Here is a 58,980-nt window from a genome sequence, read left to right as displayed (position 1 = left end):
CACCGACCCAGCTCTGCACACCACCTTTCCTCACCTCTACCAGGGGTCGAGTGGTCGTCCGTGCAATACTCCGCACGGCTCCCAGTACTGCCTCACTCACTGCCCATCTGCGCCTTCCGGAAGCTCCCCCTCGCAGAGTCAACAGGGAACTCTTCGACGAGACCAAAAAGTCAGGTCAGGTCCGGGCCCCCATATGTGCCAGATGCACGAGTCTCCGTCTCCGAGGGATTCGTATCACGGACAGGGGGATGCCGGCCACAGGGTATGTCGACGAGGCGAGGGAGCGGGCGGCGAGGGAGGGGACCACGGGGAGCCGCCCACGCCAAACACTATCAGAAAGAATAAACGAGAGAGTGCGGTTTGAGGGGTTGTGTTGCACCGAAACTTTAGACTTTCCCTGTTAAGTAAATAATTAATGTGTCAACGCAACATCTCATCGAAAAAAAAAAAAAAACCACACAGGGCCGCGGGGGAGCGCCGCGGTCCACGCTCAGCTGTGTGAAGCACGATGCAGGTGTATCAACGACACTACACTCACTTTTGTACGTCACATTTCATCATTGCTAAGATGAATCTCAGAGAGAGAGAGAGAGAGAGAGAGAGAGAATCATACAATATATCAAATGTGAGAAAATACAAGAAAAAAAATGGCATTCGTTGCTCTGTCAGTCGTGATGGTGTTGATGTTGACGGTGGTGGTCCCAAGTCTACCGATGTTCCACGCTTCTGGCCAAGTGTGCTGTTTATCGTAATGATCTGTGATATTACGCTAGTGGAGCACCGACATCGTAGTAGAGGTGGAAGCGACGTCATGGCGTATTCGAGACTGCAGCTGTCTTCAGAGGAGGAGGAGGAGGAGAAGGGAGGTTATATGGAGAAAAAGAACCACAAAAACGAACGTATCGTTCTCCCAACTCCCATAAACAAATTAGCCAAGCACTGCAGTAACTAATCTGACTTCCCAAAATCTTGAAGCGACACCAGCAGGTAATATTATGTAACAAGAGCCGCCATGTTGTCATCATTGTTTTCCCAGACGTGTTCTGATTAAGCTCAAAGGGAAGAAAGAAAAATAAAAGATGAGGAAAACAGTCGCTCGCTTCTACCGATGTCAGTGGTGTGTTGCCGATTAGGAATAAAGAATAACTCGCTCAAGTGGCACATACTGTAGAGAGTAGTGGTGGTGACTGGAACGAAGGAAAAAATATGATACAAGTAACAGAAGCAACATGAAATGAACAAACCTGTGATGAATCTAGCTCGTGAAACAGAAAGAAAAGAAAAAAAAGTAAGAAAAGAAACAATTAATTCTTGACTTTTCTTGTTATGAATTATGTTGCGTGAATCTGTGTACGTAAATATCGTTTGTTACTGTGTTATTATATGCCGTGTGTGTGTGTGTGTGTGTGTGAGGGCAGGTGGTACGCTGATTAATGCTCTGCGGCAAACATTCTCCCCATCCTGTGTTTAATGCAGAGGTGACGCTTGTGTTGTGTTTGCTGAAGGCGATAGAGGGCAGTTGTGTGGTGCGTGGGGCAGACGGCGAGTGTTTGCATAATGTACGAGTAGTAGTAGTTTTTTTTTTTCTCTTTTTTTTTCCTGTACATGGAGCAAGAGAGATTACATTCATACCTTGCAGATAATGGGAAACGTGCACACGAAAGGATGCATACAAGAGAGAGATGAAAGAACTTAAGGGAAACTATGTAAGAGTAAATGTATAATAAAAAATAATGGAATCATGCACATACCCACTCAGAGAGAGAGAGAGAGAGAGAGAGAGAGAGCGTATAAAGAATGAATTAGGAGTAAAAACTACTCGTATATTCTGAAACACTGCCTCGAACCTCCGCTACTTTGAAAAGCCCTAGTTGAAGGTGTAAGGGTTTTTAGGGATGTTTTCATGGTTATATTAGCAGATCAAAAAAAATTCTACATTATTATCAGGAGAAATATTCTTAGGCCCATGGAAAGTCATCTCTGTGGCCTTCGAAAATAGTCGTGATGAAAGATCGAAGTGTTTCAGAATACGAGTCTGAGTCCAAAAGAGAAGTAAGGATAGAGATGACCTAGTAACAAGGATTAATGTGATGTGAGGTGACTGAAGGGGTGATTGAACGCCACCCGGGGGAATGGGAGTGAGAGGCATCGATTTTTTTTTTTTTTTTTTTTTTTTTTTTCATTATGTGTAAGAACAACAAAACTTTATATTATATCTGTGACTGGTGTACATAGTCACTGGCTGATGATGTTGCGTGTTATGTATGAACTCTTGGCCGTGAACTTCCTTGATGTTATAAAGAACGAGGACTTATGAGTTTGATGAGTTATGACGAACGAAGAAATACGAGTTCCATAATTTGACACTGTACGTACCTTCATTCCATATGTGTATTATCATTCTTCTACTTTTGTTTTGGGCCTATATTATTATTATTGTTATTATTATTATTATTATTATTATTATTATTATTATTACTATTATTATTATTATTTCATTATAATTATTATTATTTAATTATTATTATTATATCACTGTATTGTTATTAATTTGCATAATCGTAAAAGTTTTCACTATTTACGTGGATTGTTATCAAATTAGGAAAGAAATGCTCTTTTGTATAAATATGTTATATAGTAAATATTTTTGTAATATTTTGTAAATAGAAACTTTTGAATAAACGGAAGGAAAGTTTATTCCTTCGAATCATGACCAAACTACTCTAGCAGCGGTGAGGCAGCCTGAGGCCAGCTGTCATCTGTTAACATGAATCTCGCAACCCAAGCAGAAGAATTTTGTTTTGTGGCTCCAGGAAGCATCGCCTCCTTGCAATGTTTTTTTTTTTTTGTTTGTTTTTTTCCATCTCCCTTGCCTACTCTCCACCAACTTCTCTGCTACCCTTCTCACCAGTGTAGCACTGCTCGGCGCGGCACGGGATCACAGCAGGGGTTAGCACAGCGAAGGAGAGGTTGGTTGTGTGTGTGAATAAATAGTGGAACGGTGTAGGTGTTGTGTGTGTTGACAGACACTGACAGTGGTGTTGTTAGGAATGTGCACTGTGTCTATTGGAAGGTTAAGTGTAGGGTGTCCGTGTCTGTATGTAGGATGTATCGGGAACCATCGCTACGTAAGTGTCTACTTGCTCTTGTTGTCAATAGGGGGACAAATGATCGTTCATTCACTAGTGCGGTTAGAGTTCAGAATACATTTGGGTAATGGCTGTAGCAAGTGAAGTGTTTTCGTGGTCATTGTAGGTATGCAGGAAGAAAGAATTACGCTTTACCTCTTCAGTACTGTGACGCATTTTTACCTTGATGTGTGTACGATTAGATAATTCTATTGATGTTGCAAAGCGTGTATGGATGTCACAAGGTTAATGGTCCGATTCTTCACTGTTTTTATTCATCCCGTAAGTTTCTGATGTATTAAAATCACCAAATAGTAGGAATATGAAAACGCGTCTTGGTGCTGAAGGGATTAAACGTGTACGTTACTGCAGAACTCCTTAAGTAAGTTATATCTGAGGCTAATCCGTTTCAGATTACTGCCATTGTGGTTTCCTCATTATAGAATAGCTATCAGAATCGGCAAAAAGAATGAGTGGACAGGATTTCTTAACATAACGAGGCTCCTTCAAGTTAAGTGCATTAGAAGCGAGACGTGACCGTATAACGTTAAATTTGGGGATAGTATAACGTTAAGTTTGGGGAAATAAACTTGAAATTAGTCCTTAAAGTACGTAGTAGGTAAGTGGTAAGTGAATTACTAGACTCTTGCTGAAGGTAGTATAACGAGGGTGACGTAAACAAGTCTTAAGGATCTGTTAGTAGACTGCAAGTTTGAAAGTCACGTTCACGTTTGGGGATATAGCCATCACATTCGTTCTGAAGTGGTAGTTATGTGAATGGACGACTCTTAATCAGGACGTATCCTTATTATAAAGGTGTTCGATACACTTAGCTGTTCATGACAAAGACTGCGAATATGTTATGATAGGGAAGTGGCGTGAAAAGGATGAGAATGGTGGATCTGTGGAATGTGGAATGAGAAGCACGAGAATGGTGGATCTGTGGAATAAGTGTGAATAATGGAGAAAGAGTATCCGAATGACGAGGGGGGGAGTGGTAATCAAGTTGTGGGGGATGAGAATATCTGGGAGTACTTAGTGAGCGTGAATGGATGGTATTAAGAGGAAGCAGAGTGGGAACTGAATTCAATGTGATAAGATGGAGATGAAGAGAGATGGTGTGGTGCGAGTGTTTGTGATTGAGTTAGGACAGTGTGGATAAAAGTGGAGACGTGTAAGGAATGTGGTGGTGATGGAACTGTGTAGAGACGAGTGGAAGGCTGGTTTAGGCAGTGAAGGAGTTTAAGGTATAAGGCTAGGTTAGAGCGAATGAATGATGCTAGAATAGTGAGAAAAGTGTTTCTGTGGAATGTCAGGAGTAGCAAGTGGGGGAAAAAGTGTCAGGATGGTGGTGAAGAGTGGTCTAATAGCTAGTTGGGCTTTTCAGCAGGTAGAAGGAAGGCACTTAGAGAAGGACTGGAGTATGATAGTTAGAAATGGAGAGGGTAGAGAATGGGGTGTAAGGAAGTGGAGGAGTGAGATAGACAGAGTAGTGAAAGGTGTGGGACTGAGTGACTGGAGGAATAGGATTGAGCAAAAGAGTACCTTGGAATGGTATAGAGAGAAAGAGGCCCCAATGTATGAAAAGTGGTATGATGGAAGCCTGGGTGGGGACCTTCTCTTCCGAGCTAGGGCACAGTGCATGGATGTGAATGCAAGGAATTATAGATGGTCTGAGTCCCGCAGCAAAGTGTGCCAGATGTGTGACGTGGGAGAGGATGAGACGGTGGAGCATGTGGTGCTGGAGTGTGTGAAGTATGCCAGAGACAGGTATGAGATGATGCAAGTGGTGCTGAGGGAGCTGGGGCATGACAGAGTGGAGATGACAGGAAGGGAATGGATGGTGGTGCTGCTGGGACTCTGTGGGGAGACGAATGAAAGGATGATTGAGGCTGTAAAAGAGTTCCTGGAGAGAATGTGGCGTGCTAGATGCAGGAACTAGTGGTGTGAAAGATGGTGATTGCCCTCTTTGTTGTTTGTGGGTTTTTTTTTTTTTTTTCTTCTTCTTATTTTCCTTACAGGCGCTGCCGATACAAAGGCCTGACGCAGAAGAAATTTTGCGTCACCTGTAGCATTAAGATCAAGATCAAGATCGCGAGGACGTTGACGGGAAGGAGACGCCGGGAGCAGTGCATGGCCTTTAGCAGTCTGTGGAAATGGCAACAGCCCTCGCCAGACCAATATCGTTTACGGATATTGGCCTCAATGACCAAGACCAGGATGGCAATTCAGCATTGTTGGAGCTGGACAGAGGTAAGCGTCGGGATGGATGGATTAACTTGTTGATATCCGTTACCTAGTTGATAATGTTGAAATAACATCACTGTCTCATGTGAGGGTCAGACTAGGCTACATCAGGTTTCAATTAATTCGTTAACTTTACTGCAGATCACTGTATTGTATAGGTAGATCTCAATTTAAAAAAAAAAAAAAAGTTTGCCAAAAAGTAAATAGCAACAGCCTTGAAACATGCAGGCAGGTGTTATCTCAATAAAATCCCCACTCTGCTATCAGGTAAGTAGTCACCAAGGAGGAATGCAATGACGTTACCTTCAATCAAGCCCTCCTCAACATATTTGGTTAATTTTCCAGCTAATGAATCTCTGATGTGGCTTTTTTTTTTTTTTTTTTTTTTTTTTGGTGAGAAATATAATGAATTGATTGATTGATGTATATCATTTGTTATAAATTAATAATTTTCGAGTTGTGACTGTTTTCTTTTTTTTAGCTCCAAGTTATGCCTACCTTTCATTCCCAATGATCTTGGGACACAAAAAAATTGGGATTGTATGGGGGAGTATTAAATAGGGTAATGTGAGTTGCCAAAAAAGGTTGAAAATTAATAAAATCACATGATAAATCTCTAAAAATACTTTGATGATGGCAGTGGCTGCAGCTGCAGCAAGTGTTGCTTTGTTATTGTTAAGCAACATTGCCAATGATGTGTTACCCCTGAATTTGGGTCTGTTGCAAAGGTTAGCCCCCAGCATTGCATCTGGATCCTTCCCAAGGGTTACTAACCAAACCCAACATTATAACATTGTAGCTAGAGGGATGATGACCTCCCAGACCTGTTCCTAAGGGTTACTAATTAAACTCAACATTATAGCCTCGATTTAATGCATGTCACAAAAAAAATGTTGATTGGGAGAAATTGTAAATTGTCCTAAGAAAGCATACAAGGCTGCCTTGGAGGTCAGAATGTTGGGTTTGGTTTGTAAACTTTTGGGGAGTTCTGGGGATGCCCAGCTTCCTGGCTAGAATGTTTTAATGTGATGGTTTGCTTAGTAACACTTAGGCAGCCTGGGGGAGCACAGTCCTCACAGCTAGCGTTAGGTTATAATGGGTTTGGTTACTTAGCCTTGGTTTTTTTTCAATGTAGTGAATACAGCCAGAAATATAGTGAATTGTTAGGAATGTTGCTCAACAGTAACGAAGTATCCCTTGCAGCAGCCACTGCCACTATCAAAATATTTTCAGAGATTTTTTATGTACTTTTGTTGATTTACAGCCTCTTTTTGCAATGCACATAACTCGATTTAATGCTGCTCCCTCATCCAAAATCCCAGTTTCCCACAAGTTCCTGAAGGTTATTGGGAATGAGAGGTAGGCATAAGTGGGACTTGAAAAAACAAATCATAACTCAAAAAAGTATTCATTTGCAATGGAAATTATATTTACCGTCAATCAATTCACTATATTTCTCACCTGAAAAACATGAGTCAAATCAGAATTTTTTTTGTTAGGTGAAACTGCAAATTAACCAGATATTTTCTTCTCTCTCTCTCTCTCTCTCTCTCTCTCTCTCTCTCTCTCTCTCTCTCTCTCTCTCTCTCTCTCTCTCTCTCTCTCTCTCTCTCTCTAGGGATATCTTGTTTGAGTATATACCAAGGTATTACAGAATTGTCTGTCTTATTTTAAAACTACCAGTTTGCAAAAAATAAATAAGTGAATAAATAAAAATTTCTTAGCAAACAAAGAGAAAATGAGACTCAGGAACTGGAAAAACCACAAGTGTGGAATAGGACTGTTTTTCTTTCTGAAATGGAACTTTACAAAAAAGACATATTTGCTTCAAGGTCTTGGAGGTGTTTGGATAACTATAATCTTCACAGTAAAATAATCAAATTGCAGGTCTGAAATCTACACGAACAGGAGAGCAGTGTGAAGCAATATCAAAGTTTCCAGCACTGTTTGAGAAGTATCCATTCCCCATATTGATAAATTCTGCCCTTTTGAAATTAGCTGAAGTCTTCAGACAAGAAACCCCTGGGTAAGTGTTGTTTTCTCCATAGAACTGAAAGTTTGTTCAGTCACTGAAAACATCTTCATTGTTAAGGGAAAATCTAATGTATGTGTTAGTTACAGAACAAATTTTCATACATGATGAAGTTCAACACAGGTTTTTGTGGATACAGCTAGAGGCAAAAGTACTTGTTATTCTGAGTAGAAAATGATCCATACATGTATGCATTTTGAGGCTTTGTTTAGCCACGGGTTAAAATTCAGGTGCTGCTGGTGACACATACAATGGGTGTGACAGGTGTCTATTTTATGTTGTAGAAACCCCCATGTTAGTGTACTCCACCTAGCAGTAAGTGTGTGGCATCTTTTTTATTTATTTATTTTTTTATTTATTTATTTTTTTTTTTTTTATGCATTACATGACAGTATTGACTCACTGTCTTAGTGTGAAACTGATTTACTGTTAGCCTCACCTCTTCCCCTTCCCCACCCAGTCAGGGCAGGTGTATAATGTTTATTGGTAAATCATCTCATTGGTGTTAGGGATTTTTTATGTTTCATTCTTTTTCTATCATGTGTAGATATAGTATCAGATTCTTTTCAGAGAGAGAGAGAGTTGGCTGGGTGAGGAAGGTATAAGATATGTGGGGGTGGAGAAGAGGGATAATAGATGTCACTTACATTAGAAATATAGGTAGGAAAATTGCTTCATCAAGTAGGTTGCCAGCTGTACGTGGATAAGGAAGGTAATGTGTGGAAAGAATAAAACATTGGTATCTAAGTACTTTAAGGATGAGGAAATTCCATCATAGAGAATAAAGGAAAAGCAAAACTAAAGTTCAGGCATTATAAATTTTGATGGATTGTGTAGAAATATTTTTTCCTTCCAACAGGAGTAACTTTGTACGTGTGTGTGTTGTCGAGGTAGTGGAATCATGTGGCAGACATTTAGACAAGCTCATCAATGTGGATGAGTTTTTGCGGCGTATAACAACTGTCATGCACTCCAATGATCCTGTGAGTTATTTGATATTAGTAATGAGAAATAGTCCCTAGTATGATTTGTTCTTCAAGATAAAGATGGACAAAGTTAAACAACATAAGCCCAAGATTTTCATTTGTCATTAAAAAGATTACTGAATTGCATGAATTTCACCATATTTATCGCTGTTTCTTTACCTTTAAAGAATTATTAGAATGATTATTATCATACAATAAATTATGAAATATATAGATAGAATATTCAAGTATTTCCTGACTTTCCATTCAAATGGAGTAAGAATTAAAATGCATGGCAAGTAGTTTTTCCATGCCTCTGTAGTGAGCAGCCTAATGTGCAAGTTTATTTCTTACTCAGCCTTCCTCCACAGCTGGCCAGAGCACTCACCTTGCGCACCCTGGGTTGGATGTCAGGTGTAGTAGGGGAGAATAGGAGGGTTCAGCACCTCATCCGTGAGGCTCTGGATGCCAAAGAATTTGTGGAACTTCAGGCTGCCATCATGGCAGCTGAGAAATATGCTGCAAAATCAAAGTTAGTTTGTGAGATGGACACATTCATACCCTTCTTAGATACATCTATAATTTTGTTTCATGTTCTTGGTTACATAATATGATGATGTATGTATGTTACTATATTCAGACCTTATTGAATTTTTTTATCTGTATAATCCTTTTTCGTAGAACTTTTGCAATGAACATGTGTGACAGACTAATCCATATGATTGGAGGATTGGCAACACCTGTTGATGTGAAGCTGCAGTTGATTCAGGTCTTCCAACACATGCATCATGATGCAGAAACTGCTGCTACTGTAAGTTAACTGGATATGAATTGAAATGTATCATCATTAGTATCATATAAATTGATAATCTTCCTCACATTGATACAATCAGCCTGAGTGGTTAATTGTATATTCAGCCCCAAGACAGAGTATAGAATGTATCTTTATTTTCCAAGCACATTCTTAGAGGCAACCGAAAGCAGCACAGCAAAGGCATTGTACATCTTTGCAAAGAGAAAAAAAATTTGAAGAATATTAGAGATTCAACATTACAGTAGGTTTAAGTGAATGTTTATTAAGGCAGCTGTGTAACTAGAAGGATGAAATTGGGACACTGTCTTCAAAAGAAGCATACATGATGTATTAACTGTTTAATAAAAGAAAGTAAGGGTTGAATGGAAGGCAGTTAGAGGTAGGGTAGAGGGAAGAAAAGGATGATCAGTCTTGTTGTTGAGTCCAGAAGTACAAAAGATATTCTTGGAATAGAAGGTTTCATCATGATTGGATGAGGTGAAAGTTGAAATTGGATGAGTATTGTGGATGCTTGTGAGTGTATCTGGACCTGATGGTGAAAGGAATAAAATTTTTCTCTACACAGAGTTTGGAGTTAGCAAAATGTACAACTTTGTTCTTTGTGTGGGCATAGGTGCGTAGCTTGTGTCTGGAGCTGCTTAAGGAATACCCAACACAGCGTGTAGTGATCACCACCCTGCACACTCTTACCCAGCTGGCTACACACAGCTTGGTGGACATTCCTCAGCAGGTAATGTAAATTTTCTTAACATAACTGCAAAGCAGTGTGTACAGGGTACTGGAGGAGTGCAGATATGCAGTGTTGTGATACACTAGACGTAACCTTGCTCCTCACTAATTAAGCTTAGTATAATTGAATAGACATGTGTATGTATGTGTATACATTTTTTAGTACTTCTTGTGTTGTAGGTGGACCTATTGATTGGGACCCTGGAGATTGAGGCCCGGCTTGGTGTGCGACAGGCTGTGCTGGGTGAGCTGGGATTTCTGGCTGAAGCTGCTCCTCATGCTTGGTCAGCAGACAATGTGGAAACATTAGTCAAGTTCACTAAGTCACCCCACCACAGTCCTGCCATGACAACTACTGCTTTATCAGTATTGGCTTCTCTCACTGCAGCCCCAGCACTTCCAAGGATAACACTTACTCCAGGTAAGGGACACCCGTTGCTCACCAAGTTATCCCTTCCTTCTCTATATCAAATTCTGGTAACAGAGCAACAATCAGGACCTGTGAGTTTTAGTATGGGCATTAAACAAGGTAGATAAAAGTCCATTGGAAGATGGTACACTGTTTGATGAAATAGTTCTAGTGTTGTCACATGTTTTTTTCTTCATAAGCAGAAAGAAAAGGACCTAACTAGTAGTACAGGTTGAACCTCCTTAATCCGGTATTCTTTCATCTGGCAACACCTATAATCCAGCAAAATTTTTGTTTGCTGGAATTTTTTAATTTGCCGGACCGCCGCTGGGACACGACAGCGCTGTACTGTGTTTTGAAGCCTGGGAATTCTGGGTCAAATTCAGTTCAGTACCACGCTGCCACTCATTGCAAGCACCACCACCCCCAGATGCATAAACATTTTTTTCTGTAATATTTACCCCTAAACATGGCTTCCAAGCAACCAGGAAGTGATAGTGTTGTGTGTGAACCAAAGAAAAAGTGCAAACATATGACAATATCAGTGCAACAGAAAGTGGACCTATTGAGGAAGCTAGATAATGGTGTTTCAGTGCGGACCCTATGCCAACAGTACAACATTGGCTCATCAACTGTCTATGATATAAAAAAGCAGAAGAATCAACTTCTCAAGTTTTACAGTAAGTGTGAGAGCAAGAAGAACATGGAGGTTCGTAAAACACTTAAGGAGGGTAAAAGTAGTGATTTAGTCAGTGCACTCCTACAGTTGTTTAAGCTTTGGCGTGCTGGTAACATCCCTGTGTCCGGCGAGATGATAATGGCGCAGGCAAAAATTTTCCATGCTGACCTTAATTTACAACAGTGTGTTTTTCTATATACTTTTGCATGTATATTTTCATGTACAACTATCATATATCAAAACAATGTTACAGCTACACTTGTATAATGCAGGGTAAGTATATAGAGGGTGTTTTGGGGACCACCTATAGTTCGGAATTTTCCATGGTCCAGCAAGTCTAAGGTCCGGTGGTTGCCGGATTTGGGAGGTTCAATCTGTAGTAGTAGTAGTGATAATAGTAATAGTAGCAGTATGTTATAGGACTATAAACTAGAAGAGATGTTGTTGGAAGAGTATCAAGGGCTATAAGGAAGAACTTGAGTGAAACATCTACCGCCGTGGTACAGTGGAACCATGCGTGCTTTGGGGTCCGAGGGGTCTCCAAGCGCACGGGTTCGAATCCTGTCCACGGTCTGAGTACAGGTTGGGCTTCCTCATTCAGGGCAACGGTTTCCTAGCGGATTGGCTTTGAGATAGGAGGTACCCTAAAGAGTATCCCCTTTAGCCCATAAATTCCCGTGAAAAGCCCACATGGTATTAAAAAAAAAAAAAAAAAAAATATTTACTTCAAATAAATGTTGCCCTTATCTAAAAGAATTAAAGTAAATGGGATCAGTTTGAGTGAGCTTGAGGGTGCTGTCATTCAGAACAGGCCTCAAAAGTGGTTGAAGTTGTGATGTGACTCTGACGGATAGATTCATTCTATTAACAATGATAAAGTTTAATGATTTGTATGAGTAGAATATCCAGTACAGCAAAAATTATTTGACTCCTCAGTGTTGATTATATCAAGGATTGAAGAAAAAATAGAAGTGCCTCTTATTAAGGATATTTTCTGGTTGTGTTTGTCTAGTGGCTTTCCTTCTTACTGTGGAGAGTGCAGGAAAGTCGATAACATAATTTTTGTCAGTAAAAATTTTGATTTATAATTTCTATTTTTTTGTGATATTCCTTATCTTTTAAATATGTGTTTCCTAGTTGCAACACTTTTCATTCTTTTTATTTTTCAGAATGTGCCCTGGTTGACCTTTGTCGTGAGTGTGTTTATGACAGCAACTTAACAGTTGCTTGCAGAGCCCTCCAACTTTTCACTAATATTGCAGTGTACATGTAAGTCCTGTAATGTATATCTTGATTGTTTGTAGTTTTTACTGCATTTTTCATGTGCAACACAAGGGAAGTCACAAACTTCTTTAATGCTATCACATTTCATGTGAAATATTTCACAAAATAGGTGTTATGATGTGTATAACTTTGCACATTTTAAACTATCAAAATTTTTTGTTCCAATCTTGTCTGAATGTGCTAAAAAAAAATTATAGTAAAAAGAAAAAAAATGAATTCGATAAAACCTTGTCATCTTTTAAACTACCAAAAACTTTTTATGTTATTCAGTCCTTGTATACCAATATTCCTCTCACTGAGATCATCAAGATCTGTACTAACTTAACCTGTCAGAGGTTAAATGTGTTATTAAATATGAACAGATCTATTTTTCATAATTCAATCAAACTCTTTATTTTATTTTATTTATTTATTTATTTTTTTTTTTTTATAGAATATAAAGTCTCTACATTCATCAGTTGTATATACCTGCCTCTACTGCCAAGCTGGGTATGTGGCAAGCACCTTTCATTCCTTGTATACATATATTACTAAGCATTTGTGCTGCTCCAGTCAAACTGATCACTTGCTAACTATGCCCACTCATCTATAAGGGACCTTAGTATTGAACTTTGTACTGAACAATTTCAGATTATAAATTTGTGTAGTAATTAAATTCATCAACATTAGAATTCATACATAACAGAAGCAAACACTGTTGTTATAATATACCTAACATTTATGTAGTCTGCCATCTTACTAAACATATTGTCACCACCTAATTTTTTAAGTATTTTTTGTTTTACATATGTATTTTCTTACCTTTTAGTTTTTAATTGCTATATTTTTTGTTTGGTTTTATATTGTTTTATATTATGACAAATTAATAGTCTTTGGTCTTGTTTTAAAGCCACTGACAATGACTAAAGAGAAAGTTGAAACATTGGTACTATCAAAGATGTTTGTGACCTACCTTATTGTGTTTTTTGCTCCCATGATTGAGGTTTCAAAACAACACCCCAGTTCTTATTGTTATATGTATATTATATATACTTCATCAATATGGAATTAATATTCTCAAAATGTTAAGAAAAATTAAGTAATTAAACTTTCTTACAATGTTATTAAGGTATGAAGAACAGAAAACTAGCCAGTTGTGTGAGGAGGCACATTGTGCTGCCATCAGTCTACTGCAGAGTGTATTTAGTTCTTCTCAGCTGGAGGAGTCAACAGGTCCCACACCAGAAGAGTATATACCCCGTGGCCTGCGTTCATGCTTGGTAAGGGCAGGATTTCATTGTACGGTTAGAGATTGGAGCTAACCAGGATGACTCAGGGCTATCCAATAATGAACTCTTTTTCAACCAGTGACGAATTGTCCCCTGGATGTATGAAGGGCCTCTTTTGTTTCTGTAGTGCTTTGAGACAACCAAATCAATATTTCTTTCTCTTTTCTTGGTGTTGCTTTTATTTTTATGATTTGTTTGTCATCATTTATGAAACATACTAGCAAGGAAATATGTGACTGGCATTATTGCAAAAAATTTATCCTTATTACCAAAGGATTAAATTACTCAATTCAGTTACATTTACTTTAATTGGTTTAGTAAATTTCTCTCTCTCTCTCTCTCTCTCTCTCTCTCTCTCTCTCTCTCTCTCTCTCTCTCTCTCTCTCTCTCTCTCTCTCTCTCTCTCTCTCTCTCTCTCTCTCTCTCTCTCTCTCGTTTATCATGGGTGTTGCTGGTGGTAATGGTGGTACGTGTGGATCAGGTGTTTGCTGTGCTGCTCTCCCAAACCCTGCCCTGCATCATGGATGATCTTGCTGTCACCCTCACTCACACACTATCTGATAACACACTTTCAGGTGAGTCACTGATATTTATAGGCATTGTAGTCCACCCTCAGAAGCTTGTACAAAACTCTGATGCATTTTGATATAAAACTATGATGACTCCTAATACAAGTGCAATGATAAGTTTTGTGACATAGGGTAAGGTGATAGAACTGCTACTTGTGTTCTGCTGATCATGATATAAAGTCAGTAAGAGAAGACTAAGAATTTTTCTCTATACAGTACAGTATATACCATCAGGGAATGGAGACAAAGCAGATATTTCAAACAACATTGTATGAATTGGCACTATGTAAGATAATAATTCTGAAAAATATACTTACTTATATACATTTTAGGCTGATTAAAATAATAATAAATATGATTCTGTAAGAAAATATATATAGTTAATTTTCTGTACAGTGTGTGGATGTCAGCTAGTGTGTGAAGCACTGGCATCTCTTGGAGGGAACCGAGGGGATGTTCTCACACCGCATCTCACTCCTGTGTTGAAGTTGGTGCAGAAACTCACTGTAGAGGCTCCATTAAATGCTCAGAAGACAAAATTAATAGTAAGTTTATTTTTTTGTTCATCAGTTTTTAATGCATGTTCCTAAGACAAATGTTTATTCATTCATGCCCTTGCATTCCTTCCATGCAGACTTTCAGCTTTTTTTCCCTCGTGATTCTTTCTTTCATGGTCCATTAGTTTATCCCCTTATTTTATTGTATTTCATCCTCTTATACCCACCTCTCTCTCTCTCTCTCTCTCTCTCTCTCTCTCTCTCTCTCTCTCTCTCTCTCTCTCCATTACACTGGTTTATTTTATTTTTTATTTATTTATTTTTTTTTTTTTTTTTTTTTTTTTTTTTTTCTCCTTGAACCAAGATACTAATTATGTTTCTCATTCCATTTTCTTTGGTCTAATTTTTCAGAAAATATCATTTCTATGCTAGATTGATATTCTACTTAAGAATTTTATTTCTTTCAAACACCATAACCTTTTATCTTTCCACTTCTCCATATGTTTTCAAACATCAGTTTTTTTCATCCCTTTACTTTCTACGGGTAGAATTGCATAATTTGCAAGCGGGATTTTAATAATTTTTTACCATTTACATTTTCGTCCCAACTCAAGCTCTTTGTTTTTGCTTCCAGGTCACACTGGTGACTCTAGTGCTGCAGGTGTTTCATGGTCACATATGGTCCAGCCAGGCAGAAACTGCTGTAGTGGCTGCCAGCAAGTGTGTCAATCAGTGGGCTGCATTTTGCATGGCACGACAGGCATCAAGGTTGGACACGATTATGTTTACTAACACTAGTACTGATAAGTAGAGTAATCTTGTGATGCTTATTATCAGAATGAAATATGAAAGTGTCAGTCTTACTTGGTGCTCAGAGAGTTGGCTGCATTTGTCCTCTATTTTTGCAACATTCACAAGTCATTCATTCACGGGATGGAGGCAGCATCAGCACAGACAGGTATAATCATCCTGAGTACCAAATTTGACCTGATCTATTATTGCTATACACCAATGAATTTTGGATGCAAAAATAATTCATAGAGTATATGTAGTACCTCATCCTTGAACTGATGAAGGGAATTGTATGTACATAATAATAAGCTATTTCTAAACTAGATTGATTTAAGGTGAATGACACAACTATAATGACTGCTCCATTTCTTAAGTGGAAATAAGTTTTTGTTTGAATGTGTGATATTGCTGCAATTTTGACATCTAAAAGTATGATTAGTATCTTGATTTGTATTCAGTTTTTCTAATGGTATAATTTCAGTTGTTTGGATGCAGAATGAAGTACCGACATGTTAATTTCATGAATAAGTAAACTTGCATTGCCCTGAATTGGTATTCAAGCAAGGTTTAGTTTTGAGAAGTCATTAAGGTTTTACAGAATGCAATTACTCTTATACTTTTCTTTCAATTAAAGTGTAGCATCTCCAATACCCTTTTTATTACCTCATGGCATACAGATATGCCTCAATGCTGCAAAATCCAGAGTCAATGAATGATAGCTATTACTTTATGACAGGTATGGCCATCACAACTTTGCTGCTGGCCTGTATGGTGTGCTTAGTTGGAGAGTTTGTTCAGACCAACAGCATTTCTGGGTATCAGCCTTGGCTGAGGTGAGCCAAGGTGAGGCATGCCCAATGGCCACAGGAGACAGAGCAGACAATCTCACTGCTGCCAACACTCACCTATTAAGGGCATTGTCTGCACTCAAGGTATTTGATCTGACTCTATTTTACAGTGGAGCCTCCCCATTTGTACTATCCATTCCAGGTAGCAAGAGGAAGATTCTAAAACATTCATCACTTACAATTTTCTATCTGATTGCCAATATGGTTTCTGTTAAGGCCACTCTACTGGTGGTCTGGTTTTCCTTACTGTCTTTTTAAAGATATGGTAAAACTTTTTCTATTACCTTATTCATAGCAAAAAAAATTTATAAGAATCCTGTCAAAAAACTTTGATTTCCAAACTATCCTCTTACATCTACTGCAAATATGGTAAACAGTTACTGTTCTCTTAAATCCATTAACAGTGGTGTTGCTTGGGGCTATGTCCTGTCACACACTCTCTTCCTACTATTCATCAATGATCTAGGTCAAAATTTTATTTCTATCCACACATACGTTGACAATACCACACAGCACTTCCATGTCCTTTCAAAGACAATCAACCCTTCAGGAAGGAGAGATCACACAGCAAAGCCACAAAATGCCTGACTCCAGATCTCTCCAAGTTTTTGATAGGGCAGAGCAAACTCAAAAACTCAATTCCTCTATTTATCAACTTGACACGATTTACCAGACAACTATCTCCTCTGCTTCAGTAGCTTTCAACAGTACCCCTATTCCACACTTGACATCCTTGATTTGTCCATTACTTATAATCTAAACTGGAAACTTAACATCTCATCTTCTTTAAAGTTAGGAGTTCTGATTCATCTCTGCCAGTTTTTTTTTTTTTTTTTTTTTTTTTTTTTTTTTTTTCTCTCTCTCTCTCTCCTCTCTCTCTCTCTCTCTCTCTCCTCTCTCTCTCTCTCTCTCTCTCTCTCTCTCTCTCTCTCTCTCTCTCTCTCTCTCTCATGCTCCAACTGCTAACTCTGTACAGAGGCATTATCCTATACTGCAGTAGTCACTTGTTTCATAAATCTCAGAGTATTTTCATCCTCCCTATGATCATACATGAAATTTTAAAGAGGCAAATTTCAAGATGCTTTCCCTCTGGCTTTGGCTGACGTTTTGTGTTTGTATGGGCCCAGCACCTCAGTGGGCCTTTTCATTATAATTTTTGTTACCCTTGTTGGCACCCATCCTACATAGAAGGAAAAAAAAAAAGAAATAGAAAATTCACAATTACCATAGAGATGCATTGACATGATTTACATGTTCTTATTGGCAAATATAAGCTGCCAATGGGTGCAATGGTTAGCATTTTGAACTTACAATTAATAGATACCAGATTAAAATCTGACAAGATGGAGACTATTGGAGCATGCCTTCTTTCATGTACACTGTAGATCAATGGTTTACAAACTGCACGATGACTATTACCAATCTTCTTGTTTGCACCATGACTATCACCAATCTTTATGTCCATTTTTATTGTGAATTCTCAGGGAAATATTCTATTTTTAGGCAGCAAGTACACCAAACCAGCCCATGAACTTCTGTCAAGAATATGTGAGGCTGCGTGCTGAGACCTTCATGTGTCATGCACAGCTGCTTCATGCCTGCTTGTCCTTGCGTACAGCCCCTCCACCTGCCATCGCAGCCTCACTTGCCACATCAACAAGGGATGACCTCCTGAGGTGTGGTAGAGTATCACAGCAACTCACTAAGTCAGCAAGAGACTTTAACAACTTAGCTTCACAATATGGAACCCTTTACCAAGTAAGTGAAGCATAGAAACTGGACTAAGTGTGTTTTGTATTAGTTCATTATCAGATGTTTTGTAATATTTTCTGGTTTAAAGTAAAAGTTAAAGACTGCTTACATGATTTTTGCCATGCAGGTTTCTGTTGTTGGAGTTGATTAGTGCATTTACTTTCATAGAAATCACTTTAATAATATTTACATTCTTCTTTTTTCAGTCTGTGTTTGATGCCGATCCACAAACATTGTGCAATTTGGCACTTTTGCAGCAGGGTGCCTTGCTGGTGGCTCAGGGAATTGAGATCATTACTCGGCCTTCAGCAGGACAACTAACAGAGGATTACTCTGGTCTTGATCTCACTACAATAACCAGCAAACTTGGTGGTGGAGAATCTGTCGAGACCCAATCTATAATTACTGCACTAGAAGAAGCCACCACCCTTGTGCGCAGGCTGGCTCAGGTTAGAAGTACAGGCAACTCCCGCTTAACGAAGGGGTTACATTCCTAAAAAACACTTCGTTAAGCGAACCGATTATAAAAAGTTTAACCCCTGATTTGAACTTCCATTGAGAGTAAGCAAAGCGAGAGTGCATCATAGTACAGTAAAAGGTTTAATGAAAGTAAAAATTATGAAGTTAAACATTTAGGTAGTTTAATTTGTCATTATAATGTACACTAATGTATGTATGTACGTAACTTTATAATGTTGATGATCTTAACTTTATGAAGGGAGGGAGAGTGAAACAGGAAATACACTAACAGGCAACCTGTGGAATGTAAACAAAGTGCGCATCATGGTACCGCATACAAAACTTATGTACCACATCTCCACAAGGCTTTCCATTTTATCTATTGTAGAGTCACGAGTTCAGGTGGTTCTTTGAGCTTTCAAGGAAGATGCGGTCTCACCAGCCTTCTTGATAGAGTCTGCTGACTTGAAAATAGTAGACAGTAGTCAAGATGGTGGCAAGCAATGTTATTAGTTTTCTGGCCTCTCTCTTGTCTTTGAATAATACCCAGCTTCACTTCGAGAGTAAGACACTTCCTGGTCTTCTTAGGAACATTAGGCCACATTGCAGGGCGTTTTGGTGGTAAGTTGAACTAGGGAAGATGAGCTGCTGGTGATGCTGTTATGTTTTGACTGGGAAGTGAGTGGTGTGCGTGTTCTTGATCTTGATGCTACAGGTGACGCAGAATTTCTTCTGAGTCAGGCCTTTGTATCGGCAGCTCCTGGTGTATTCAAAAGCCTGTCAGCTTGCATGATACAGTGGGGCTTTCAAAATTGGAAAAAATTACCTGGATAAAATTTCGTTAAAGCGAGTTTGGTGTTCGTTAAACAAGTAGATGGTAGTAAAACGAAACCTTCGTTGTAGCGAAATTTCGTTGTGTGAACCTTCGTGAAACGGGGGTTGCCTCTATATTGTATTACTTGTAATAACATAATTTTGATAGTAGAGGATGTAGAAGGTGTCAGGGGAACTCAGTGTAACTGACTATTCTGGTATATTAAGGTGGTATCTAGTGAACATACGAGATGTCCAGTGGCTTTGAAATTTTAGTATGTTGTTTGTTGGTGCCTATATTTGAAATCGTGAATTTCAGTAAATTTGGCTGAACCATTGGTGTGGCTCAAACTTTTTTTTTTTCGTACCTTCTGTCAAACTGGTAAACAGCCATTTGGCAAAGCCTCAGTATAGTATGTAAGTAAGCTTAGAAATTATCTCTAGTAGTGTACTTTGATATGTTTTTTTTTTACCATATGATTTATTCAAGCATTTTAACAAATGAACTAAAGATTCGATCAACATTTATTTATTTATTTTTTTTATTTATTTATTTATTTATTTTTATTTTTATTTTTTTTCAGGTTTCTTGTGAAGTCAAGCCAGTGAGAGAACAACATCTGCAATTACTTCAAGGCATTTCCCAAGTCCTAACAAGTGTCCCACTGCCCTATCCACGCTTCTTTTTTCAGACATTACAGAAAACCACCATAACCCTGGCTATACTGCCACAGCCACGTGCACCAGGAGATCCCATTTCTGTTCAGGTACAGTATACCTTATTATTATTATTATACTAAATTGGAAATAAGCTCCCTTATTTGTCACGTTTCATAGATGTCTGGATTCTTTAATTAATCTATATTGTGTCTATTTTCTTGACAGTTATCCCTTCTTCTCTTAGAAACAATTACTCCATCAGTCAGTCATCCTTCATGAAGAATATTTACTGAAAGATTCATATATTAATTCGAATCTAATTTTATGAAGTGACCAAGAATATTATGTCCTCTTCCGTAGTCTTAGTCTTCAATGCCAGCTCATAACATATCTTCATGGCCTTTTATGAGAAAAGCATGCACCTCTTGTGTGGAAGATTTAATTTTATGCAGCATTGAAATCTACTAGTTTTGTATCTGTTGTTTAATTGTATAGTTGTTATTGCTATTCTCAACTTGACAACGTTAGTACTTCCTACTTTCTTGTGGTCTTGCTGCTCAGATTTTGTTCTTTCCTCTTTACTGTTAGTATTGCCTCATTGTCTTCACCCCTTTGTCCACTTGCTTATAAATTTTGGATGATTATGATAGTGTTTAGCTGATAGGGTTAGCTCAAAGAGAGAGAATGTGTATTGTAGCATGTAGAGGTTGTGAATGTGAGAGCTTTACTTAATTCAGAACGAGAGGGAGAGAGAGAGGTAGAGCTATCATAGTAAGTAGCCATATGTTTGTATGTGCTGACAAGTTGTTTTGTAAAGCCATTCATATATTACTCTTAATAGATTAATTTACAATTCACAGACCTCATCCCAGCTTGCACTCAAAGTGGAAGGTGTTATTGGTCATGGGAAGAGACCAGGATTGTTTCGGTCTGTGCGTTCTGTCACACTTGCTGTTAATTCCAGTCTAACAAGTCGTCCTCAGCATACTCTGGATATAAAGGTACGAGTTAAGCAAAATTTTATATTGTATAATGTGAGTTGGAATACATGGCACGTTTCAAATGTGGTTGAAAAATTGCATCAGTGGTTGGGGTGTGGTGTGGAAGGGTATTGTATACAGGTTGACACATAGATTGAAAGTGATATGGGAATGTAATACACCATTATCTTTCAGTGAATTGGTAATGATGAAAGCTTTGCCATATGAATTGCATTGAATGTTGGTGTTGATTTATATTGCTTTAGTAAATTGTTGTATACAGATAGTAAAATCCACTAAAAAAAAAAATATATATATATATATATATATATATATATATATATATATATATATATATATTTTCAGGGGGAGCCCAATGAAACCCTGACACAGACTGTGGAGCCTCACAATGATTTCTTTGCCGCTCAGTTCCTGCTTGGATTTCCAGTTCCAGGAATGTATCAGGTATACTTATATCTGACTCCATTATGTACCTGTTTGTATTTTTCACATGTAAATTAATAATCTTTAAAGGAAGATCTTTGCAGAACAGTTATTGAGACAGTCATACACACACTCACACACACACACACACACACACTTTGAAAAAATCAGCAAGCTAAAGGAAGAGAATGAGGAGAAACCTGCACAAGAAAGAGAGGTTGAGATTAGGGAAGTGAAATGCTAGAAAGTAGAGGGAGAATGACAAAAGGTAGATATGAAGGAGATAAACCATCAGCAACAGACATCCTATAAGGATATGGAAAAAGCAAATTATCAAAGTAAAATAAAAAATTAAACTTGTGTACAGAGAAAGATGTGTGGTGGTGTTTGGGGTTGAGAAGAACCTATATATTAAAAGAAGTGAAAAGGGCTCAGGAAGTTATGACAATTGATGGAGGAGGGAGGAAGAATACTCAAACAAATTAAAGAGGATTGGAAAGTACAATAAAAATGAAAAGACCATTGAATAATATTAAGATTAACATCATATACTACTGAACATCTTGCAAAGAACAGAAATATTAGCAAAAGTAGAAGGGATGAAGGAAATGTGGAGAAAGAGACATGCATGAAGAAGAGTGAAGAAAACTGAAAATGAGGAAATTGTGTACAAAGATGCCACAGAACATCACCAAGCAGAAGTTTAAGTTATGTATACAAATGTAGAGGGTTTGGTGTCAAGCCTATTGCAACAAGACTACCCAAGGAATAATGAATCAAATGTGGTATGCTTAATGGAAACAAAACTAGAAGAGAAAATAAGATTCAAATTTGTAGGAAAAAGATAATACATGGAAGGAAGATAAAATGAAAAAGTAGGGGGAGTGATGTTATTGGTAAAAGATGACATTGTTGAGGAAATGGAATAAGTTGATAAAGTGGCAGAAGCTTTGAGTGTTTGTTCTGTCTCCATATCCATACATATCCAGTTGTTTTTTAATCATATGTTCACTGTTTGCTAGTAACCTCTTCCTTTAGATAATTCCAGATTTCAATAATTTGATATGGGAAACTGTAATTCTTGGTCACTCAAACATCTCATTTTTTATTTTGTTTATCTTTCCTTCCCATTTCCTTCGTATATCTCTTTCTCCCTACTCCATCTACATTGTGTTAGTATCCCATCTCCAAGTCTTTATAATACCACAAGTCTGTCAATTCTGGTACCATTTTTGTCACATCTGTATTCTTCTACTTGTATATTTCATTAACATCTAAAATCTTTCAGGTTAGTGTTGACACATCAGTCACAGATGACTCTGATGATGCCTGGCAGACAGGACCACGCCACACACTCCATGTCAAGTCCCAAGAAGACCCTGCCAGCAAAACCAGTGTGTCTCAAGCACCTCGTCAAGTACCACCCTCCCAGTATGCTCCCTCCACTTCACAGGGAGCCCCTGGACCTCCTCCACCAGGTGTCAGTGTTCTGCCTCCCAGCCAGCCAGGAGCCAGTGGCACATCACTTTCTCAACTACCTCAGTATAATATACCCAGGCCAGGTACTTAGCATAGATATATCAATTGAAAAACCATGATTTTTCAGTATCAGAGAGAATGTATTTTCTTAAAACACGAATGAACATTTATAACTGGAGTAGTGAGTGGGACAAAAAGTGGCAAGATTTCTCATCCAGCCAGGCCTACAAGTATGCCCACAAGTCTTTTACAATGTTTTCTAGTAAGCCATGGCATCCTAGATCCTTCAAACCAACTTTTGTACCTTGGCACTTTTTTAGCCATACAAAGTTTTTCTGAGTAGTCTTGGATCATGGTCATTTTGGTTTAATGAAACCTTAGCCTAGCTGTAGATCATACATTGAGACTTTTTGAACACAACTCTTTCCAATTTGCTATCCTTTGGATTCTATTTGTCATCTCTTATGGTTGTATAATTACTATTATGGTTTCCAAAACTTTTGTAATTATCAGGTTCTTTTTCCTTTACTTTATTCTAATTACTCATTTTTCCTCTCATCAGTTAATTCCTAAATGTTCTGCAATCATTTTAATTTACATTTCAACATTCATCACATTCATATTTTCTATATCAATCTTCTGTCAGCTTCCTGGCTGCAGCAATGGATTTCAATGCCACAGACATTGATCCCCACTGATCACTGCTGAACATACCACTTCATAACTGCAGCATCTAATGCAGCAACATCTCCACTCTTTGCATTTTTCCTTGGTGTACGTTTCCCATTTGTACTTGATGCATCCTCACAGTATTTAGCTTATCTTTTGATTTACTAATGTCTGACACAGTTGTTTGGCCACATCATATTCCTCACAAACACTCAACTCCTAACTCCTTTTTGTATTTCCTTATTAATTCCAGCTTTCAAGTCACAGCTAGAGCCACTCACTTATGCCTAACACCCTTGGGAGACATAATAAGTTCTAAGGTATTGAAAAATGCACAAATTTGTTCACTGATACTGGAGAGAACCTGAGCATCACCTGAACTTGTTTACAATCCTGCCTGCCATGTATCGGGCATTTCTGGAAGTGTGCAAGGCACATTGTTTGAATTCATTTTTTGGCTGTCTGGACTCCTGAAACAGTGGAGACTCAATGCTCGAACTTAATTAATTCCTAATGGTTGTTCAAGTATCAAAAGTTTGACTATCGATACCTATAAATCAGGTAATTTGTTCTAATCTTAGCAAAACCTTGTTTATAAGAATCTCAATGTAATCTGAATATCGTTGTAGCACAACTGGTGGAAAGGGGAGGGAGAGGCCTAGGAGCCTTTGTTTACCATGTGTGGACGTTCAACTATCACTTTGATTTAATACTTAAAAAAAAAAAAAGTGATAGTTGAACGTCCACACATGGTAAACAAAGGCTCCTAGGCCTCTCCCTCCCCTTTCCACCAGTTGTGCTACAACGATATTCAGAATAGCATTCTGTAAGTAGTTTTTCACTTATAAACTTAAATTAACACCAAAGGCTTATTAGTGGTGAAAATATCTGGTAATTGAATGGCCACACACGGTTGTAAACAAAGCTCTGGCCTCTCTCTCCCTGCTGCCGACATTGTCCTGTTCTGATGCAAAATTACAAAGGGGGGGGGGGGCTGGCAGTATACTGGATACCAATTTGCATCCCTAGTTCTGCCGCAGTCTTGAGAGAAACAACATTCTTATGCGTTCGTTCTGTTGGTCATGGCACCAGTCATGGAAATAAGGAATCTAGTGAAAGTGCAAGTATTAGTGAGCCACAACCCTCCATCAGTGGATTCACAGGAATCACACCAGACATTTTCACGAATGGTGACTGGTCCTCTGATGGCCTCCTTCCTCTACATTATCTATCACCAACCTTCACTTACAGTATGTACAAGTCAAAATTGTAAAAAAAAATTACATTGAGATTCTTATAAACAAGGTTTTGCTAAGATTAGAACAAATTACCTGATTTATAGGTATCGATAGTCAAACTTTTGATACTTGAACAACCATTAGGAATTAATTAAGTTCGAGCATTGAGTCTCCACTGTTTCAGGAGTCCAGACAGCCAAAAAATGAATTCAAACAATGTGCCTTGCACACTTCCAGAAATGCCCGATACATGGCAGGAAGTGATTGTAAACAAGTTCAGGTGATGCTCAGGTTCTCTCCAGTATCAGTGAACAAATTTGTGCATTTTTCAATACCTTAGAACTTATTATGTCTCCCAAGGGTGTTTAGGCATAAGTGAGTGGCTCTAGCTGTGACTTGAAAGCTGGAATTAATAAGGAAATACAAAAAGGAGTTAGGAGTTGAGTGTTTGTGAGGAATATGATGTGGCCAAACAACTGTGTCAGACATTAGTAAATCAAAAGATAAGCTAAATACTGTGAGGATGCATCAAGTACAAATGGGAAACGTACACCAAGGAAAAATGCAAGGAGTGGAGATGTTGCTGCATTAGATGCTGCAGTTATGAAGTGGTATGTTCAGCAGTGATCAGTGGGGATCAATGTCTGTGGCATTGAAATCCATTGCTGCAGCCAGGAAGCTGACAGAAGATTGATATAGAAAATATGAATGTGAATGTTGAAATGTAAATTAAAATGATTGCAGAACATTTAGGAATTAACTGATGAGAGGAAAAATGAGTAATTAGAATAAAGTAAAGGAAAAAGAACCTGATAATTACAAAAGTTTTGGAAACCATAATAGTAATTATACAACCATAAGAGATGACAAATAGAATCCAAAGGATAGCAAATTGGAAAGAGTTGTGTTCAAAAAGTCTCAATGTATGATCTACAGCTAGGCTAAGGTTTCATTAAACCAAAATGACCATGATCCAAGACTACTCAGAAAAACTTTGTATGGCTAAAAAAGTGCCAAGGTACAAAAGTTGGTTTGAAGGATCTAGGATGCCATGGCTTACTAGAAAACATTGTAAAAGACTTGTGGGCATACTTGTAGGCCTGGCTGGATGAGATATCTTGCAGTCGAGTATTTAAAAGTTCTACTATCAAGACGTTTGATTATTGGAGTCTCCACTGTATTATTATCTGGACATTCCCTGGATAAACAAGGGTTGATTGAATGTATACGATTTTCCATATGCTCCCAAAATGTAATTTTATCACCTGTTGAAGTAGACAATATCTCTCAGGAAGCAGTTTATTAATTTTTAGCATTCAATGTTTCCCTGTTTTGGTATACAAGACAAAGTTGTGTACTTTTAAGTCTTAATGAATCATTATCTCAATAAATACTTTAGATTATTTCTTTGTTTTCAGAGATGTTAATCTTTTCACTGATTGTTGAATGTTTCAAGTAAAACTATTCATAGATGGCCTCTTCAGATAATGTATTTTTATGTTGGGGATACTTGAGATACTTCATACAATTCATGACTGATATATTTGTTTTATTTTGTTTATTTTAGTGGGATGAACCTGGAACTGTGGGTGGCACCAATACCAGGGCGACCATGTTTCACAGGCTTGTAAGTGATGGAGAACTCGGCAAGGTAGTGGCCAATCATCTCGGGCTGTCAGGAAGTGAAAAATGGATTATTTAGGAGCTAGCTTGTCCAGGGCATTTTAATACCTAAGGAATTAAAAATGAAAGCTGTATTGAGTGAATAACTAGTGGCAGGATATATAACAAGTTCCTTTTTTTAAAGAAGCAGGAAAAATACTGGTGTTACACAGTGGGGCCTCAACAGCCTTCTAGTCAGAAAGTCTCCACTGTGAAAAACTTGATATCCAACATCAGTGCCACCAGTAGTAAACCTGAACAAGTTGCAATGAGAAAAACAGCACTTCATCACCTCTGTAAACAACTAAGTGTATGGCTGCGCACCTGTTCCTCCACACCATCAAAATAACCGCCAGCAAGTCCACTAAAGCTTATGTATGTTGCAGAGGGCATGCATCAGCTCTACCTCTCACTTTAGTTGTGCAAAGGCCTGAAACATTTACCACACAATAGTGCAAGTAGCTTCAAGTCAACCGAATTACCTCCCCTACCAGACCACCCAATCTTTGACAGACAATGTAAGCTGCCTCAAGTGAATCACTAAGAGTGCATGATGCTTGCAGTGGATTTGTCTTCAGCTGGCAAAGATGGCTGAACCCTTGCAGCCTGACACTATACCACATGCTGTGCATGCCCCTCTGACTAATATCAGCTGAATGGCTAACTGAGGTGACTTACACTGTGGTGTCATATAACTCATAGCCCAGTGTCAAGCAACAAACTGTGTCAAAATGTCAATATTGATGTAACATTATATATATATATATACACTTGACCCTTGAAACAACAGACCTCCCATTAATGGATTTCGGAAACTACAGACAAATTCTGGAGTCTGGTTTAATCTACGGACAAATATTAAATTGCGCGAGATTGTCCGTTCCCGGCAAATTATTGTCCGGTAGGTGGCGGGTCGGTTGCGTCATCAGCTGTTGGCCGCCATGTTTTTTATCTTCAGTCTGTGCTCATGTCATCTATTTCAGGTTATTTGTTGTACTTAATGCTTTGTAATACTGCTTGAATGATTCCTTAATGATGATTACACAGTATTTATGTACAGTTGCGACCAGTAAACTCATTGCCATCTTGGCCCATATATTTTCCAGTAGCAATACCTGGCAGATCTACACCAGGTGAGGCTTCAGGTTCCTTTGGATTGGTTAAACTCCCTCAAAAACTAAGCCTTAAAGCTCCACCCACTTGACTCTCCCCTCCTGGTCCAGTGTGTTTCACTGTTTGATCCGCTGCAGTCTCTGACAAGACAGCCAGACATTACCCTACGGAACTAGCTCAGAGCTCATTATTTCCAATCTTCAGATAGGCCTGAGACCAGGCACACACCAGGACAACAAGGTCAGAACTGCAATGAGAGAGAGAGAGAGAGAGAGAGAGAGAGAGAGAGAGAGAGGTGTGTGGGTGTGGGGGAGGGGGCGCTCAGAACTGCAGAGAGAGAGAGATTTTATCCATTGAGGTGACGACCTGATAAGCTTCTTCCTTAGGTCAAGAGGCGGAAGACTCAGTCATAAAAGGTGTAAAATACTGCTACCACCACCACTATGAAGTCATTACCATTTGTAAACTCTACTATACAATATCAATATATATGAATATCATATTGATTTCAATAGTAAAACTTCATTGCTGAAAATGAAATCTCTCTCTCTCTCTTTGTATGTATGTATGTATGTATGTATGTGTGTGTGTGTGTGTATATATATATATATATATATATATATATATATATATATATATATATATATATATATATATATATATATATATATATATATATAAAGGATGAGGTTTAAGATCTGGCAAGGATCTGGTCGCAACTGTACATTTTATACGGGTTTTTACGTTCTTTTGCAATCTACGGACAAGGTCGTGCACGCATTTGTCCGTTGTTTCGAGGGTCGAGCGTACTTGAGAGGTTAGGTGTTTTAGTTACGGCATTTAGTTACTTTCATTCCAAAACATTACTGCTACTTTAGCAGATATTCACCTGTCTGTACTCAGGAATGTAAACTGATGCCCTGTAATAATGATGGCTATCATTCATATCTAGTTTCCAAGAAAAATACTTTTTTAAAAGCTCATTTTACAATCAGATTAAAATAAATAAAATAAACTTGATTCAAATGAGTTTTACTTTGTTCTCTGACTGAAATCTTTGCTGAAGGGAGAGATTAATTCACTCAACACACAACAGCTGTTGATAGTTACACAACCAAATAAACAAGTATAAATAAAAGTTTGACTTTATAATCTGAAAACAAAGCTTACCTTCACTTCAACCTGGTTGAAAGTCTTGCCGTTGTAAACACCAACCATTGAGCCAACCATCTCGGGCACGATAATCATATCACGCAGGTGAGTTTTGACAACAGCAGGCTTCTCCAGAGCAGGGCACTCCTTCTTGGCCTTACGCAACCTCTTTAGGAGAGCCATATGCTTTCGTTTCAGACCTCGCTGAAAGCGTCTCCGCTGCCGGCAAGCAAAAAGCTCAACCAGCTGCTCACTGTAAAAAAGCAATCTTTTACTAAACTAATAATAATTATACCAACACCTTTATCCTGCTAACACAAACAATTAGTTTGGATATACCAGTCATCCAGTCATGCACTTCCTTCTCAAAAAGCTTAGTGTAACACACTAACTTTCTAATTTTTATTCAACTCAGTCTTACTGAAAAATTATCTCATCAACAGACATGCTATCCAGGACCAACCCACTCCTTTCCTCCACAACCTTACACTAATATTTCATACCTTGTCATTCATTACTCTCTTAAAGCCATCCATGAAATTATGAAAACTACATAGATACACATATCACTACCACAACTGCAGTAATACCTTGCAATCCTTCTCCATCCTTACACTCAACACTGTAAAATATCTTAAGATTCCTCTATTATCTGCCATTACACTGCTTATATTTCCTGAACATTATAGTAAGTCCTATGGTTTTTAGAACCTTGAAGGCTGTATTTTTCTTTTCCTAATACAGTAAAACCTCGCTTGACAAACGTCTCTAAGGACAAACAATTCGGAAGACGACCAAAAAATTTGTCATATCGACCCAGGGGACGAACGATATTTCGGGGGATGAACGCAGTTAAACGGCTTGTCAGAGCCGTTTGTGTGATAGCCAACCCGGCTATCACACAACAAAACAAAACAATCACAAAAGAAAATAGAAACAGGAACATACGGAAAATATTACATAACATAATCCCCATGCCACCACGATTTTCTCCTGTTTTTCCTGGGCATGGTCATGTTACCGGCGCGCTCTACTGTAGTTTCCTCGGCGTTATCCTCTCTGCTATAACGGGGCCCCACATAGCGGCATTGACTTGTGACGCTACACACCTGTTGTGTAGCTCTGGCATGCTGCGCACATCCAAAGTCCTCTCTCATGACTGTCTTCTCGGATCTTGTCTCTTCCTCCCCATCCTCCTCTCCTCCATTCCATCAACGTCCAGTCTCTCAAGTAAATAACCTTTTCTTTTTTATTAATTTTATTATAATTTTGATAGCATTTAGGTAAGTAAAACAATTTAGGCTTTTTATAATTATTTCGTTTGTCATGCATACATTAAAGATCTATTTTGAATGGGTTTTATGGACAAAAGTATGATTTTTTTTGGTCTGGAATGGATTAATGGTATTTCAATACATTCTTATGGGAAAAATTGATTCAGGGGACAAACAAATCAGGTGACGAACAGGATTTAGGAACAAATTATGGTCGTGAGCTGAGGTTTTACTGTAGTTCTTGACAATCATTTAAATATCACATTTTATATACACATTTTGACTTGTACAAGCAAATATGATTATTATTGATTCTTGTTTACTCTGGCTCTAGGCACCTCATATACTAAAGATCAGTTGAGTAAAACTGAATGCCATTTATCATATATAATGATAATGCAGGCTTGCTATGGGTCAAACATAATATTAATAAAATAAGTCTATCAGCAGCTTTTGAGTCTTAGTAGATGTTCTTAAGTAGCATAGGGCCATTTACAAAATGGTAAACACCCAATAACCTCAAGACTTGTTCTATGAGGAAACCAACACAACCAATCCAGAGAGAGATTTGGTCGTTCTTGCTCCTCAGATAAATTTGCTGCAGAAAAGCTTTCACGTGTGTCATCACCTACACAAAAAGCAATACGTACTTGTTCATGTCCAGCAGCTGATCGAGGTCCACACCACGGTAGGTGAACTTCCTGAAGGTGCGCTTTTTGCGCTGTTCCTGACCTGCCTGAGCCTGTGGAAAAAACAAAAACGAATTATGAACTTATACCAGTAAAGAACCCATGGTTAGCTCATCTACTTTCCTATTCCTCAAATAACTATGGAATCCTTTCAATCACCATTAATAATATTCTCCATAATGAGCTACAGCCAGATGAGCATTTATCTTGTACAAAATAATGACTTCACTGAACTCTAACCACGACTGGACTAGTGGCAACATTACAACAGTTTCCTAACACTCCAAGACCTACTCTTTTGACTAAGAAGACTATGGGATATATTTGAGGCTCATAGAAGTTTTGAAGCATTTTATGGTTTACAAGGAATATACAAGATAAATGAAAACAAAATAGACAAACTTGATAGAACACAATAATGTTCAAGTTAAAGAATTCAACATCCCAGTCACGTGAAAGAGAATTCAAGTAAATTAAAATTACAGTGATACCAATCATAATGTAACTTGGGAATATCAGAAACAAGAGCAGAAGTTAATACAGAGCAGCTAAATAAAACACCAAGATAATCAGTCAGGAGAGGAACAGTGCTAGACAAATCAGCAGCATTATCATGACATTAGGTCAAGACTAGATCAAGCACATATCAGAGCAGATACATGTCAAGAAAGTAACCCAATGAACAAATACCAAAGAAATAAATGTATCAAGAAACATGTGCCATTTACTAACCCCCAACCAATCAATGTCAGGTTGACATTACATCCAGATCCGCCCCAAGGGTTACTAACCAAACCAAACCACTAACTCAACCCAACATTATAGCAGCTGGGGAGCTGTCCCTTGGACCACCCTAAAGGTTACTAACCAAATCTAACTATATAACCAATCTAATAAGCATAATAATAATCACTGGTTGGGACAAAGCCTTCCAGGTGACACTAATATGTTTGGTTAATAACCATTACGTGATAATGTTGTAACAGTACTGAAGTAATCATTTGCACCTCATGTTTGAAGAGAAATTAAGTGTAACTAAATTTAGGGTCAGTATTTACTTTAAACTTGTCTGAAACCTTTAGTCTGGAAAGCTCATAACAGGAGACCTCCCAGGTGGAAAGTTTCCTTTACTTTTCCTTCATATACTGCACCAAAACAACAAATGTAGAGGCACATAGGATTGAAGGATCACATCATCTGCCAACCACACTCAAGAAACAAGTTACATCACAAAACCGAAAAAAGGACGACCTACAAAAAAATAAAAATAATTCAACACAGCTTCCCCACCAATACATGAATAATGTTAATAAACACCACACAAACCTGTCTTGCCTTTGGCCACTGAATTGTTCTTCACCCAAACAACAATACGTCACTTCAGAATGAGACTAACCAGAAATATCACCTGCCTGACGAACACACGGCATGCAGGTTGAAAGCTTGCCTAGACTATCATCATGAAATTTAAAGATACAGGGAAATAAGTCCCGGTAAGCAATACAAAAATAAGGACGAGGTATTACTCAGAAATATTGACAGATAATACTGACTTAACATGCGTTTACATCCGAAGGATGCTGTTTACCTTACGATTAATTCAGATTGATTTCGCAGCCAAATCTTACGTTGCGTAGATCACGGTCATGAAAGTTATTGTATTTAGTCCAGAGTTAAGCAATATCCCTGAGTCAGTAGGCTCAAAATAGTTGGACAACGCGTCTGGAGCCTGGACAGCCCGGCCGCCAGAGTTTACTGTCCCGCCCCGCCATCACTACTCCACACGTTAGTATTTCCCCTAACCCATTCAGCACTAATTCACAGCGCAGGCAATTCCAGATGTCACAGAACAAAGTAGCTTTCATTTCTACTTTGGGATAGTCAGTACCAGATATAGGGAAGCAATGAGTCAAGACTTGGTCACCTCAAGCTCGCCTTAGATATGTTGGTCTATTCTCATTCATTTCTTTTATTTGCACCATGAATTAACACGTGCATCGCACACCCGACACCTCATCGTCAAGTTTTCACTACACCTGAGTTATAGAACGAATCAGTAAGGCGGATGGTTTGGGATAAATATATGGAAGTCACTGGTACTCACGTCAGCCATGGTGGTGTTGTGAAGGAAGGACCGCTCGCCGCACCTCGCCTCTCAATTGTTTCCTTCCCGCGCATCAGGACAAAATCACAAATAAGACACAAATCTCAGTATTATCAAACCTCTCAACGCATTATTTCTTCTAATTTTAACATTTATGGCATATTTTAATGGAATCTTTGATTTATTGCTGCACAATACAACAAACAAGGAATTTAACATTTAGGTGAACGTCATCGATACTTTGAAAAATGTATCAATAAAACTTTCAGCGTTTTATCTCTTCTAATTTCAACATTTTAATGCTAAAGAGATTTTCAAAGTTGTTTCAACAATTATAGAGCTGGTTGCACAACTTAGCTACCAATAATTAAACTAATATTGAAATAACATTATCTAGTTTAAAAATTAATGTCGCAGCTGATCCTTTTATGAAGTAGATCAAGATAAAAAAAAGAATGTGTCTTACTGTTAACAAATAGTCAGTGTCCGGTTATAAATATGCTATGGTAATTTCTATAATAAAGTATAAAGATATGAATGTTGTGAAATTTGCCATCAACATTTTCATCCTTCGTGACACAGATGTCCAACAATGGGACTACCAGACACCACTTGTTGCCAGCGTGTAGTGTCTCCACGTGCTGTTCAACATAGTTCTGCATATTTACTTGCGTGAATAATCATGCATATTGTGTGTGGTATGCACTGACCTGGTACTGTGGGCCATTTGTGGAAGTGTCAGTCCCAGGCAGCGTAAGGAGTAAGGGCTCTGAGGCCTCCCAGTGAGTGTGTGACTGCAATAACACTGACGCAGCATGGCCAGGCAGGGAAAGGATTGTTCTATCATCGCCACCCACATTCCTACTGAATTTACCAGAAGGCATATTGATGAGTATTTCAGTATCATCGGCCCCGTGAAAAAATGTCACCTGGTTCGAGATAAAGGTAAGGTAGTGCCACGTCTTGACAGCCCTCGCTAGGACTTACCTGCTTGACTGTCCTGTCATTTTCAGCAGTATGGCCCGTGAATATTAACTGGTATTAGGATTGAAATTGATAACCTTAAGAGCAGCCGACATCTGTAGGCACACCAGTCCCTTGGTGGGTTGGAAAGAGGAGCTGAATTGTGTTCCTTAAGCAGAATTTAGACATCTGTAGAAACTATGCTGACAGTCAGTATAGTGAGAGGATATGGCTTGGGTGAGTGTAAGTACTGTGTTCGGGGACATGATTACTTAGTCAAGTACGCACTCAAACGTCTGATGAAGGAAAGGAGCATCTGGGACAAAATTGGAGTAAATAGAGCAGAAGTGGGAAACAAAGGTGTCAGTCATTAAAGCACCCCAAAGTGAAACACATTGGTTGTTAATCTTTTCCCCCATTTCTGAAATCTCTATACTTGGAGTTTTTATTATTGATTCTCAGCTTAGGTGAGCACCTTTTCTGAATAACCTGGAAAATGAGCCTTCAACCTGCCAGTAGAGATTTTACATGATCTAGAATAAATAGTGCAACACCCTAGTCAGTTTATTTAATATTAATAAATATCTTTATTGCAGATGGTACCTTTAAAGGAGTGGCCTACATTGTATACAATGAATTAAAAGATGCTACAGAAGCTGTAAACACTTTAAATAATTCAACATTAAATGAAAAAATAATCAAGGTCAAATTTACTCGACAAAGGGACAATGAGAGCAACCTTCAGCCTGCAGGAAAGGCTGAAGCCAATCAAGAGGGCTCACTTGACCGAGAGAAAGAAAGCAAGAAAAGGAAACGTCTGGAGAAAAAACAAAAAAACAGGAATGGAAGAATTATCATTAGAAATCTTTCCTTTAAGGTAAGAGAAAATTTCAACTTACACATTAACAGAAAATCTGTATATTTGAGATATAATGTGTGTGTATTTCATGGATATTATTTACACATTAACAGAAAATCTGTATATTTGAGATATAATGTGTGTGTATTTCATGGATATTATTTTTAATTTTTGTTTTTGTTTTTTTATTTAAAAAAAAATGGTAGTTATATATTTAAAAAATTCAATCATTATGCAATGTGTGGCTCATCATGGAAATAAACCTCTAAAAAAGAATTTATCTATGTGCATTAGACCATTGAAGATGCTTTACAAATGATAAAACTATAGTTCATTAATGAATATAACTATGTCTTCAAAGTTATGTTATGTTATGAATAAATAAAAAGTCTGAAATTTACTTATCTGTTTTTATTTACAGGCTGATGAGAAAGCAATTGAAGATCACTTTTCACAGTATGGGAAAATAAGTGAAGTGTCAGTATTAAAGAAAAGTAATGGGAAGATGATCGGATGTGCCTTTGTCCAGTACGGTACAAAGTTTGAAGCACTAAAGGCCATCAAGGAATGCAACATGAAGCCTCTATTAGGTAACTATGTTCAGTATTAGAGTATAAAGTTATGTATATCTTTTAGTTGGTAATTGTGAACCATTGAGACTGGGGCAAAGGTACTACAGTATTTTGACCCAAATTCATACAGAGGATCAATGAAGGCAGCGTTGAGTTATATAGTGGGAATCATACTGGAGATTGTAAGGGACTGACAGCACTGTGGAAGAAAAGGAGATCTATGTGAGGGAGAATGTCAGGTTATCCACCCTATACAAGTGTGTGCTGTAATCATCATGACATTAGATAATTGGTTTAGCATTGAATGAAAGTAATCCATTATATGCAGTCCACTCAAGTAAAAATCATTTAACTGACTGATCTTTGTGATCGTCAAAATAAAACAGATGATTTAATTGGACAGTACAGACTGGTCAGCCTACATACAGCTCTTCTTGTTGCAACATTATCCTTATTTTTGTATTTATTTTTTTTATTTATATATTTATTTATTTTTTTTGAAGGGAGGCCAATTGCTGTAGACTTGGCTGTCCCAAAGGAAAAATTTGCTACTGTCAAAGTCAAAACTGAAGAACCAGAAATGGAGGAATCTACTCAAGTGAAAGAGGAACATTCTCAAGAGAATATGCATGAAGTTAAAAATAATGAAAATGTTAAAATCAAGGAAGAAAGATTCAGCAGTGACGGTGGAAGTGATGATAGTGGGCTAGAAAAAGATGGTGACAGTGAAATAGATGATGATGAAGAAAAACTCACAGTAGCAAATAAGACGTATAGTGATGGTCCAAGTAAAGATGTTGCAGAGGAGAGGACACTTTTCATCAAAAACCTTTCATATGAAGCCACAGAGGAAGATATCAGACAAGTTTTGGAGACTTACGGTGCAGTGAAATACGTCTTACTCTGCATTGATCGTCTGACTCAACATCCTCGGGGAACTGCTTTCGCACAGTTTTTGGTAACTATATTTTTCAAGCACATTTATTGTGAATTAACAGATTTTATGTCATGGTTACAGTGCTGGGTGTAGAGTAAATACACATAGAATTTGAATTTAAACAAAATATAACAATTTTCTTACTATTGTAGATAAGGGGATCCATTTATCAATCATAGTTTTTACACACCAGGAACGTGAAGCTGCTGACAGATGTTTAGAGGCAGAGAAGGATCCCTCTACCAAGTCATCATTTATTCTACATGGCCGGCCAATGCACATCATGAGGGCCATGAGTAGAAAGGAATTACAGGAAAGGAAAAGTGATGATAAGGAAGTACTGCCCAAAGATAAACGTAACCTGTACCTGGCCAGGGAAGGATGTAAGCAAATTATATTAATTATTCATTAGTGATCATATAGACATGCCAATCCTGTTTCTGATTTCTTTCCAGTTCTGTTGTATCCATTTTCTTATGGTAATACTTCTTCCTTCTCATTACTGCATGAAATGTTATTGATATAACAAGGATTTTATTTCATTTCAGTTGTCCGTGAAGGAACTTTAGCAGCAGAGGGCATCTCAAAAGCAGACATGGTTCTCCGGATTAAGAGAGAACAAGTGAAACGCAGAATGTTGAAGAATTTACATATTTTTGTATCCCCAACACGATTATGCATCAATAATTTGCCCAAAACTGTCACTGATAAAGAGCTTGGTAGAATATTTAAAAGTCTTGCACCTAAGGAAGCTATGCTAACCGAGGTAAGACCAGTATTGAATTTATCACCACTATTATCATTCCATTCCTGTACAGGGAGGCGGTGGCATAGTGGATAAAGTGGTGAGCGTGGGATCGGGCAGACGTCCACGCGTAGGTTCGAATCCCACCACGTACAGCCTTAAACGCTTTGTCATTTGTCGAGTGGTTTAAAGTTACCTAAGTGTCACCATGATAACCAGGTTCTAGGTGGTTACACCCAAGATGAGCTTTGGGGGTGATATGGGCCCTAATATGGGTACCACTATAAATAGAATTGCCTGCGCCACTAATGGGCGGAAGCTGAACAGCGCTTCCCATACACTCTTCAAGTGTGCCTATTGGCGCTATAGGCCTTACTGGGGATCTTAATTTTATTTCATTTAAATTTCAGAATACTAAGATACTGCAACCAGTCATTAAGTACTTAAGAGTAACTTTTTTCCACTATGTGTGAAGCACTGCAGATAGAAAGGGAGTCACACGCCACCTCTGTTTGTTGCATATAAGACTATTTTTATTCTTCTATCTAGTGGTAGTGGATGCAACCCCTTAGCACCACTAAAAGTAAGATAGAAAGTCTCTACAAAAAAATGTGGTTTCCTTGCTCTTAATGACACTTTCCATGAGCATAAGAGAAGGCAGGATAGGGATAGGGTAATGGGGAGATGATGTCAAGCCAAGCAGATCCAAACCCAATCAGCAGACAGTCTGGAGCAACACCTGCCCACCAACCAATTAGCTGGCTGGCAAAGGAATTACTCAGACAAGAGTCCCTTTGTAAAACAAGCTTTTGTGATGGATTGTGTGCTCTGTGGTGCTACCATTTTTTTGCATACAAGTCAGATCTACATCATTATAGAGCGTAACACTATTGAAAATATAGTGTAGCAATGTCTGGCAATCATTCTGATGAGGGAAGTCCCATGCCTGGCCCTTCAGGAGTGAGTGAAATACTCAAATACTAAACCATAATTTTGTCCAAAAATTGATTGAAATGTTGACACTTACACACACACAAAAAAAAAAAATAATAATAATAGAGAAAGAAAAAACAAGATAGCTCCAAAGTAACTGAATTACACATCTTTGAAGGCTGCCAGACTTTGATACCGTTTTCTGATATATTTTTTTTTTGTGGCACTTGACTCTCTATGCATGGCACCTCATTTGTACTTGGTAAATGTTTTATCACAATAATATTGAAGAATTATATGTTGGTGTGTGTGTGTGTGAGTATTTCAAGTTTGGTTGCTGCTTCCTATGACAAATCAGGAAGAATCTTTGTATTACAAAAGTAGTAGACCTTAGACAACATTCAACTATTGTACTTCTGCTGCCATGTAATGATTTTCAAATCTCACCATTTCTTGAAAAGTATGCTAATACATAGCTCAGCCAACCCCACTCTTCAGTTGTTACATCTACCTCAACATTTAATAAATTGTTTCTTGTCAAATTTTTTTTTTTTTTTTTTTTTTTTTTTTTCCACTGAATTCCATTGAAAACTTTCTAAGATGTCTTGGAGGCAAGCAACAGACAAACATATGTAAACACATAGGTAATAATTTGCATGAAATTTTGTCTCTCTCTCTCTCTCTCTCTCTCTCTCTCTCTCTCTCTCTCTCTCTCTCTCTCTCTGTAATGTATTTTTCTATTTTTTTCAGACACGAGTAATGAGGAATCTTAAAAACCTTGACGAGAATGGCAAGCCTATGAGTCGAGGTTATGGTTTCGTCTCTTTCACCAAGCACGAGCATGCATTAGCTGCCCTGAGAAGTGTGAACAACAACCCAGAAGTGTTCACCAATGACCAAGTAACCTAAAAATCTTTGAATTGTGTTTCATCAATTATTCTTATTTTATTATACAAGGATGCAAACAATAAGCTGGATACCACTTTCCATGTGGTTGATTTTAAGCAGTTACAGTAATGGCCTTATTGATGGTGGTGGTGGATGTGAGTAAACTGATTGACTACTCTTACTGTACTCACTTTGTAATGTTAGTTATTTCTATTGATTTTGCAGGCAATAGCATATGCTTGAGAAATCTAATTTATATTCTTTCTTTGCCTTGTACTGCATATGTGAATGTATGTTATTTTAAAAAAATTTATGCAGAATAATAAACAAAAATACATGTGATTTTTATTTTACAGAGACCTATTGTGGAGTTTTCTCTGGAAAATCGTAGTGTTTTGAAGGCACGTGAAAAAAGGATGGAGAAAAGCAGAGAAAAGAACCCCTTGTGGATGAAAAATGCTGCTTCAGCTTCTGCAAAACGAGGTAAATTATTTTTCTAAGTCAGTAACATTATATATGAGGCTGTTATTGCAAGAGGGGGATAACCCTCAAAAATGGTGAAATCGAGTTACGGGTGGCAACGTGCTCACAAAGGGTGTAAAAAGGTCCTAAGCACGTCAGCCATACCAAAACCGACCATTTGGTGGGTGTTATGAAGGTCTAAAGTCGAGCAAAATTCGCACAAAAAAAATCGAGACTAACATTGGAAGTGAGTGCAAGCTGGGGATGACCCGCAGTTGGTGGTAGTTGTGCACGAGCCAATCAACTGCGAGCGTCTCGCTACGCCCCCACGCTTGGCCAATCACAACATCTGTTTACTTGCAAGGGGGACCACGTGCAGAAAACAACACGGCTTTTAATCCTGCTTGATCTTTCTCCACAGACCCACACCATTGTGCCTTGCTTACACATAAAAGATTGTTCCTGATAATAAATTTAACTGTCTTAAGCCAGTGTAAAAGATGAGTGTCAACCCAAATGATCATACTAATTTTTTCACAAATTTTTCAGGTTAATAGTACTCAACTTTTATTAAAAAAAAATACTTTTTATTATGTAATGCAGTCAGGTAACGTAGTCTTCGTAACATACTACTCACTTTATCATAAAATAACGTAATTTCATTGATAACTCATAAATTCTTGGAAAACAGGTGCTGGAGGTAGCGAAACAATTTTTTTCACAATTTTTTTTATTACAATAATTTCTTTTTTTTTTTTTTTTTTTTTTTTTTTTTTTTTTTTTTGTATTGGTATTATACATTACATCATAAGACCCTAAAAAATTCACAAAAAACCTAACCTAACCTGGGTAACTCTTTGAGACCTTCATTTTGATGCATGATAATAGCATAGTATGCCCTTCCTTCCATGCGTAACAAGTGGCTAACTTTAAAGCATATTTTCTCGAAAGTAGGGTCATGAGGGTTATCCCCCTCTTGCAATAACAGCCTCATATATACTTTTCCCCAACAAGTACATATAGCAGTGCTCTACAAAGATGGCATTATAAAGGACGCTTGGATAGTTTTGAAAAGTTAAATACTTCAGTAGTGAACTATTGGTTTTGAGAAATCTCTTTGTCTGTAAATGTAAAAATTATAATTTTCAAAGGAATGGTGGCAAAAGTTGTTTAAAAAAGTGGCATAAGCTGAATGTTATATCTTCAAAGATTACTAATTTGAGAAAAATAAGCAGGGAGGCAAAAGGGGATAAATAAAGCAAGTTGTCAGAGTGAGCAGATCAAAGATACTTTAATAGTTTGGTTTTGTGAAAAGAATGGAAGAGAAGAAAAACTGAGTCATTGTATCATTTTTAGATTCAGTGAATGCTGACAAGCTATCAAAGAAGCATGGCAATGAATTGCAAGAAGAAGCATCTTATTCATCCTTCATGGGGTCAAAGTCAAATCCACAAAATCGGGATCTCCCTACTAATTTTGGACCTAAGGTATGTTGAATATTTGATTAAACTAATGTTTACTATTTTTTATATTTATAGCATTTTTTTTCATTGACTTAATTAACCCCTTCCTCGGCAGAAACGAGTATACTCGTTTTCACTAAACGTTCCGTTTTCAGTTGTCGACCAGTATACTCGTCTAAAACTTGACCTTCAAAAACCAGCTACAGACGTATATACTCGTCAATTCTGAGCCATTCTATGTGTGAAACGAGTATTCTCGTCAAATCGTACGCCTGGCAAAGGCGACAGGGTGGAGCGGTGGGATTTCAAGGACACTCTTACTAGACTTGCTCCGGCAACCACTGTCGTCGCATGGGTGTTGTTTCCATCCACATTACCAATAATTTTTTGTACCCTTTTCAAATAATTTACACCCCAAATGTCTAGTTCTGAGGAAGATAGCGAATATGAACCTTCCCTCAGAAGTTTGAATACTTCTGATGACACTGCCAGTTCATCAGACAATGAATATTTCTCAACAAGTGAGGAGGAGGCAAGGTGAGGGGAGAGCTTGGAGTCTATAGGAAGACGAGTTAACTCGTATATGTGTACAAAGGTATTTTCAAAATAAAAAGTTAATCACAAAAATGGGGAAAAACAGTAATTACAAGCTGTTTTCATAATCAACATGAAAAATACTATATAGAACCAAAATAAAAAAAAAATTAGTCTGAAAAAGAAACATTTTTAACAAAAAAAAATGTTGGGGAAGGGGTTAAGTAGTGGAATCTAGTGTTACAAACACGCTAACTTACAAAAACTCCAAGAAAATCAACGTTGATTGTTTATTTTTTTGTATTGGCTTGTAAACCAAAGTTCATGCTGTGAGCTACCTCCAGGTACGCTGTTGTTAGTTGGTGCAGCGGATGTCTAGCATCTGCTTTCGATATATTCAGTTCGTGATTTTTTTTTTTTTATTTTTTTTTTTTTTTTTTTTTTTTTTTTTATTTTATTTTATTTTATTTTATTTTTTTTTTTTTTTTTTTTTTTTGCCATGGAAGTATTTCTCATGTTGTGCTAGCATTTTGTGCAGTTATTTAGCATAGCTTCTTTTGTCTGAGCATGGCTCCTAAGGAAGTGGCAGTAAGTAATGACATATGCCTAATTAATTTCCGAAATATTAAGAAAAGGAAACCTCCTTGTACATTTTGTGAAAGGCCATTCAGATGTAAAGGAAAGCATGATGAAAAGGCTAAAAATAGTGAAGAAAAAGCAATTGTAATAAAAACAATTGTAGCAATTAACCCCTTCCCGATGGAGTGAAGCACCAAATAAAAAATCGTCTATATATAGACACTAACGACTTTCATCCATACGTCTGTATATAGTTTCCCTGCAAATGGGTACTCCTGATTATATAGATATAGATATATATATATATATATATATATATATATATATATATATATATATATATATATATATAGACTCTGCCACAAAACTGAACAAACAATCAAATCTATATATAGACTCTGCTGCAAAACTGAACAAGTGATATCTATATATAGACTCTGCCGCAAAGCTAAACAAACAATTGAATCTATATATAGACTCTGCTTCAAAACTAAACAAACAATTGAATCTGTATGCTTCAAAACTAAACAAACAATTGAATCTGTATGTAAGTGTTGTTTGTGTTTGATTGGTGATAATGTATGTCAATATGCTTGTATGAATGTTTTAGTTACTCACATCCAGGACTTGTGACCTGGATGTAATTTACTTCCACTTTTCTTCGTATTTTTTTCACAGACATACTTGGTTTGTACCTATTAATTTTTAGGCAATATTGCTGGTGTGTGGTACAGTTCTTTCTCTTTGACATGATAGGCTAATGATAAAGTGCAAACAATGAAAAGAATTTCCACTATTAGCTTATGTGCATAGCACATCTACCATCAACAAAGCAAAAGCGGTGACTGGCCTTGCGAGGCCATTTTGACCAGTGTTTGGGTAGTTGAGATGCCAGAGAATGATATTTTTTTTTATGAATTTTGTTATTTGTAATGAATCGTCTATATACAGACGACACTACAACTTAGTGCAGTAAAATAAGAACAAGCATCTATATATAGACAATCTGACAAAAAGTCCCATTTTCGAAACATCTATATAGACATCATTCACCAGGAAGGGATTAAAATAAATTCAGTGATTAAGCACGGAACTAAGCTAACTCCTACAAAATCCGCCTACTTCTTCCACCCTATACCTCTGGTAGGCAGTGTATTTACATAATTTTCATTTATATTTATTGGAATTTTATTCAACGGAAACGACCAATCTTAAAATTGAATTCTACCAGTCTAATGATGACGCAAAAATCTCTGAGGAACTAATATTAAGTTTAGTTATTCATCTAAAAATATATAAAACATAAATTTCTTTTCACTTGCAAACAGTGTGTTTCTATCCTTTTGCAATATTCTCAGATGTGAGCTTACTTATACTAAGATAACAAACCTTTTTCTAAATATTTCTTAGGTCCGGCATGCTAAGAAGAGTCCTGCTGCAGCAAAAATAAGCAGGAAGCAACTCAGGAAAGAGCAGAGGGATCGTGCTCAAGGGAAGAAAAGAAAACGTCCTCAGAACAGTGAAGCCGATATGGAAAGTCCAAAGAAAACAAAGAAAGAAGTTGAAAGTCAGCCTAAAAAGAAAAAGAATAAAAAGATAACTAAGCGTATGAAGACAGAACTGAAGAAAGACAAGTCATTCAACTTACTAGTGCAAAATTACAAGAAAAAGATGTTATCTGTTGATTCATCTTCACAGAAAAAATGGTATGAGGATTAATTGATGTCTAACAGTTAAGCTCAACCATTTTTTTTTTTTTTTTTTTTTTTGGGGAGGGCTTGTTTGATTTCTGATAAGTATTTTATGTACAGTTAATAAAGAATAACAATGTTCATTATTTCATTAGCTACTGTATATAAGTACATTAACAATATTAGTAACATTATTGGCACTTGTAAAGTACTGGGCTAGTGATTTTGCTAGAACAGATTAGAAGTGGAATACATGAAAATTATATATATATATATATATATATATATATATATATATATATATATATATATATATATATATATATATATATATATATAACATTTTCGAGTTTAATTCATTCTGTGACAGAGCTCGTATCTCAATTTGCTCATGATTCAAATAATTTTTTCTCCATTGAAATTAATTTAAATGCCGTTAATCCATTTTAACTTCCAAATTTTTTTTTCCTTACTTAAGAAAAAAATATTTATCCATAAAAAATAATGTATAAAAACATCATAAAAGATAATGTAAATAAATAAACTGGTTTAACCCCTTCAATACTGGAACACATTTTTACCTTGAGATTTGTGTATGATAAGACAATTTTATTGACAGGAAGGTCAGAAGATTGATGGCAACAGTCTTCAGTATTCTAATCCCCATATAGAAGTTTCTGAAGCTGTATAAAATCATCAAATAGTAAGGGAAATAAATATGGAAACACATCATAGTACTGAAGGGGTTAATAAAGTATATTATTTGGAGATCAAACAACTTGGGCTAATGAAGATGCTGGCAGAGGTTGAGGGTGGAGGAAGTAAGCTCCAGGCAGAGGAGAAGGGTGGAGCTTGTTTCATTTTGTAGTTTTTCAGTCATATTCATTCATCATAAACACTCACTTAATCAATGAATTTTCTTTTTACAATCTTAATGTTATAGTTTAGTGCTGAACTTAATTGGTATATTTTTTTTAATTCACTTTTGCTTAACTTGATTCCTTTTACTTTTTTTTTTTTTTTCCACACTTCTCTTTTTTTCATCTGCAGAGCATTTCACAAAATCGTTATCTATAAAGGTCTGTCTCAGCCTCCTTTCCATGTTTCCATGTTTAAACATGTCATTACAAGTGCCACTTGCTTAGGACCCATGGTCAGACAAAAGAAATTTTGCTAAATAACTACACAAATAGCACAAAATGCAAACACAGCAGGAGAAATGCTTCCATGGTGAAAAAAAAAAGTAGAAAGTTCTACAAGACATGAAATAAAGATCACTAGGATAAAAGGAGGATAAGATAAAAAAAAATATGAGAGAGAGAGAGTAAAAACCAAGGTGTACAGTACATGTTTAATAGCTAATAGTCAAGATTTGCTGTAAGGATGGTAATATGGAATGCAGCTAGGTTGTTCTGTATAGAAATTCTGAAACTTGCAGGGACATCATTTATATGCATACTTTACTTTGATACAAATCCATAAATAAATCACCTTTCCTCTAAAATCACTTAAGTGAAGACCAAGATCTACATAATTCCAGTCAGATCCTATTCAAACCTAAACTGTTCCATCCTATGACAACAACAAGTCCGTGTAATAACAACAAAAATGTTCCATATGACCTCCGTGGCTTTTTTCTTACTTCCTACAAACAAACACTTGAGAATCACTCAAAAGTATGAATACTTTTTTCTACTTTATCTAATTAAGACAAAATACTACGAAAGTGAAAAAAAATTAATCCAGACATTATTCTAATTACAAAGTAAACTTCCTACATATATCCTACGAAAGTGAAAAAAATGAATCCAGACATTATTCTAATTACAAAGTAAATTTCCTACATATATCACTTGTTGGTCATAGTTCTGAAGTGAGATATTACTACTCAGACTCCTCCATTAGTAATTACAATTCAGGATGTGACTTGTAAATTAGTGTATCATAATATGAAGCCACTATTCTTTACAATTAAAATTTGTTAAAGATGTGTTTCTTCATAAATCAAAATTTTGTATCATTCAACTTTTTAATTTTGTCATCAGCGCACAATAAATAGTGTATCCAAATGAAAATAACTTTTCAGGTCTCAAATATTGGTATGTATTTATATGCTGTGTGTGTATTGTATTCACGGTCACCCATGCAACTAGCTTTCCCCATTATGGAACAAGTTCAGAGCTCATAAACTGATCTTTTGGTAAGACTGAGACCACACCACATTCCATATACTGGGAAAGCAAGGCCACAAACCCCTCGAATTACATCTTGTACCTACTTGCTGCTAGATGAACAGGGGCTACACAATTTAAGAGGACTCACCTGTTTGCCTCACCACACCCAGGACTCGAACCCAGCCCTTCTCGGTTGTGAGCCGAGTGTGCTAACTACGTGGTGTGTGTTTACGGTTGCCAGCAGGTCATCCAGCCAGCCTTCCCCATTACAAAGCAAGCTCAAAGCTCATACACCAATCTTCAGGTAAGACTGAGACCACACCACACACTAGGAAAATGAGGCCGCAATCCCTTGTATTACATCCCATACCTACTTGCTGCTAGGTGAACACTGGCTACACATTAAGAGCCTCGGCCATATGCTTCACTGTGTCCAGAACTCAAACCCGGGCCTTCTCAGTTGTGAGTTGAGTGTGGTAATCACTACACTATGTGGTGTGTGTGTGTGTAAACACAATTATATATATGCATTATGCATGTATAGATATGAAGATCCTACTTCCACTTAAAGTTCACAAGAAAGATATCAGTCCTTTCTCCTTAACCAAGACAAACATTTTCAAACTCAAAATTTTTACCTGCCCAAAAGAACGTTTGGTCCCACTATACTATGGCAGCTCGTAAAAGAATGCTTGCAGTATTATGAGACCTAAAGGTGCTACTTACCACCTGTTTCTAGATCTGAGTGACTTGGAAGTGATACTTTTAATCGACATGTTTTGAAGGTGTAATCTCTGTTTCCAAGTTTCAAGACAACATTCAGAAAGTAATTGTTGATCCGTTTAGGCTTCATAACCTGAAATATACAAGTTCATTATCATCAAACTCCTTCTATTTTTCAGAAAGTAATACATAATTTGCTTTAAGCATGACCATAAATCACATGGTAATCATGAATAAAACATATAATGCATAAAAACATTAAGAGACCTGGCCATTTTTATAAACTAACCTTTGAAAACTGACATATCATGATATTTTCTTTATTCACCAATTCATCCTCTTCATGTTCTGGAAAAATTTCATCAGGAACATCAATACCAGAGTGCTGAAAACAACACCAAGAGTATCAATAATAAAACTACACACAGTGTCAACATTTTGTTATTACTGAGAACAAATTCATTAACTCCTTCCTGGCAGCAGAGCAGATGAGTGTATTACCAAATAAAAAATTGTCTATATATCGATTCTTTTGACGTTCATCCATACATCTATATACAATTTCCCAGTAAAAGGGTATTCCAGATTGACATCTATATATAGAATCTGCTGCAAAACTGAACAAACAATTGAATCTATATATAGATGTTATTTGTGTTTGATTGATGATAATATGTCAATATATTTATAAGAATGTTTGAAGTTACTCACATCCAGGACTTGTGACCTAGATGTAATTTACTCTCACTTATTTTTGTATTTTTCACATACTTGTTTTTTACCTATTCATTTTCAGGCAATGCTGATAGCATGTGGTACAGTTCCTTCTCCTTGGCATGATAAACTAATAGTATAAGAAAATGGGAAAAATGCAAAAAATTTCCAATATTACCTTATGTATGTAGCAAATCCACCACTGACAAAGCACAAGCAGTGACCGGCCTTGAGAGGCCTGTTGGCAAGTGTTTGGCTATTTGGGATGCAAAATAATGACTTATTTTATGAATTTTGTTACTTGTAGTAAATAGTCTATATATATATATATATATATATATATATATATATATATATATATATATATATATATATATATATATATATATATATATATATTTATACACATATATATATATATAGACCATGCTACAACTTGGTGCAGTTAAATCAGAACAAACTTCTATATACTAACGATCTGACAAGTCCCAGTTTTGAAATGTCTATATACAAATCCTCCGCTGGGAAGGGGTTGAATCTACACCAATATGAATATTGACCATGAGGATTTTATATCATTCTTGTTATTGAAATTATAAAGAATCCAAATTTGAAAGTTTAAATTTCATTTTCATAGAGTATTGTCATATCTCGCCAAACACAAATTTGCCGAACATGAATCTCGCGTATTCACGAATCGGTAAAATATACCATATTTCGCTGAGCACGACTCTGACTTGTGATTGCACGATTTGGTCTCCATTTGAATCTCCCGCTGGTCCTGGTGGATGCACGCAACCTCCCCTCCCAAGCGTCTTGGACTCGCCCCGGGGCTAGCGGTAGCACGCTGCCTCGCGCCACTCACTCTCTCCTTGTCGTGCTGTTGTTGTGTGCAGACGTGGTTCCCTTGCGCTCTCTTGATTTCATCTTAGCCATGACCAGTCAGAGGCCCATCACTTCATATTTCAAGCCTTCTCCAACCAGCAAATAAACTAAATAAGGTACAGTAATACTCCGCTTAACGAACGTTCGTCTAACGAATTTCTGGTTTAACGCACTATATAAAGTTAGACCAAAAAGTCCGCATAACGTACAACCACATCCGTTTTAGCGAATTTTCTGGGTTTTGATTTGCCGGGTGAGGAACCGAATGCGGCAGCTTCGCTGTGATTGTCTGGCTCCCCGCCTGTCTCTAGCGCTCCTGGAGCTGGATCCAAGAGCAACCTCCTGCCGCGAAATGGCTTCCATGAACACTTGGAGGGACAGTGACAAGGTTGCTCTGAGGTTGCTGGGAACACCACCTCTGGAGGTGGTGTTACTGTCTTATATATGCATATATGTTCACAAAACATTTCTATTAACTTCTTACAAACCTTGCCCCAAGAAAGGATTGTTTTGTAATGCATAAAGTGAAATCTTACATAGAATACCAAAAAATAAAGCAGAGATGATGAGATCGGCCACAGACGGCAGAGACTCCGGCGACTTGGCCGCTTCTTCTTCTTCTTGTGTCCTTTTTAGCTTGGCAGGTTGTCTTTCATCACGATATTAAATTTGTTTCCACTCCTCTATTGCCTGCTATAATGGATATCATATCATAGTATTCATATATGCTCCTCATTGCCTGCTATAATGGATATCATATCATAGTATTCATATACGCTCATGCCATGAGGATAACCTGGACTCTGTGGCACTGAGCGATAGTGAATTACTAATAAAATACCATGGTATTTCATTAGTAATTCACCATCATTCACTGCCACGGACTCGAGGTTATCCTCATGGCATGAGCGTATATGAATACTAAGATATGATATCCATTATAGCAGGCAGTAGAGGAGTGAAAACAAATTTAATATCATGGTGAAAGACAACACGCCAAGCTAAAAAAGTCACAACAAGAAGAAGAAGCGGCCAAGTCGCCGGAGTCTCTGCCGTCTGTGGCTGATCTCATCATCTCTGCTTTATTTTTTGGTATTTCATGTAAGATTTCACTTTATGCATTACAAAACAATCCTTTCTTGGGGGGCAAAGCTTGTAAAGCTATATATATATATATATATATATATATATATATATATATATATATATATATATATATATATATATATATATATATATATATATATATATATATATATATATATATATATATATATATATATATATATATATATATATATATATATATATATATATTTACCCATGTGGTATGTTGGGGACCAGCCCAGAACGCATCTCCCCCTATTTCCATTATTTCCTATAGGAAAATTACATCCGCTTAACGAATTTCCGCTCTACGAACAGCTTTGACATCCCCTATCCTGTTCGTTAAGCGGAGTAATATTGTACTAGTACTGTAGTTAAATAAAATGTGTGTTTGGTACTTCATTTTTTTATTTTTTATTTTTTTTCAGTCTTTTTGGTAAAAAAAGTTTTTTTTTTTTTGAGGATCTGGGAACCTAACCCCTATTTTCCCATAGGGCCTATTATTCGCCCAACACGAATCTCGCTGTGCACGACGAGCTCAGGAACCTAACTGTCATGTTGGGCGAGGTATGACAGTATATTATTTCTAATCACTTACATGCTTTCAGTCAGGGATTCTCAATCTGGGATTTGCAAACACCCAGGGATTCACAAGATTTCCAGGGGTACTAAGATGGCTGATCTAATAATATCCTTTGCAGTTTAAAATTGCTTACTGAGTTAAGGTGAGTTCACATGTGCCAATTTGCAACTAAAATTGCAAGTTGGTAGTTTCCAACTGAATTTTGGTACCTAGTGACTGGGGAAAACCAGTCACAAAACAAGACCAATATGTTTATCTTGTTCAGTTGATTTGTGACTTTATTTAAATTGTGATGTCATGGAGTAAGTTTTGGAAATGTGGTCTCTAGGTGTAGAGAAGATGTTAGAGTTGGTGAGGTTAGGGTTGGTGAGGGAAAAAGAACACATCTGGGACCCAAGAAATTAATTATACAGTAAAAAAAAAAAAAAAAAAAAAAAGATACTCCTTTCTTTCCTCCTACTTAGTTAAGAACGTATCCACAGGCATTTTCTTTTCTGTTGACTCTTCCAGTACGCCAAAAGAAGAGCAACCACCACTTCAGCATCATCAATGGAGGAAGACATCTTGGCAGGTAGCTGTTTGTTTACATTCACTTCCCGCCAAGGCGCCAAATTGTCGATACTTTCCAGTCGCTATGTGTGACGTTTTCCAACTAGAAGGGCTCAGCCAATACTTCTAGCAACTTGCAATTTCAGTCTCAAATTGGCATGTGTGAACCCGCCTTTAGTGTCAGTCACTAAATTAACATTCTGTTCAATGTCAGATTACTGGAGATTTGGGTAGATGGTCTTATAACGCAGGGGGTTATTAACAATAAAAAGTTGAGAACCTCTGCTTTAAGTAATTCTTCTCTGTATTAACTAGCCTTCCTGAAATCTAGAAATCAGAACTGTATACCATTACCTAAATAAGGTCTAACCAATACAAAAGATAACGTTGAGATTTCTTAGTTGTATGAAGTAGCATATTTTTATGCTTCCATAAAGTAGTAGTTTACTTTCTATCCTTATGAGAACTTGTTTGTTTTCCAATTTTGACTGGACTGAATTCATAGTCGACATAAAACAGGTCCAATCATTCTGCTCTCTGGGTGACAAAGGGCAGTGCACTAACACTATGTATTTGCATAGAGTTAGCTATCTGTAATTGGCATTTTGAGTTTAAAGATTAGAAAAAAATTACTGCAATAAAAGTGTGAAAAAATTACTAAATCAAATTATATTTTTCCGAGCAAATGAGTATAAAAATTGCTTAAAGATGTTCTACCAGCAACCATTTCCTGAAAGGTTAAAATTTGTTTATTCTTTTGTCAAATTAAATACAGTTAAAATGAATGGCAAGGAAATATCAACAGGGAAAGAAAAGGCAAATACCTAATTTTGGAATAAAGTAATAAGAGAGGAAATAAGCAAAACGTTATTTAAATGCTGATAAATCAACTGATGGTGCGAGTAGAATGTATAAAGGCGTTGATGGAAGTTTAGTGAAGGAAACATTTTGTAACTATGAATGTAAAGGGTATGGATGTACTAGGGTAAATAAAAAATTGCTGAAAGTTTGGAATGGAGATGCAAGATAGGAATATATGTAATGTCTATTTGGATCTATAACAAAGGGGTAAAACAACAAAAGTAAATATCCAGGATGTTAAAGAAGAAATATTTGTAGAGTAGTAAATGTATACAGTTCTACATGCAAAATATTTGTAGATTGGTAAATGTATGTGCAGTTCTACATGCAAAGTATAAAAATCCTAATTTCAGAAAGTGAGTGACCTGTACAAGCTGTTAAATATGTTAATAGTTAGAAAAATAAAAGTTAGAGTGAGATTTCAAGCAAAATTAATGTGATATTTTTTTAAAGGCATCAAAAACTAAGTTGGTTGTCCAAAGAAGTTTAAAATCAAATTGACTGGAGAAATATGAGTGCTATATAAGACAGTCTTAATGCACATACTTCTCTAGATGTCAGCATCTTGTATAAGATGAACAGCCTTAGTTTTTTATTTGCTTCAGCAGCTGTCTTTGGGAGACAAGGTTTTTTATAAAGACCATCTATCTGTTGGGAAAAAATATATACAATGGTTACAAATGCAAAATGCTGTATGTAGACGTATAGTGTAATGTAATTATGAGGGATGGTGTGTGTATTTACCTAGTTGTATTGTACAGGGTTCGAGAGGGGCTCATAGTGTGTGTGTGTGTGTGTGTGTGTGTGTGTGTGTATTTACCTAATTGTATTTACCTAATTGTAACATACGGGAAAAGAGCTATGCTCGTGTTGTCCCGTCTCCATATCTATTAATGTCCAGCTTTTTCTTAAAATCATGAATATTCCTTGCGTTGACCACTTCCACGTCTAAACTATTCCATGCTTCCACCCTTCTATGAGGAAGCTATATTTTTCACATCTCTCCTATAAGTGGCCATTTTAGTTTTTCCCATGCCCTCTCGACATTCTTCCATTCCACATACACAGATCTTCCCTATCCATTTTTTCCATGCCAATCATCACTCTGTATATTGCTATCAGGTCTCCCCTTTCTCTTCTGTTTTCCAGGGTTGGAAGTTGCATTCTTTTCAGTCTGTCTTCATAAGTCAAATCTCTTAAGTCAGGCACCATTTTCGTTGCAGCCCTCTGTACTTTCTCTAGTTTCCTTATGTGTTTCTTTAAGTTCGGAGCCCACTGTATTGTTGCATATTCAAGCCTCGGTCTTATCATTGCAGTAATTATTTTCTTCATCATTTCTTCATCTAGATATCCGAACGCCACTCTTATGTTCCTCAATAAGTTCAATACTTCTCCAATTATTTTGTTTATATGTCTCTCTGGCGATAGGTCATTGGTAATTGTCACCCCAAGGTCTTTTTCTTCATGACTGGTTTTTATGTCTTCATTTCCTATCTTGTACATACTCCTGATTCTTCTTTCACTCTTGTGTGTGTGTGTGTGTGTGTGTGTGTGTGTGTGTGTGTGTGTGTGTGTGTGTGTGTGTGTGTGTGTGTGTGTGTGTGTCATATCTCCCTTCACTTATGCAAACAACTAAGTTTAGCCTTGAAGGGCAACAGACAGTGTATGAGGTGCCATTAAGGAAGAATGGGCATGGAGATTGTACCAGATTGAAACATTCTACAGGTTGTGTGAATTACATGTGTTGAGAAGGGAGTGATGGTCTAAATTATACAACCATAATTCACAACCTATCAATATGTTATGCTTCTGCACATTCTCTCTCTCTCTCTCTCTCTCTCTCTCTCTCTCTCTCTCTCTCTCTCTCTCTCTCTCTCTCTTTATAGAGAGAGGCTCATCATTCGGTGTGGCACTTGTCATGCTTACTGTCATTTTTTAAAGTAATTGCAGAATAATAAGCAAAATTTACATAACTAACCTTGCTGGGGATTTCCATAAAGGCAGGCTTCCACACTTCTTTAACTTTGCTGGGGATTTCTAAAGATGCAGATTTCCATACTTCTTTCTTGCCAATAAATGATTTCAGTAATGCATCCATGGTAACATGTGATGCATCATCTGACTCATTTGACTAATAACAAAATTTAAATGAACAATCTATTAGATGACAACACTTTATCTTATAGAGCAAAATAAAAATAAAGCTTACAAAACAATAAAGGATGTTTTGTCATATGACAATCAATATCTAATCTTATGAACTAAGATATTTTTGGAGTTTCCCTGAAAGGATATTTGTAACTAAAAATCTGCAATAATTTCTATCCATACACATCATACTTGCACAATTTACTATTTACCACCACTTAATTCCTTAAGCCGTAAAGTGCCACAGGTAAATCTTCTGTATACACTTACACTTTTCATCACTTTTATCTATTCAAGGATTACCACTGTACTTACAAAGTCACGTATCAGCTTCCCATTTCCTTGCTGGATCAACTCTTGTATGTGTTTTGTATATCTCAGCAGACAATCAGGGACATGGAAGGCCCTCTTTTGCAATTCTCTTACCAATTCAGTTTGAAGGAATTCAGCTTCATATTCAACCTGGAGAAACCAACATGTACCCATGAGAAAAAAACAAGTTAATAATAATTTTCCATAGATAGTAAAAAGGCCAATATTCCTGTAAACAGAATGCATATGTTTGTGTCATAAAGTGTAGAAACAGCAGTGAGACACCTAAGGGAATGGCGACAGCATTTGTGCATCAAATTGTCATGTTTATTTGCAAATGAGCTAAGGTAGTGTTATTTTTAATGTATAGGAGTGAATAAACTGGCATTAAGTCTTACTTGTATCAATTAAGAAAGTTTATATATGTGTGTGTATATGTGAATTGTTACATCTGTAAATTACATACTGGCAACATTTGAGTGTGATTGAGTGGGGGTGCAGATGCGTGGCAAGAGAAGTCTGCTTTGTAGTCTTGGTCAAAGAGGAAGTTTTTAATATACTATTACTGTGAATGTTCCCTATGCCTTAATGGACTATGAACAGAGTAAACTTGTGAAGTTGCTAGGCACATGACCCAAGAGACATATTAAGTCAGATGCTGAGATATGAGTAAAGAGCAAATATCCAGACAAAAAGTGTCAATGACTGAGTGAATTCAGACAAGAAAGGAACCTCCAGTTGCATAACAATTATGTCCAATGATGCTCAGTGAGTTGATATATATACCTAAATGTAATGAATCGTTAATTTTCCATATGAAATAAAAAAAAAAATTTTAAGATCCGAAATTCAGAATTCTCTTATGATTAGTATCTATTATATGATTGCATTTAATTATATTTCCATTAAATGTTATATTCAAATGTATACAAACATAACAGAATTAGCCTGGAATTTGCCTCAACATTAACTGAAAGTCCCATGAAATAATGCAATCTCTTTCTGGATTCTCACAATGGGTCAGGTTTTTGACTGCAACACTGTAGTCCCACTTAAACTTGATTTCTCACAATTTCTTCCTCTTCCCAAGGACAAAGCTACAACTGAGGGAGCTCCATGGAGATTGAGCATATACTGAAGAAGGAACTTGACATGCTTCAAAAACATTCATGATTTCCAGAACACATTTTTGCAGTGACAATAACAAGTGGAGAAGCAAATGGAGGAAAAGTTTCATAATAACAATACCACACCTAATAACAAACTGCACCACAAGCCACACCACACCATAAATTGCACACAACAAACATCACACAGCTAGATGACATCATACATACAACTAGCCAAACAACAACCCATATTACACTTATTCACACAACAAACATCACACTTTATAACTAATATCTCACCTACCACACCATGCCATACATAATACATAACTGCTCCATACATCTTGCATAAAACCCAGGCATTTTAGATACAAACAAGGTCATATTATGTCACACATCTGAGCCAAATAGCAATCCATATCACACCCAATTACTCAATGTAATCATCTACCTCATAATTATGCATAGAAGAGGCTAGCCAATAAAAGTGGCCATTTCCAGTTAAGTTATTTGGCCATTATTGTCAGAATTATCTTACTACAGATGATAAGTCTTACCCCTTTTGAGCGGGCCTCTAGAAGCTCTGGGACTTGTTCAAGTATTATACATCTTATATGACTTAACACAGAAAAATTAGGTGAAGAGCATTTCAGAGGAGTGTAGATAGTGAATGCTGAGTGGGAATTAATTTTCCTGTCATACTTCACACCAAAGCAGGTTTTATCCACAATATGCCTCAGCCTGAAATATTCTGAAAGAAATTTGCCTATCATCAGTTTTAACTGAAAACTTACCAATAATATACAAGTACATCCTAAGTCAATTAAGTTGCTACACTTATTTCTAGTACATAATATCATAGCCACATTCTTGGTGGCTCAAAATGGAATAACTAGTAATGCCCCCTAAGCATTGCCCACAAAGAACAGCCAACAATATGATGACATTATTGCCAGACATATAATTATTTAGTTCAAAACATGGTGCTATTGCAAATGCCTAGTGTCACCTATTATCAGCAGCATTCACTGCTGACTCTGTGCCTGCTCACCTTAAAATGCTTTACTTCCCAACAATACTACTTGTTTTTGGCATTTGGAGTGATCATTGATACCATATTTGTTCAAGTTGTTTTCACTGATGTTCATATCTTTTATTACTTTAAGCAAAAACTGTAGCTATCTAAATGCAATATTTCATGGTGTTAATGGATTTTTGGAGGTACCTAGATAAAGATCTTGGAACACATAACTGTTTTTTCCTATTTAATCTTAAGTTTGTTACATGGTTGCTCATTCAATGAATGCATTTTCAGGAAGGTAACTCAATCATATATCAGGAATTACCTGTAAATGTGCACAATGGTACCCAAGGTTATGCATGTTCCAGTGTACATCCAAATCAGCTCATACCCTTTCCTGACACCAAGATTTTGCATCAACTTACCAATGTGAACCTGACTTGCACCAATGCTATCAGTGGCGTCACACCAATGTATTCCTGCCTAAAGCCTCAGTCCTGCCTAAACTCACACTCAGTCTGGGCATATAACTTACAAACAAACAAGTAAACAAAAATACATACATACTACTCATACATACATACATGTGAGCACAACAAATTTCCACTTCAACTGCTGCTATGAGACTTGAGGCAGAGACAAATAACCCTGTTGTTTACATACACAATTGGATAGTTTGTTAGAGTTGGCAGGGAAAAAAATTGATAGTCATGAGTTGGCCAGATTTGGGTAGTTTCATGCATGCATAGTCAAAACATATAAGGTGATCAACTTCAAATTTCAGATACGTACTTGATACATGGTCATGAGAAATTTTCACAATAGGACTAAGGCTTCAACCTGACCTCCCATTAATGTCATGCCCTACTAGGATCCCTTGGGATGATCAACTGACTTGTGCGTCATGCAATGCTTTCCATGGATATACCCTCCAAAACATTCTGCTACTGCTGGATGAGCTGTAGCAAACACTTGTGACAGCAGGCTTGATTAAAGAGATGTTAAATGGCACTGAAAATCTTAGATGGTTGTTCATACCCATCAGGATGCCTCAAGGACAAGGAATTTTAAGAAGTTAAGGCAATTTGTTTTTTCAGAGTTGCTGCTGAGGCAGTGTAATTCACCTTCACCTCGGTCGCCTGCTGGTCACCCAGCCAGTCTTCCCCATTACGGAGCAGGCTCAGAGCTCACAGACCGATCTTCGGGTACGACTGAGACCACATCAATACACAACACACCGGGAAAGCGAGGCCACAACCCCTCGAATTACATCCCGTACCTATTTACTGCTAGGTGAACAGGGGCAACACATTAAGAGGCTTGCCCATTTGCCTCGCCGCTTACCGGGACTCAAACCCAGCCCTCTCAATTGTGAGTCGCGTGTGCTAACCACTACACTACGCGGTGTGTAGTGTGTATGGGTACCAAGGAATACAAAGAAGACAAAGTGCACTCACCAGCACCACAAGCACCCACACTTTCTTTCCCTCTTACCCGCCCTCAATCACTCTCCTCTCGCTGCTAACTGAACATTCCACCTCATTTACTGACCTTTATGATTGATACTTCACTGCTCTTCTACATTTTGTATATCCATTTAGTTGCAATGTAAGTTATATTATTTTATTCATTTATCTTTTTCCTGGAACAGTCTAACTTTCCCACAAATTTTAATGAGATATGAAGATCCAGCATGTACCTAAATTGGGTTGTAACCTGTGACATAGCATAGATTAAAGATGTAGCCTGGGTACCACTGTACTATAAACATATCTGGGTAATAAAAAAAAACACTACCTTCACTTCACATTGTAATGATCAAACTAAGTATACTTTCCCATAAGATAGGCATGTATTCTGAATAGAGCATACTGAACATCTCTCAAGCAATTCATACTGTACATGACTCAACTTTCATTTGGTCTGTGAGGGAGAGCTCCTGCTTTAATCAGCTTTTTTCTCCATTCATCCTCCACAAGCTCTACTTCCTCAAGGTTCTTCCAATTCTGCCGCACAACATCCATGAGGAATATCACCAGCTGTTCGTATCCATTGATCTAAAAGGTAGATATATATATATATATATATATATATATATATATATATATATATATATATATATATATATATATATATATACTGCTGCACATAAGAGAAAAATAAAGTAATTATTAAATACCATTGACTTAATTTTTATCAATATTGGACAATGTCATGTACACGTCGAGAATAAAAACGTCATACTGTACGAGTGAAATAGTACAGCAACTAACCACTTGTAAAACATCCTTCGAGACTATCATGGTAGCACAATTTTTTTCCCTCAAACATTACCAAGTGAGGACATAAATGACAATCAAGGTCCTAGTGATTCCTGAGTAGCCTTGACAATCCCACCACTACAATGATGACAGGTTCATACACAATGTCTTACTCTGCAGCATGACGTCCTTTCGTGAAGCTATGCCGTGAATGCTGTGTTTGTCTGAATGATACACACGCATCAGCCAATGATGATAAACAACTATACATAATGTCAGATGGTGCACTGATACTCACAGGTGGGTTGAAATACAGATTTGCTAGCTGATCATTTCGCTGCTGTGCCATACTGACGGAATTAAGATTACTGCAGTCCCATGTGCACTCCAGTCATTCCACTCTCTGGTCTAGGGCATAGGCCCTAGCGTTTAAAAACAAACTACTATTGTGCAACACTGCTTCCTTGACCATGTAACAACCATCACAATCCCGCGGATCCGCAAGACGTACTCTCCTTGCTTCTGGCTGTTGCCGTGCCCTACGTACGTACATCACATGGCATCCGCTTCGATCGAGTCTCTTGAGATTTCGGAAGTTCGGAACACTTCTTGTTCCCAAGTTCCTAGCTCCCACAGACGGCCCCTCATGTGAAATGCAAATTTTGCACATGAATGTTGTTTTATTTGTTATGGTATTATCGCGCATTTTCATTGTCAAATCTGTAGCTCTAATAAGGATCGAGTATGTATAACCCACGTAGTCTCACTCCATAACAGCATACAATGTTCGTCTTCCGTCTTACCATCTTATTTGAGAGGAGAAAATGGATTGCAATAGCCTTTTTAGGGTTTTTAAATTACGAAATAAGTGAACGATTAACAATCGATGCATGTAATTTGACAAATATAGAAAACAATTAAGTAGCGCCAAAATGCACTTTAATAGCGATATGCAACAGAAAGATATAAATAATCATAGTTTTCGTTAATTTTCAATTTAGACCAAGGAGATTGAAATTCAGTGGTATAACGGCATGACGTCACAAAAGTGAAGCCGACGCGCTATTGGTCAGCTGCTGCCCCTACCCCCCTTACACCCAAAAACAACAACCGCCCATTAAAAATACATGGGAACGCCCGAGTTACGCTCCCTATTTT

General features: G+C 37.2%; 5 protein-coding genes and 1 long non-coding RNA gene across 9 annotated transcripts in view; 4 read left to right on the top strand and 2 right to left on the bottom strand.

The window, feature by feature from the left end:
• The window catches only part of LOC123505396 (hemicentin-2-like), a 146,408-nt gene extending 144,216 nt beyond the window's left edge, over positions 1-2,192 (top strand). Inside the window, exon 18 of the mRNA XM_045256615.1 lies at positions 1-2,192. This exon is cut by the window's left edge and continues 104 nt beyond it. Coding sequence (XP_045112550.1) covers positions 1-364 — 364 coding nt within the window. The 3' untranslated portion in view covers positions 365-2,192.
• A 2,991-nt stretch (positions 2,193-5,183) lies between these two features.
• Positions 5,184-22,953, top strand: LOC123505464 (integrator complex subunit 7-like). Of its 2 annotated transcripts, XM_045256780.1 has the most exons (19): positions 5,184-5,381; positions 7,263-7,401; positions 8,267-8,390; positions 8,744-8,904; positions 9,054-9,183; positions 9,800-9,916; positions 10,096-10,336; positions 12,173-12,272; positions 13,396-13,546; positions 14,037-14,130; positions 14,521-14,669; positions 15,256-15,389; positions 16,150-16,345; positions 17,765-18,019; positions 18,220-18,462; positions 19,870-20,052; positions 20,806-20,946; positions 21,292-21,390; positions 22,658-22,953. In XM_045256780.1, the coding sequence occupies exons 1-19, from the start codon at positions 5,285-5,287 to the stop codon at positions 22,937-22,939; spliced, it is 3,036 nt and encodes a 1,011-aa protein (XP_045112715.1). In that variant the 5' UTR covers positions 5,184-5,284; the 3' UTR covers positions 22,940-22,953. The 2 variants fall into 2 exon arrangements, with proteins under 2 accessions (XP_045112715.1, XP_045112718.1); XM_045256783.1 differs by lacking the exon at positions 7,263-7,401 and having other exon boundaries at positions 5,226-5,381.
• Positions 22,954-26,289: 3,336 nt separating this feature from the next.
• Positions 26,290-32,818, bottom strand: LOC123505465 (40S ribosomal protein S15-like). Its single transcript, XM_045256784.1, has 4 exons — positions 32,750-32,818; positions 30,607-30,698; positions 28,701-28,935; positions 26,290-26,427 (listed from the first exon to the last, which is right to left on the bottom strand). The coding sequence occupies exons 1-4, from the start codon at positions 32,756-32,758 to the stop codon at positions 26,314-26,316; spliced, it is 450 nt and encodes a 149-aa protein (XP_045112719.1). The 5' UTR covers positions 32,759-32,818; the 3' UTR covers positions 26,290-26,313.
• Positions 27,785-28,904, top strand: LOC123505466. The gene is made up of 2 exons (XR_006675141.1): positions 27,785-27,825; positions 27,864-28,904. It is a non-coding gene; the product is annotated as an uncharacterized LOC123505466 (long non-coding RNA).
• A 506-nt stretch (positions 32,819-33,324) lies between the features above and the next one.
• On the top strand, positions 33,325-43,937 carry LOC123505577 (RNA-binding protein 28-like). The gene is made up of 10 exons (XM_045257056.1): positions 33,325-33,694; positions 34,309-34,589; positions 34,993-35,161; positions 35,647-36,101; positions 36,274-36,463; positions 36,629-36,846; positions 38,509-38,658; positions 39,003-39,129; positions 40,465-40,595; positions 43,095-43,937. Exons 1-10 carry the CDS (start codon positions 33,565-33,567, stop codon positions 43,401-43,403), a joined length of 2,160 nt encoding a protein of 719 aa, XP_045112991.1. The 5' UTR covers positions 33,325-33,564; the 3' UTR covers positions 43,404-43,937.
• LOC123505578 lies at positions 43,657-58,457 on the bottom strand. 3 transcript variants are annotated; one of them, XM_045257058.1, is made up of 8 exons: positions 58,121-58,451; positions 57,474-57,618; positions 55,098-55,291; positions 53,435-53,581; positions 52,950-53,102; positions 51,518-51,619; positions 46,562-46,657; positions 43,657-46,405 (listed from the first exon to the last, which is right to left on the bottom strand). In XM_045257058.1, exons 1-8 carry the CDS (start codon positions 58,169-58,171, stop codon positions 46,268-46,270), a joined length of 1,026 nt encoding a protein of 341 aa, XP_045112993.1. In that variant the 5' UTR covers positions 58,172-58,451; the 3' UTR covers positions 43,657-46,267. The 3 variants fall into 3 exon arrangements, with proteins under 3 accessions (XP_045112993.1, XP_045112994.1, XP_045112995.1); XM_045257059.1 differs by lacking the exon at positions 52,950-53,102 and having other exon boundaries at positions 58,121-58,457; XM_045257060.1 differs by lacking the exon at positions 55,098-55,291 and having other exon boundaries at positions 58,121-58,452.
• Between the last annotated feature and the right edge of the window lie 523 nt (positions 58,458-58,980).

The sequence above is a fragment of the Portunus trituberculatus genome, chromosome 18 (assembly GCF_017591435.1).
Source record: "Portunus trituberculatus isolate SZX2019 chromosome 18, ASM1759143v1, whole genome shotgun sequence".
Taxonomy (NCBI): Eukaryota; Metazoa; Arthropoda; class Malacostraca; order Decapoda; family Portunidae; genus Portunus; species Portunus trituberculatus.
Note: the sequence above shows the minus strand (reverse complement) of the source record. Positions and strands in the feature narration are given on the sequence as shown.

Bases quoted from the DNA above. Each gene is read 5' to 3' on its own strand.
- LOC123505464 (XM_045256780.1), top strand. From the start codon at position 5,285: ATGGCAACAGCCCTCGCCAGACCAATATCGTTTACGGATATTGGCCTC. The intron at 8,905-9,053 runs GTTAGTTTGTGA...CCTTTTTCGTAG, and splicing joins AAATATGCTGCAAAATCAAA to AACTTTTGCAATGAACATGT. The intron at 9,917-10,095 runs GTAATGTAAATT...CTTGTGTTGTAG, and splicing joins TGGTGGACATTCCTCAGCAG to GTGGACCTATTGATTGGGAC.
- LOC123505465 (XM_045256784.1), bottom strand. The intron at 28,936-30,606 runs GTACGTATTGCT...GCTTTTTTACAG, and splicing joins CAGCTGCTGGACATGAACAA to TGAGCAGCTGGTTGAGCTTT. The intron at 26,428-28,700 runs GTAAGCTTTGTT...ACTTCCTGACAG, and splicing joins TCAACCAGGTTGAAGTGAAG to CCCGAGATGATTGGCCACTA.
- LOC123505577 (XM_045257056.1), top strand. From the start codon at position 33,565: ATGGCCAGGCAGGGAAAGGATTGTTCTATCATCGCCACCCACATTCCT. The intron at 36,847-38,508 runs GTAAGACCAGTA...TATTTTTTTCAG, and splicing joins AGGAAGCTATGCTAACCGAG to ACACGAGTAATGAGGAATCT. The intron at 39,130-40,464 runs GTAAATTATTTT...TATCATTTTTAG, and splicing joins TTCAGCTTCTGCAAAACGAG to ATTCAGTGAATGCTGACAAG.
- LOC123505578 (XM_045257058.1), bottom strand. From the start codon at position 58,171: ATGGCACAGCAGCGAAATGATCAGCTAGCAAATCTGTATTTCAACCCA. The intron at 55,292-57,473 runs GTTGAGTCATGT...AATTTCTTTCAG, and splicing joins CCCTCACAGACCAAATGAAA to AATATTTCAGGCTGAGGCAT. The intron at 46,658-51,517 runs GTATGTGCATTA...TGTTGTTTTCAG, and splicing joins AGATGCTGACATCTAGAGAA to CACTCTGGTATTGATGTTCC.